Here is a 70,374-nt window from a genome sequence, read left to right as displayed (position 1 = left end):
GAGTCTGCGCCCACCTTTGCACAGCAACCCCGTCCTCTGGGTCAGGACCCGCTCCGAGCCCCCAGTGTCTGTCCACCTCGGCTCCCAGCACGGCCCGTCTTGGGGTCCCGGGGGCCTGGGGTTGGGGCTCCAGCCCCCCCTCCCTGCGCGTCCGGAGCCGCCGCCACTGCCAGCTGCGGCTCAGGGCCCCGGGGGCGAGCTCCCGGCCGGCAAGGTGATTCGATCACCACGGGACACTCTGATCCCGCCGGGCAGAGTCTGGGCAGCCGGCCACGGGGCCCCCCCGCCGCGGCGGCCGCGGAGCCGTCTCCTCAGCTCAGCCCTGACTCAACCTGCTCCTCTGTTCTGTCCCCGCCCCACCCTAGGGCTCCTCCTGCAGCAACGAGCGCTCCAGGGGCCGCCGACGTGCCGCCCGGGCGCCCGCCCAGGCGCCGTGAGGATGGGGCCCCTCCGGCCGCCAGGACTCCGGCCCGGGGCCCGGACGCCCACCGTCTCCGCTCGGCCCGCTCCGGAGTGTGCTGCCCGGCGTGACGGCCCGGCCGCGCCGTGGGGGTGAAGGGCGGGCGCCCGCCGTGAGGACGCTCGCATCTTGCCAAGCCATCACCAGGCGGTCAGGACTCCCGGGCAGCACCACCTCTGGGGCCCTGGCACCCTGCGTCACCTCCGCGCGCCCCGGCGGCCCCACCCAGCCATGGCCCGCTGCCCGCCCGCCTGGCCCAGCCTCTCGTGACATCGCCATGTCTCCTCCCCTCCCGCTGGCGGAACCCACCGGGGTTCAAGCGCCCGTGGCGGGCGGCCCGCGGGAGTGTCTCCTCTCGCCCCCGGCTAGAGACGTGCAGGGACAGTCCGCTTCCGTCGTGCACCATGGTTACTAGACGCCCTGGGGCCTGGCCGCTCCCTCCCAGACGCATCCAGGCCGCCGAGCTCACACAGCCACGTCCAGCGCCACCCAGCTTGCTCCGTGCGCCGCCGAGGGCCTCCGGGGGGCACGCGGGGGTCCCCGTGGCCCCGAATGTTTCTCCACATCTGTGTGGAGGAGAAGGCACCGCCTGACAACGCGGACTGGAGACGTGGCACCCGGAGTGAGAGCGTTCCGGAAAGTTCCAGAAGCCCACAGAGCATCAGCGACGCCTCAGTGTGCATCCCGTGGACTGCGGCCACGTCCACGCGTGGGCCGCCCAGGACTCCGCTCTTTCTCCTCTGCTTCGTCGGCCTCCCGAGGGGGACTCGAGGTGACGGGTCGGGCGGGCCCCGCGTGCGGGGTGCACATGCGGGTCTCGAGGAGCGTCGGGGCGGCCCGCACCCCCCCCAGCCCACCCCGTGGCGTCCCCCACCCGGTGAGCGCTTTCGACTCATCCTAACGCTGCCGCCATCCCGTCCGCAGGTGATCCGTGTCTCCTCCGTGTTGTCTGTCGTAGCTGCCGCCCCCCGTGGGGAGGGAGGCCCAGGACGGAGCTCAGACATTATGGCTATTCCAGAAAATAAAATATTTTTGAAACCACACCCCCCCGTGCCGCCGTTTGTGTCTGGAGGGGGGGACCCCGGGGGAGGAGCAGGGACCCGGGGGAGGAGCAGGCCCCGCCGCCAGGAGGGCGCGCAGGGGTCTGTCCCGGAGCGGAGCCGCCGCCCGTGCCCTGGGCAGGTGCCGGAGGCTCGCGCTGCTGTTCACACCACAGCGACCTCCTCGCCAGCACTCGCTGTTGCTGGTTGGTTGGCCACGGGCCGTCGTCACTGGCGTCGGCCGGGGTCTCGCTGTGATTCGCGGGTCCCCGAAGCTCCCGCCCGGGGGAACGCGCCCCTGGGGGCCACGGGTGCTGGTTTCCAAAGATCCCTGTGTGCCGGGACGCGTTTTGCCGGGACGCCGGGGATCGGAAGGAGGCGGGCTCGGGACGTGCGCCCCGCGGGCCCAGGTGCGGCCTGCACCATCCATCCACCGGCCACGCGGGCCACGCCGGCCCCACCGTTGCCCTCCAGCGGCCGCGAGCAAGAGGGCGGCCTGCTCTGCAGAGATAAAGCCAACACGGCCCATTGCCCGCAAGGCACCCCCGCCGGGGTTCCTCAGACGCAGAAAACTTGGGGGAAACCAAGCTAAGGGCTCGATGCTGCGTCCATGTCCAGTCCCAGCAAGAGATTCAGCGTTTGCAGGGCCGGGCGGGACCATGTTCTCTTGCAAAAGGGGCTTCCAATTCTTGGGGTGCAGGTGGCCTAAGATTGTTTGGGCTCGTCTGAGACAAAGGGGGGAGATGGTCAAGAAGTGGCTGCTTTGGGGGTTACATCGGGAATCTGGTCCAAGCATTGGTGGGGGAGGACCCTGGAGGCAGCCAACCCCGTCCTTGTATTTTGGGGTGCACTTCACGGAGATGCTAGGGAAGCTGGAACTGAGGACACTGCTGGGTGTGCACCCCACTTGGCGTGAGCATCTACACACCACTTTCCTCTGCTGTCCCTGGGGTGGCGGCGGCTGGGAAGTGCCCTTGGGAGGAGGGCAGGGGACGAGTCTCTCCAGACGGGCATCCGGGCTGAGAACAGTCGTCACCCCAGGCGGAGCCCCTCAGCTCCCCTTTGAAAATAAAGGCCATGATGGTGACAAAAGCTTCTGAGCCGTTGTGGCGAGTCAATGCGTGCGCACCCGTGTCACAGGCGTGACCCCAGACCAGCCTCCACGTTGGCCGGTCACCAAGACCACGATCACGTGCAATCGCCCCGGAAAAAGACAGGAAAACGGTGCCGGTGACCCTCTCTGTGATCCCCAGCAAATGACGGGGGGCAGGGTGTCTCATCAGTCAAGGACCCCACCTTTCTCCGGGAAGGCCAGTGAAATAAGAATCCGCCCTGTTCTTGGACCCCCGGGTATTGTGCACCTGGTCAAACAATGTGAGTCGGCAGAGGCCGGTTTGTCTTTTTAAATGGAAAAGGCTTGGCCGGCGGCCGGAGGGCGCGTGGGCTGAGGCGGCCGTGAAGAGCCGAGAAAGGCCGTTGTGGTTCAGACTCCCGGGAGATCTCTGGGGGCTGACGGAAGATGTGCCGAGTGCTGCAGACGTTATCGGGTTTGCTGGTGCCCCACCTTCACCCTCAAGCCGCCCCGCCCAGCTCCCTAATTGTCCACCAGCTGTTCGTCCACCCACAGATCCATCTACCCATCCACCCATCTGTCCATTATGCGTCTTCCGTCATCCATCCATCACCCATCCGTGTGTCCATCATCTATGCGTCACCCATCCATGTGTCCATCATCCATCCATCACCCATCCGTGTGTCCATCATCCATCCATCATCCATCCATCCATCATCCATCATCCATCCATCATCCATCCTTCATCCATCATCCATCCATCATCCATTCTGTCTACCTACCTAGGAATCCATCCATTATCTTTCAACTGTCCATCCAACTGACTATCCATCCACCCATCCGCCCGTCCATCCATCCATCCATCCATCCATCCATCCATCCATCCATCCACCCATCCGCCCGTCCATCCATCCATCCATCCATCCATCCATCCACCCATCCGCCCATCCATCCATCCATCCATCCATCCATCCATCCATCCATCCATCCATCCATCCATGTAGTCAATCTATCTATCTATCTATCTATCTATCTATCTATCTATCTATCTATCTATCTATCTATCTATCTATCTATCTATCTATCTATCTATCCTGTCCACCTACCAACCTGTCCATCCATCCATCCATCCATCCATCCATCCATCCATCCATATAGTCTGTTTATCATCCATCTATCCACCTACCTACCTACCTACCATCCATCCAGCCAGCTATTCATCTATCCGTCCTTATCCATCCATCATCATCCATCATTCATCCATCATCTATTCATCATCTATCATCTATCATCCATCCATCATCCATCATCCATCCTCCATCCATCCTCCATCCATCCTCCATCCATCATCCGTCCTTATCCATCCATCCATCCCCTGAAAATCTTATCCATCCATCCTTCCATCCATCCATCCATCCACCCATCCGCCCATCCATCCATCCATCCATCCATCCATGTAGTCAGTCTATCTATCTATCTATCTATCTATCTATCTATCTATCTATCTATCTATCTATCCTCTCTACCTACCAACCTGTCCATCCATCCATCCATCCATCCATATAGTCTGTTTATCATCCATCTATCCACCTACCTACCTACCTACCATCCAGCCAGCCAGCTATTCATCCATCCATCCATCCATCATCCATCCTCATCCATCCATCCATCCATCATCCATCATCCATCCATCATCCATCCTTATCCATCCATCCATCCATCCATCCCCTGAAAATCTTATCCATCCATCCTTCCATCCATCCATCCATCCATCCATCCATCCATCCATCCATCCCTCCATCTGGCCAGCTATGTATCCAGCCATTAATCCATGTATTCACCCTCTCCAAAATGCTGTTTTGGAAAACCCCACTCCACTCTTATACAGAATACTCAGTATTCTCACCAAAAATTTATAAACGATGAAAGGAAAATTTTGTCGAGATGCCTCTTACCCAATGCCCATGACAGTGTGGAGAACAACATTTATAGGTCAAGAGTATGACTACATTCTGGGGGTGGGGGGTGGAAATGACTTTGGTTGATGCTCCTTGTTTACTTTAGACGTGAGGAAGTAGAAGGAGCACTTCCAGGAATCGATTCTCGGCGAGTGAAGCAAAGCATCCGTCTGGCATAAACAATCCCACTTAGCACAGGCGCGGCCGGAGCGCAGAGCTAAATAGAAACATATAAACATATCAGCGACGCGAGGTAATCTCCGGGCTGCCGAGACGGGCATAATCTCATTTAATCCGTCTCCCCCGCCACGAGGGAGGGAGACGTGTCGCTGAGCTTTCATAGATCGGGAAGTTGATGAATGAAACTCATTTCACCCCAGTTAGCGCAACACGGAGGAGTGAATCAAAGCCACATGCTGATCCCCACAGCTCCCCTTCTGCTCGTCGGAGGATCGCTGGCTGTTCTTCTGCTTGCTCGGGCTTATTCATCTCCCCGGCTTTGCTTGACAGGAACATGTTTGGTGGCAAGTCCGATCACGCCTAGCAAGTGTGGGCTCCCCTTCCTGTTAGTGGACGAGGTGTGACTGTCAAGCAGAGGTGGTTTAGTGGAAACCTATGAACACAGTTACGGAGTGTTCAGTTGCAGAATGACCTGGGCTTGGAACCTCTGAAGACTGAAGTCGTCAACAGCCTTTGAGGGGCCATGTTTAGTGGTCACTCTTTTGATGGGGGGGTTCACACATTCAGGGCTAACTCTGCCACCTGGACGTGGCTTTTAGTGCAAACTCCTTGTGACAGTCATGTGAGGCCGGCATTGTAGGCGCCTTAAAGAGGTGCTGACAGAGGAGCGCTGAGGTCGGGTTGTGTGGCTGAGATGAAGCAGCTTGTAGTGTCCAGGGCTGCTGATGACATGGCAGGGAGCCGCCCACTGTGCCTCTCTGGGGCCATCAACCAGCCTGAAGGGTGGAAAGAAGTTGGAAATAATACAACAGTTGAGAATTTTCCATCCATCCACCCACTTCCCTGTGATCCCTCCATCCCTCCATCTTGTGATTTATATCTGCATCCATCTATCCATCCATCCATCTGTCATCCATCATGCATCCTCCATCCATCCTCCACCTTCCCCCATCCATCATCCATCATCCATCCATCATCCATCATCCATCCATCATCCATCCATCCATCTATCCATTATCTAATATCCATCGTCTTCCATCCATCCATCCATCCATCATCCATCCATCATCCATTATCCATACATCATCTATCTATAAACCATAATCCATCATCCATCCATCATCAATCCATCATCCATCATCCATCCATCATCCATCCATCATCCACCATCCATCATCCATCCATCATCCATCCATCCATCATCCATCCATCATCCATCTATCCTCCATCCACCATCCATAATCCATCCATCCATCCATCCATCCATCAATTATCCATCATCCAGCCATCATCCATGATCCATCCATACATCATCCATTCATCATCCATCATCCATCTATCCACCATCCATGATCCATCCATGATCCATCCATCATCCATCTATCCATCCATCAATCATCCATCATTCATCATCCATCATCCATCATCCATCCATCATCCATCATCCATCCATCCCCAGCTTTCGTGTCTCCATTCAATCATCCATTTATTCATCTACCAACTATTCATCCACCCAACTGTCCACTCATTTGTCCTTCCATCCACCCATTCATTTATCCATCATCCATCCATCCTCTACCCATCCATCCATGCATTTATCCATCTATCCACCTATTCATCCGTCCAATCAGCTTCCCACTCATTTGTCCCTCATCCACCCATTAATTCATCCATCCATCCTCCCTGTATCCAACCATCCATTCACCCAAGCGTCCATCATCCACTCACCCTCCCAACCATCCATCAATTCCTGTGCCCCGCTCACCCATCCATGTATCCACCCACCCACCATCCGCCCAGCTATCTGTTTCCTCATCCCCACGTACAGAGATCCAGGGTTACACCTGTGCATATTCAGGCCCTTCCTCAACACGCAGCACCACCTGGGCAATCGTTTCCCACTAAATGGCTAAACGCGCCCATGAATGAATCAGTTGACTTTGTCTGGATCCTTCTGCAAACACGCTGCGAGGCTATTCTTAGTTTCACTGTGGAATAGATCCAAGGAGAGAGAATCATTTATTTGTCCGAGGCCTGCGTCCCCGGCTTCACTGGGGGATCCTGCTCCTCAGAGACAGAGCCAAGTTCTTGCTGCAGATAAATCACAGCCGTATTCTGTGGAGCCAGCACAGACCCTCGTCGTGTAGCTATCGGTTTCGGAGGAAAACAATTAGATTCCGTGAAGTATCCATGACTTCACGGGCCAGAGCTGCAGCGCCGGCCACATGTAATTATCACAGTGATGGGAAAGTTATGGCTCGTGAACAGCGCCCAGGAGCGGGAGGCTCTTCTCCCGGCGCGGTAGGAAATTGGAAATGGGGGGTTGCAATGCTGAGCATTATTCCTCGTTGCATCCCGGCCCAATTTCCAGCAATTACAGAACATTCCACCCTGGAAACTCAGAAAATAGAGCCGCGTTTACCCTGTCAGGCAGACAGACATTCGAGCAAGGCTGGGATTCTCTCTCTCCCACACGCTGCTCGTTTCAGGATGCCTGGAAGGGCTCCCGGCTTTCCGTTCCGTTTTCCATTTTCTTTATTTCAATACAAGGCAGCGCTAGATTCTCCTTGTTCTCAGGACGCCCACCGCATGCACCTCCACCCGGGGCGATGCCCCGGCCCTCGGGTTCACCCCCTCCGCCCCTGGCCGCGTGGGCCGGGCCCACCGCGGGGACTTTCCGGTCGTGTCTAGCGCCGGTGATGCGTTTCATCCGACCCAGCTGGACACTCACGCCCTCCTCTTTGTGCCCAGTCGCCTGAATTCCTCCTGCAATTCCTGCTGAGGGTCAGCCTGTGCCTTTCCCGGGCCCCTCGCCTCACCGAGTTTACCAGAGCACGGACCCCCGGGTCTCTCTGCGCCGCTGCCTGCAGCCCGGGGGGCGTTCCGTGCTGTGTTTCTGCAGAGCATCCCCTGTGTTGTCAAGCCAGGACACTGCACTGCCTGGAGTGAGTCAGACGCGCGAATCTCAGACCCACCGAGGCTGAATCTGCCGGGAGCAGACGCCGCGTTGGCAGCGAGGGCCCTGCAGAGCGCGCGTCCACCTGACAACGGGCACATGAAAGGGGCGAGCGTGTGGCTTCCTCACAGAGCCCCGGGCGCGCTTTGAAGAGCCGACACAGAGCCGCGTTGTTCCTCCTGCCCCAGACCACCTTGGGGCTCGGGATGAGCAGAGAACAAAGGCAGGAGAAGGATAAGAACCGGCATCGCCTGGAGATCAAGAAGCGGGTTTCGAGCGCCCGCCGTGAATGCACTGGAAGGCGGACTCGGAATGAACAAGCCTCGTCTCGCCTCTGAAGACCCGACACTCCGCGTGGACGCGGGGGTCCGTCGCACGCCCAGGAGGATACTCAGGGAACAAAAGCTCGGACCTTGCAGGCGGCAAGTGCCGGCGGCTTTGAGGAATCTGCATCCCACGGCCCTCAGCTGCCCCACCGGGAAGGGGTTCGGCTCAAAAGGGGGTGCATGTTACAGGCTTTGAGCCTTCTGGGAGCCCCGGCTACAGTCACCCTGGTGACCTACACCCTCTCCGTCCGTGCCAAGTGCAACCAGCTTTGAGGAATCTGCATCCCACGGCCCTCACCTGCCCCACCGGGAAGGGGTTCGGCTCCAAAGGGGGTGCCCATTACAGGCTTTGAGCCTTCTGGGAGCCCCGGCTACCGTCACCCTGGTGACCTACACCCTCTCGTCCGTGCCAAGTGCAGCCCAGTCTACATCCCGGACCCATTGTACTCGCAGCTTATAGTATCTCATAACAACGCCTGAGCCCGGGACCCAGAGGGTGAGGCCACGGTTGCAACTTTGCAATCGGAAACTCAATGAATAATCGGGTCCCCTGAGCAGAAAAAGAACCCAACCTGCAAGCCATGGGGGGAAGCAGTGGACACAGAGGGGCAGTGAACTCTGGGGGGCTTGGGTTTGGCCTGGCTCCGCATGAGGACCCGAGGGGGTTCTGCTTGTTGCCAATAGTTTCCACCTACAAGGCAACGTGGCCAGGAGAACTCCCCGCGCCGCTCGAGTTTGCCTCCTACAAAAGAGAGGGGTGCAGGCTCAGGAGGACCACAGTCTTCGGGGACACACAGGAGGCCACCCCTCCGCAAGGTGGTCCCCGCACGCCGGCCCCGCTGTGTCTCATCAACCCTGCGGGCCGCGGAGCTCAGCGGTGCCGGAGCCTGGAGACGCATGTTGGGGAGACATGGAACGGGGTCCGGCAGCCGCTGAGCACGCGGGGGTGTTGGGGCCTGGATTCCAGCGATGCCAGCAAGGCTGGTCCTGGTGGCTTTGACTTGAGGACCCGAGCAACCCGGGGACAGTCTCCAGCTGGACATTCCGGCCGCGGAGGGCGGGGATTCTGCAGACACCTGCAGCCCACGGAGGCGCCGGTGCGTCTCCAGCGTCTCCTTGGCCAGGAGCGCGTTGCAGGTAAGAGCAGCCGCCCCGGCTTGGGCGTTGGCCAACCAAGCAGCGTCTCGCTACCAAACTGCTCAGGGGCGGTTTGCAGAAACGAGACCTTTGTGCCTCGGACGTTCGGTTGGGAGGAAGTTCACTACCCAGGGAGCTGGTCCACTGCGGCGGGTGTGGGCCGGCCGGGCCCTGTGGGCAGGGGAGGGCTGGCGTATAAACCCAGGCCAGAAGGAACGGGCGGGCGGCCGCTGCTGTGTTGACCTCCTGAGTGAGGGAGCAGCAGGGCTGTGGCTGAACACGCGGCGGCCGGCGTGGCTCTGGGCTGAATGGACGGGCGTGAGCCCACACGGGGTAGTGACCCACTAACGGCACGGCGGCTCCGGAAGCAGGTCAAAGACGGCACGACGGGCCTGGTGAGAAAATAGAGCACAGAGATGAAACTAGAGAGGCAGGGCAGGATGGGGGTTGAGGAAGAGATGGCTCCCCTTTCAGGGGTGAACCCCGACTTTCAGAGACCCCGCAAGGACAGCAATCACCTCCAAGAGGGACCGGCGAGCACACGTAGCGGCGTTCCGCAGGCGTCAGCCGCAGCAGGAGGGATTCTTGTCATGATCCGTCAGGTCCACCGCTGGGGGAGCAGCAGGGAGGCAGGAGCGTCTGCTGCGCCCTGGGGTCCCTCCCTGGCCGGCCGGGGATCGAGCTCAGGCCGTGGCAGCCGGAGACTCGGCCGCTGGGCCACCGGGGAGGCCTGAGAACGGCTTCCTCTGACTCACGACTGCGTTTTCTCGAAGGCCGTGGTGCCCGAATCCACCCGAAGCGCCATTCTTCGAGTCTCGTGAAAGGCGGCGGTAAGTAATTCAAAGGTCCGGCTGACAAAAACGTAGCCGCGTCCCTCGGGGCTCCCATTCAGGCGGCGTTTCAGCAGCTCTTGTCCGCGCCCAGCCGGCGTGACTAATTGTCCGGAGGACAAGCTGGCTCGGGAGACGATAAAGCCCGCAATTCAATGGAAGGCGCCGCCCGTGGCTAAGCCGGGAGGGCGAGTTCTTTGAGAGTCCGGGCTCCCTTTGTGCCCCTGCTTGGGGGGTCATCCGCGCACAGGGCTTGGGATTCAGCGACCAGACTCTCGGAGGCTTGTCCACAAAGTGACCGCCGGCCTCGGGTGGGGTTTGGACGCTGCGTCCACCTGCAAGTCTGGTGCCGAATCCCTCAAGGGACAGAGAAGGTCAGCACAACACAAACCACACGCTCGATGCCGAATAAATGCAGGCCAGGGGGTCCCAAGGGCGGGGACGTCAGGACCTGACGGTATCTGCGCCGCGGGTGGCGTCCCAACAAGCTCTTGGCCTGAGCCAGCACCCCCTGGGCCCTCTCCCGCCTTGGCTCTCCGCCCCACCCTTCCCCTCTGGCAAACTCAACCCAACAGTCAGATTTGTCGGGTCTGTTGTGGTTGCGTTTGGTCTGTGGCTTTGCTTGTTTCTCTTTCTTGCACGTGCAGTGACATCATCCCACCTTTGTTTTTCTCTTTCTGACTCATTTCACTCAGCTCCAGCCTCGCCAGCTCCATCCACGTCGCAAACAGCAAGAGCTCGTCTTTTTCGGGGCCGCGTAGTATTCCACCGCGTGTGCATACCACAGCTTCTTCACCCGCTCCTCTGTCCGTGGACTTTGAGTTGGACTTTGAGGCTGTTTCCTTGACGTGGCTGCTGTGAATAAAGCTGCGGTGGGCTTGGGGGTGCAGATGCCCCCTCAGGCTCGTGTTTTTGGAGCTCAGCCCTCTGGAAGGATGGGCAGGGTTACCTGATGAACCCAGGGGGAGGCTGCGCAAGGGACTCTGTGCAAAACACAGAGTCATCAGGATGGAAGTCGACTGTGGAGGAAGTTTCCAGAAGGGCTGGGGGTTTCTGGCTGCAGTGGACACTACTCCTGCCTCTTCCTTCGGCCTCTTTTCTGGGCTGAATCACATTTCCCAGCTGCTCTGGGCCTCGTTGGCCGCCGTCCCAGAACTGGGCTGCATCGCGCGGGAGGTGCCCCTCAAGGGCTGGTCCCCAGCACGGCCGCCTGGAGCAGCCAAGAAAGAACCGTGTGTGATGATGATGGCCCCAAGGTGCACCCACAGTCCAGTGCCCCCCCTGGGGTCAGGCGAGGCGAGGCTCTTGCGGAGACCCCTCTTCAGCTCTTGCTCCTGCCCTGCTCCCTGGCTCCCTCACTCCCCTGTCCTGAGAGCTCTCCCCATGACCCACCAGGTCAGAACCCACCATCCCAGAACCCAGCATCCCAGGACCCACCACCCCGGAACCTACCAGCTCAGAATCCACCATCCCAGAACCCACTATCCCAGGACCCGTCACCCCAGACTCCATCATCCCAGGACCCACCATCGCAGAATCCACCATCCCAGAACCCACCACCCCAAAATCCACCACCCCAGAAACCACCACCCCAGAACCCACCATCCCAGGACCCACCATCCTGGAACCTACCAGCTCAGAATCTACCATCCCAGAACCCACTATCCCAGGACCCGTCACCCCAGACTCCACCATCCCAGGACCCACCATCGCAGAATCCACCATCCCAGAACCCACCACCCCAAAATCCACCACCCCAGAAACCACCACCCCAGAACCCACCATCCCAGGACCCACCATCCTGGAACCTACCAGCTCAGAATCCACCATCCCAGAACCCACTATCCCAGGACCCGTCACCCCAGACTCCACCATCCCAGGACCCACCAAACCAGAATCCACCATCCCAGAACCCACCACCCCAAAATCCACCACCCCAGAAACCACCACCCCAGAACCCACCATCCCAGGACCCACCATCCCGGAACCTACCAGCTCAGAATCCACCATCCCAGAACCCACTATCCCAGGACCCGTCACCCCAGACTCCACCATCCCAGGACCCACCAAACCAGAATCCACCATCCCAGAACCCACCACCCCAAAATCCACCACCCCAGAAACCACCACCCCAGAACCCACCATCCCAGGACCCACCATCCCGGAACCTACCAGCTCAGAATCCACCATCCCAGAACCCACCTATCCCAGGACCCGTCACCCCAGACTCCACCATCCCAGGACCCACCAAACCAGAATCCACCATCCCAGAACCCACCACCCCAAAATCCACCATCCCAGAACCCAACACCCCAGAACCCACCACCCCAGAACCCCATGAGCATAAAACAGAGATCAGGGAAGGAGCAGCCTTCGCACCCCCAGCTTGCCGCTGTTGGCATCTGGGTTCCAATCCCGTGCCCTGCCCGGGGTGCATCCAGTGTAGACGGGCTGCTGCCTCCTGACCCGGGCGTGGGGTGCATCTGGCCCCACGTGGGCTGAGCTGAGACTTCACCGCGTCCCCAGATGCCCGTGGTTCACACACCGCAGTGCGTGTGTGAGTGAATATTTTCCCACTTGCAAAATACACCCTCTTCTGCACATTATTTTTTGCCAGTGACAACAAAAATCCCTTCCCGTGAGTGTTAATGAGATGACAAATTCAATTTTCCTGCTGTGTCTGCCCGGGCCCGGAGGGGAGAGGGGCCAGCACAGGCTGATTGCCGTGGGCGCAATTCTCCATCACCGCAGCCCGGGTCAGCGCCGTCGGCGGCACCCCCATCTCGGGGTGTTGGGGGGTCAGGTTGCTAAAATCCAGAGGGAGGCGCGATTTTGCGAGACTCGCTTTCAACAGACCCACACGGATGTGGTGGATGACGTGCCTTGGCCTCTGGGGTCAGCACCGTCCCCAGGGAATCTGGGGGTGCCGTGAGAACACCAGTGGGTGGGCCGACTCCAAGCTAAGCCCACCGGCTTGGACAGCCCACTCTTTGGGGAGGATTGAACTCGGCAGAGACCACGTGGGGCCACATAACTAGCAGGAGACACTGAAACCCACAATCCTCCTTGCTGCACACTCACCACAGAGCAGGAGAACCAGCAACACTTCTGGACCTCGGTCTCCATGCCGAGCACCTCCCCTCGCCGGTGTGGACGGGGCTATTTACAACAGCCAAGCTATGGAAACACCCTAAAAGCCCAGGGCCGGGGTTGAATAGATCAAGAAGATGTGGTCGATATACTCCGTGGAGTAGTATGCAGCCATGAAAAAGGATAAACTCAGGCCGTTTGCACAACCATGCATGGAGCTGCAAGGGATGATGCTCAGTGAAAGAAAACTGAAAAAATGGATGGTTTCAGTCTTCCGTGGACCCATCACCCCAGAACCCACCATCCCAGGACCCACCATCCTTTAGTTTGGTCTGTTTCTTTGCTTGTTTTTCTTTATTCCACGTGGGAGTGACATCATCCCCTCTTTGTTTTTCTCTTTCTGACTAATTTCATCCTCTTCCGCTCCATCCATGTCACAAACGGCAAGAGCTCATCTTTTTCATGGCTGCGTAGTATTCCGCCGCATATGCATACCACAGCTTCTTCACCCACTCCTCAGACCCACCAAAGCTTTTGCTTTCAGTTGGTTTTCTCTGGATTCTTTTTTTCTTACACCACTGATCATTTTTGTACAATATTTGATTTCTCCCCTCGGGTGTAGTGCGTGTAAATCCCCCACCACAGCACTGTTTTGACCCTTCTCCCTTCCCCTCCCTGCTAGATGCCTCAGATCTATAATCTATAATCTATAAAACTTCCTAGAAGTTTTCTCTTTTTTGTTTGGTTTCCTATACTCCTTCTGTAAGTGAAACCACCCAATGTTTCTCTTGCTCTTTCTGACTTATTTTCCTTAACAACTTATTTTGTTAACAACTTATTTTGCTTCCAACTCCCTACACGTCGCCACAAATAACCCAAGTATCATTTTGACGGGCGAGTAGTATTCCACTGTGCATACAGACCCCCCATCTTGATCCAGTCCTCTGCTTTGGGGCATTTAGGTTGCTTCCACACGTTGGCGGCTGTGAATATTCCTGCGGTAAACACAGGAGTGCAGGTTTCTGGCAGTGACTTTTAATGGTTGACCTATTCATGAAGGATTATTGCTTAATTCTCCTTGAGTGAGGCCGTGAGTCAGCAAAACAGCCTCGTCAGACCGGCGGCCCAGGAGAGCAAACCAAGATGGCGGCAGGCGGGCAGATGCTGGACCGTCTCCAGCTCTTCCACCTCCCCAGAGCAAAGGAAAAAAATGAATTCCCCAGGTGTAAAAATAGCCAGGAAGAGCCACACACATGTGCGCTTGTGTGGATTCAGGTCAAATATTTATACAGAGGTTGCCGGGCCCTGACTCCACCTGCCCTCGGCCTCCGCTGTGGCAAAGAGAGAAGAAAAGCTGAGCGGAAGCAAAGGTGTCACAGCAGCAAAACAGAAAACAAAGGGGGGCTGCGCACAATTGCAAGAGGAATAGCAGAGCAGATCTAAGGCACAGCCGGAGGCCGGGCGCGGGCACAAAGGCAGAGCTGCCAGGAGCCGCCGACGCCACTGGGCCGGCGGCCGCAGCTGGGCACCGAGAGAGGGGAGCCGGGCTTCAAAGGGAGAAGCCCGAATGGCACAGACATTCCTAAACGCTGAGGTCAATTAAATGTGAGGGAAGCACAGCCTGGAGGGGACATTGTCCAAGAGGGATGAAAAGACCAGACGATGCTCGAGAGGACGCGGATTTCACTACGGGCAGATCCGAGGCCGAGAACGTTAGACGTCCTCGGCGGGGTGCGTGTTAAGAAAAGAGGAGAAGGTAAACACGGAAACTCTCGTGTTTGGAGGAAAAGACACAGACAGATCCCTCCAGAGGACTCCCCTATGTCTGAGGCGGCTGTCGGCCAGGCTTGGTGTTGTCCCGGGTTTGATGTTCCTCTGCGGCTGCGTTCCAGCAGGAAGGGACCCGTGGGTGGCTCGTCCGCGGGGACCCAGGGCCGTTAGAACAGAAAATGAGTTAAATTAGCTTTTCAAGTAATGTTTTGCTCATTTCTTTTTCTTTCTGACTTATTGTGCTTCACATAATCCGTCGAGCTCCATCCGTGTGGCTGCAAATGGCCCGAGTATCCCTTTTGATGGCTGTGTAGTATTCCACCGTGCCTAGAGGCCGCGTCTTGATCCATTCATCTGTTTGGGGCCATCTAGGTTGACTCTGCTGAAGTTGACTTGATTTATTTCGAGTGGGATAACTCGGGGAACACAAGTGTTTGCTGCTGTTGAAGGAATAAAATCAGAACGACTATGATCCAATCGGTATTATCTATAGGGGCCCCTATAGAAAGAAATCTGGGGAATCTTTAAAGGATTCAGAACGGATCTGTCACATCACCCCGCCCTGTGTTTCTTGCAGCTCTGTTCACAATACACAAGCAGTGGAGACAACCCCAATGCCCAAGGACACATCAGTGAATCAAGAAGATTCGGTGTGTATACACGTGGAATACTACGCAGCCATCAAAAAGGCACCTTGTGCCATTTGCAGTGACAAAGATGGAGCCAGAAGGGGTTCTATTAAGTGAAGGGGTTCTATTAAGGGGTTCTATTAAGTGAAGGGGTTCTATTAAGGGGTTCTATTAAGTGAAGGGGTTATTTTAAGGGGTTCTATTAAGTGAACCAGGAGAAAGATAAATACCAGATGGTTTCGCTTTTGCATGGGATCTGCAGAAACCAAACAAGGGGTCACACACACTGTAGGGATGACCCTTGAAATCAACGGTAGATTTGGGACACTTGGGAGGGAGACAAGAGAGAAGGTGGGAGGGAGAAACATACGTTGGAAGGTCGGGTAATTTAAAATCTCGCTCCTACTTCTTCTAAATCCTACCAAGACGCCATCTTCTCCACCCCTAGATGTCCTCAGGACGATGACAGGATGGTCAGAACGTAGCGGGAATAGTGTCCAAAATAATAAAAATTAAGCCTTTCTCCTCCTGGGTCACTTAACATAATCCCGTCCAGCTCCATCCACGTCACTGCAAATGACACGGGTCTTTTTGACGGCTGCGTAGTATTCCACCGCGTATACAGACCACATCTTCTTGATTTACTCATCGGTCCTTTGGAATTTCTAATGGGTTTTCAGATCACAGAACTTGGGGGACTCGTCAGCAGGCCGAGCATGACGCCCGTGGGTGCCTGGAACCGTGTGAGATGAGGGTCCCCGCTCTACCTTCCCTCCCACCGGGCTGATCAAAGCACGGACGGCCGGGATTCCCTGGGCTGAACCGTTGCTAAGGCTGCTCCAACGTGAGGTCAAATTTAGAGTCTGATACCCCCGGGCGCAGAGGTTGCTTCGAAATGAGCGAGCTTGTCTGGGTGGAACACATTGGTCTGCTTGGCAGCATGGCGGCCCCTTGGGGAGGTGCCAAAGCTTCCATGGCCCCCACACCCCAATAGCGTGGGGTCCCCCAAACCCAAGTTCTTTCTGCAGCTTCTCCCTCAAGTCCTGCCCGACTGCTTCCCCACTCCCTGAGCTTGCCCTCTGCTCCCACTCTGGATGGAGGCATGACCCCATTTCTGGGGAGCCCCTCTGCCCGTCCCCTTCATCCCGGAGCCGCTGGGGTGCCGGTCCCTGGGGTGAAGCTCCACAAACCCCGGATCACCCTGTGGGGAACACAAGGCACAGGTCGCGGACGTCCTTGAACCAAAATAAGAGCGCGCCCTGGGTGATGAGTCAGCGCGTCTCCCCTGGCCGGACGATGAATAATGCTCCCCAAAGCTGTTCTGTTTCTAAATCAGGGGTGGGTTTGAAGACAGACTCATGGTTTTCTTCCCTTTTTTGAACACAAGCAGACACACCGCCGGGAAGCAGCTTCCAGGATGTCAAAATATTTTCGCAGCTCCACTCTGAGCAAGAGAACCTCTTTGAAATTTCCATTCGGTGCCGGGCGCCGGAGGGGAAAACCGCGGGGCACGCTTGACGAGAGACTCCTGCTGGCTGCCCCGAGGGTGCCTGCCTCCAGGCGCTCTCGAGGGTTTGGGGTGCCCAGGAGCCGGGCTCAAGGGCGAGCCTGGCAAACGGAGACATTGCAGTTCCTTGTTCCTTATTTTCTAACACATCCTCCTTTTGACACCAGACTTCCTTTTTCAAAAAAATCTTATTTTCTCCCTATTTTACATTGTTCCTCCTTTCTGTGCAATGTGCGCTTTCTCCTCCGAGGCGTAGTTCCCGTAAAATTCCCATCACCAAGTCACCCGTGACCGGCAAGAACACATTCCCCGCCCTGTTTTGTGCTCCTTCCCTGCAGAGTGTCTCTGATTCATAGTTGCCTGTTCGTTTTGTTTTTTCATTTAAAATTATTTTTTCCCTGGTCCCTTATTTGGTTCCCCTATTTTCCCCTTATAAGCGAAACAGTCTGATATTTTTCTTTTTCCTTCTGGCTTATTTCATGGAGCAAGATCCCTTCCAGCTCCATCCAGGTTGCTGGGAATGGCCTCATGTTATCCTTTTTGATGGCTGCATAGTATTCCACTGTGTATCTAGACCACAGCTTCTTGATCCAGTCATCTGTTTGGGGGGTGTTGGGGTTTCTATATCTTACATATTGTAAATAGATGCAATAAACATTGGGGGGGCCAAGTATCCTTTTGAATTCATGTCTTTGTAGACACAAGACTTCGGGGGGCAAGCCCGAGGCAAACCCCAACTTGGTTGCGAATCGGAAAGTGCCGATTAGACCGTCGGGTCTGCTGAATAAAGAGCCTTCATCTGTCTCCTTAAAGACACTCGGAACAGGAAATCAGCGAAGATGAATAATTTATTGGTTCAATTATAAAAATTGGGCCCTTCACGCGCCTGCCCTGAGACAGAGCTCCCCTAATTAACGCGATGAAAAGGCAAGTTGGGCGGGATCGGCCGCGGTGGCGCAGCAGAAGCAGCTGCCGGGCTTGGAGTCTGGGGGTGAACATCTCGGTCCCTGCCGGGGTGTGTCGTCTCCGCTGCAGGCTGAGCGGCAGCCACCCCTGCACACGCTTCGAAACCGAATTCTGCTTTTGCTTCTGGGGCACGTCTCTTGCCGATTCCGGTCCTGCTGTAAGCCGGGAAGGGACCACGGTTTTAACGCCTGCACAGACTTGGCCTGAGCACCCTGGAAGCCCCGTGCCAGCCCCTTCTGGGGGACCATGTTCTTGGGGACCATTTAGACCACAACACGTGGCTGGAGATGGGGGTCAGGAAAAGGTGGCCTGTGGCCTTCGGGGATTCAGGCCCAACACCTGTGCCCACGAGGCTGGCGTCCCCAGTGGAAGGCGCCGGAGGTATTAAGAGCTCGCTTCTGAGGCTGCCTTCTCTGTTGGGGGGGGCTCAAGGGACATCTGGCAACGTTTGGCGCTACTTTGGGGCTACCTTGGATTGCCATGGCCCCCAGTGGCTGGTGAGCATGTGTGAGCCCCAGAGCCCAAAAACCACTACCCAAGAGATGTGCCTGAGCACAGTTACCCACAGGGCTGAGTTGGAGGCCCTGGTCATCCCCGCGCATCAGCTACGGGGCCCTCTGTTACATTCCTGGGGTGCACACGACACCCCCACAAACTGGGGGATTTGAGACAACAGCCAGAGGATCCAGCAATCCCACTCCTAGGAATCTACCCAAAGGACACAAAAGCACTAATTCAAAAGGGCCCCTGCACCCCTATATGAAACAACCCACATGCCCCCAAACAGGTGACTGAAGCAAGAGGAGGTGGTCTGTGGACACAAGGGAATACTACGCAGCCAGCAAAAAGGACAAATTGAGGCCATTTGCTGCAACCTGGACGGAGCTGGAAGGGATCTTGCTCCGTGAAATAAGCCACAAGGAGAGAAACATATCGATGGTTTCACTTATAGGAAGAATGATGTAAAAAAATATATATATATCTATAATTGTGAATAAATGAAAAACCAAGACAACAGCCATGTCGTCCTTCTCGGCGCTGCCAGGCCGGGGTCAGTGACCGGGCGTAGCGGGTCAGGGGCTGTGACAGGCGGTTCCAGGGAACAAGAAGGGCGGCCGATCCCCAAAGTCCTCGGCCCGATCTGTCCCTCTGCAAATAAAAGCAGGGCCACCAAGGCCCCTGGCCTCTCTGGCGCGGTGGGCGACCCTCCCCTGTCACCGGGCCCCTTGGCCTTCCCGGCACAGGTGCGATCCCGGGAAGGAAACAGGAAACACCGCCGGGGCCGCAGAGTTTGGAATCTTCCTTCCCGCTGGTCTCTTTCAGCTGGCGGCTCTTAGAAAGCAGTTTTTGGACACTTGCAAGAGTTTCCTGATGCCAAACAGGTGCCAGCTTTTCCTTCCAAGCGGCAGCCCGCGTCTGCGGGAGGCTGTGTGCTCGCCGGGCTCACCGAGCGGCCGCCCAGCCCGCGGAGCCAGCGCGGCGTGCTCTGGACACGGCCCTCGGGGTGATGAGCCAGGCTAGGCCAGAGCCAGGGGGACCCTTCAGGCAGCTGAACACGGACCGGGCTCGCCCCGCACCGCCTGAAACGCGCCTGGAGAAAAACCCCGCCCGAAACACGACTTCTTTCCCTTATGGAGAAGCTCGTTCTTAGACTCAAAAGCACACCCAGCTGTGATGTTGTGGCTTTCAGAAAACATCTGCTCACTCCCAGGACCCAAACCCATGTTTCTTAGGCATCTCAGGCCTCCAGATCCTGGCTCAGGAACCCCAAAGTCTTGGGGTTTCTTGCCAGTTGAGAGCTCCTCGGCGGGGTGGCAGGAAGCCCCATGGCGCGGTGGGGGGTGGCCGGTGGGGGAGTGTCCCCGAGGCTAGAGGATGTGACCTTGGGTGTCACGTCCACCTGGAAGGGGGACAGAAGGGCTGGGGTTGAGCTCTGCAGCCACAGCTGTGGGGTCACCTGCCAGGCCCATGTGCTGACCTTGAAGACAAAAACAAGGGGCCTTTGGGCAGCTTCCAAGATGGGGGAGACCTGGGGAGGGGGTGTCCTGGCGAGGACTCGGGGCTCACACCTCCTCCTGGACCCGGGGCCCGTTCATCTGCTCCTCCTGGCTGGTCCTCGGCTTTGGGGCAATAAATCAATGATCTGGGAAATGAACGAGTTTCCTGCGCTTATGGGTCCACCCCAAGGAGGGGAGTCCTGGGAACCCGGACTTAGAGCCAGAGGCCAGAAGCGCAGGCAGCCTCGGGGCTGGTGATCGGAGCCCGGGGGTGGGGGGCGCTAACGCCCCAGGTCTGCAGGGAACGGCGGGACACGGGTGCAGGGAATGACCTGGATGGCGCGTTTCCTCGGCTGTGGGATCCTTCCCCAAAATGCCTGCCAGGGCCTGGGCATCCCGTTCCTGAGGCACGCGGCAGCACCTCATTCCTGCCGGGAGCGCACGGGCTGGCCCAGGCGGCCGACCCTCCTGGGCACCCCGTGCAGAGTCAGCCCCACGCCGGCCCTGGACACGCCTCCGTCCCTGCTGCCCGTCCCCAGGGGGCCCCTCTCCGCAGCAAGCCATAAATAAAGGTGTTTGGCAGCCTTTGCCTGGGGCGACTGCACAGAACTCAGCTCTTCTTTTTTTAACTCCTGGCAAACACCAGCGAAGGCCGAGCGGGGCGCGCGGCCGCAGGTGCCCACGGGAAGCCCGGAGCCCGGCTCGTTCCGACCGCCTGGGTCCCGCAGGCAGGAGGAACGTGTTTCACTGCCCCAGAGCCGGTTTCTGGGCGCCGGGCACTGGCCTACACCGTCTGGGGAGACAGTCCCCAAACGTGTGCCCGGATCTTGGCCCTTCCGGTGACAGATGTGACGGAACCTCGGAGAGGCCCTTCGGGAAAGGCCGCAGCCGCGTCCCCCTGCTGCCCACGCCGTGGCCGTGTCGGAGGAAAGTAGGGCACGGGCTATTTATGAGTAGGGCCGCAGACGAAGGCCTTCCGCGGTGTAGCCGCTGCAGGAAAAACACCTTCACGCCCGGCGCTGTCACCTTGGGGAGGCTGGGCGGGTTCCTCCCTCCGTGCCCACATGCAGGAAGGAGCCGCCGCCTGCTGCGATGCTCCCAGGAAAGGTGAGAGCAAATTTAATTTACATAGAGATGAACACCCTGGGGGAAAGCCAACTCCCACCCCCCAAAACACACGGGGAGCAGCTCTGACCGCCCGTGTGCAGAGCGACGAGGGCTCCCCGGCTCGTGGGGGAGGGAGAACATGCCTCACACACATGCTTCCCTTGCGAGCGCATCTCCGTACGATGCTCCACGCTGCCCTCGCAGCCACGGGGAAGGGTGTGATTTCGTGGCATTTTATTTTTATGCTGTGATCCGTTTCCCAGGATCCTGAACAGAGTCATCCAACAGGGAAAGCGTTTGGTTTCTAAAAATGTATTTGGACGCATGCTCTGAGGACAGATGCCAATTAATGTTTCCAAAAAGGATGAAATTGTTAGAGAGGGAGGGAGAAAAATATGAGTGAAGGAAGCGTGAGCGAAGCAGTGAGTGAATGAAGGGGCGAGCAAACGCAGGCGTAAAACGGCAATACTCATGGGTGTCCAGCTCTTCGAAACACTTTTTACCACCTGCTCTGGGTATGTCCTTATTTTTTCCTTCATTGTCGTGGTGTGTACAGAGTCACCTTGTCCTCGAACATTGATTTTCCACACGTGCATCGTGGTCAGCCAGCCACTCCATCAGGAAGACCATGCCCTCTACAACCGTATCAAAAATAGTTAACTACTTGGAAATAAATCCAACCAAAGACGGGAAAGACATGTACAGCGGCATCTGTAAGACGTTGCTGGGAGAAATAGAAGAGACATGAAGAGATAGACAGATGGTCAGGCGCCCGGGGTTGGAAGAACCAGCATCGTTAGAATCGTCACATCCCCTAAAGAATATATAGATTCCTTGCCGTGCACATAAAACCCCAGCCTCACCCTCACAGAAAGACAATAGAAAAGCATCACGAAACACACCTGGGGTGACGAAAGACCCTTTGTAGCAAAAGCAATCTTGAGAAAAAGAACAAAAATGGTCCCGTGCTCCCTGCCTGCACATCACAGACTAGAGTGACAGTGAGTGGATGAATGGATGGATGGTGCATGGATGATGATGGAGGATGGATGGATGATGGATGGATGATGGATGATGGATGGATGATGGATGGATGATGGATGGATGCTGGATGGATGATGGATGGATGGATGATGGATGGATGGAGGATGGATGATGGAGGATGGATGGATGATGGATGGATGATGGATGATGGATGGATGATGGATGGTGGATGATGGATAATGGATGATGGATGGATGATGGATGGATGATGGATGGATGATGGATGGTGGATGATGGATGGATGATGGATGATGGATGGATGATGGATGGTGGATGATGGATGGATGATGGATGGATGATGGATGGATGGATGATGGATACAGAATGGATGATGGATGGATGATGGAGGATGGATAGATGATGGATGGATGGTGGATGATGGATGGATGGTGGATGGATGATGGATGGTGGAGGATGGATACAGAATGGATGATGGATGGATGATGGATAATGGGTGATGGATGGATGATGGATGGATGGTGGATGGATGATGGACGATGGATGTATACAGAATGGATGATGGATGGATGATGGATGATGGAGGATGGATAGATGATGGATGGATGGATGGACGATGGATGAATGAACGTAAGGAAGAAAGCGTGAATGAATAAATGGGTGAGTGAATGAATGAGTACAGACGCCGCCCCCCATTTTGAGCATCTCGGAAGAGTTGGCAATGGAGAAACCCCGTGAGCCACCCACCCAACCTCACCATTGCTTTGCAATGGACACATCTTGAGGCCAGAACCAGCCTTGGGACTGGGAGACACACAAGCCCCCGGCGACAGTGTGGGCCTGGCCTCCTTCTGTGGAGTAGACCCTGGGGGTGGGGGAGCGGCTCCATCGCAGGCCGACGGCCACGTCCAGTAGAGTCACTCATCGGGATGGACACCAGACCCAGAACACTGGGGAGAATCTGGGGCCCAAACGGAATGTCCACTCATTCATGGCCAGGGCAGAGCCTGGACAAGAAAGCCCAGAGGTGGGCTTCCCAGGCGTCTCACGCCCCAGCCCCCGGCCCCTTCTCTCCACGGGGCGCCCGCAGGAAGACCCAGGGCGCCTGGACATGGCAGCTGCACCTGCCGCTCGCCCCCCGCTCCTCACAATGGCAGAATAAAACAGTCCCAGATTTAGAAACAGGCTTCAAAGCTGCCATCTCCTGCTCCCCCGACACGTCAGACACACACATTATTCTCCGGCGCCCACGTAGCCTCGACAGCTTCACAGCTGCTTCCAGAACCAAGACCAGGAAAACAAAAACAGGCCAAAAAAAAAAAAAAAAAAGAATCAAACAAAACAAAATCGCTCTGCAGCGTCCATTGTCTGGGCTTTTCCAAGGCGCCTCGGGCAGAATGTCTCATCAGCCCTCCCAGAGCCCGGCCCCGCCTGCCCGGCTCACCGGCACGTGCCCGCGGCGACTTGTCTCCAGCATCCAACATGCTGAAGTTGGGGTCCCCAGGCCGGTTCCTTCTGGAGTCTCCCCAGGAGAATCTTTCCAGGCCTCTGTCCTGGCTCCTACAAGCGGCTGGAATCCGGGGCGTCCTCCACGCTCCACCCACTTCTCCGGCTCCCAGGACCTTGTCCCTCCGGGGCGGCCTCACCAGGACACCAAGCTTGGGGTAGCAGCCCCTGAGCGCCTCATCTGAGCTGGATTATATCCACGGAGACCCTAGTTCCACTCGCAGCGCCAATCCCAGGACGCAAGGGGTAGGGCGCAGATCCATCTTCTGGGGTCGCACGATTGAACCCACAGCAGCATCCAAGACTAGCACAGTAATGGGGGGGGGTGTGAAGACAAAGAATCCCCCAACGCCCACCTGACAAGCCCTCAGCACAGCGTTAGAACCCAGCGGGTCTGGCCCCAACCAGTGGTCTCTCAAGTCTGGTCCCCACGGACCAAGCATCTTTCTCTCCGCCCCTCTTCGGAGGATTAAAAGGAGACAAACACAAGGGGAGGGGAGGGGTGCCCTGAGGGCTGGGCGTGCTGTTCCTCGGCCCACGTTCAGCATGATGCCAGGACGAGGACCCTGAACAGAGCCGGCACGGCCATGCTGTCTTCACACACTCTGCGGGGTTTACAGGGATGGGTTTCCGAAAACAGGATCTGAAAACAGGCATCGGAGATCACTGCTAGGTGAGAGCTGTGCAGATAATGAGGTGCGGGGCTAGGAGGAGCCCCGGGGAGGGGCGTCCACGGGGAATACTCTGAGACTTCACTAGAAATGAGACTTTGCTAGAATAAAATTTCACTAGGAATGAGAGTTCGCTAGAGTGAGACTTGGCTAGAAATCTGAACACGAGGCTGACCCATCAGAGGGGCCCCCAAGGGTATGGGGAGCAAAATGAAGACAGGGCGTAAGGAGGGCGACACAGGATGCTGGGGCAGGGGTGGTGGGCTCGGTGCACTGAAATCCATCACGAGGAGCTGTGACCATAACCCCTACGTCATGCACAGTGCCTAAGGCGACGTGACCACAATAAAAATATAACACCATAAAAAAAGGCAAAACATTAAAAGGCTGGGCCACCGGCTGGGCCAACAAGACGGATTCCCGGGATGCCTCTGCTATTTGTGCTCATCGCTGTTGTGTTTCTTGGTTTTTAAGAGCAGCTCATGTGACAATAGCGCCAAGGTCTGCTCAAGGGCCACAGACCACGGTGCTGAGGACCGGGTAGACCAGTTGGCCGCTGTCGTGGTCACTCCCAGCTTCTCCTCCAGGGGGTGCTGTAGCCCCCTGGGGTTTCCAGTAGGCCCCCACTGCACTGGCCCCTCTCCAGGTGGGATGTCCACCCTGCCTCTGAGGTGCAGGTGAGGCTGCCTTCACACCAGAGCCCTAAAACTCTCCAAGGGCCTCGATGATCCTGAAGTGACCTGCAGGGTCCACTTTCACCTCCTGAAGCCCCCAGAGCAGGGACTCTGTGGGGCTGGAGGGGCCGCCCGGGCTGTGGCTGAGATGCAGGGACACCCCCCAGGCCAGAGAGAGGACCCCAGAAGCCAAGAGCTATTTCCCACTGACGTCCAAGCACTTGTAAATGGACACCTCGCGGAACTAGATTCTGGGGTGACTACGTTTGCGTTCCCTTATAGCATCCCCACAAAAGCCCTTGAGCTGGGGGCCCCATTATTGGGGCTTCTCCCCTTCAAAAGACCATGCATGTGTCTGGTTTTGAGCTCCCACATTGGGGTGATTTATCACAGGCGCATTAGGAAAAAAGCCACATGCATTGCGCAAGCGGGGGGGTGGCCCCCCAACTACTGCTGGAGCCCTCAGCTCTCTGTACCCCAGACTGTGGCCCCACAAGCCACATTAAAGTAGGGACAGTTGGGCAGCTGTTCTGGCCAGCTGTGACCATGCAGGCCTCTCTAGGCATCTCCTCCTCCTACGCCTTTTAATAATAGTTTGAATAAATATTGCAAATGTTACCTGTATAAACAGGTACAGAGTGGGGGACCCCTGGGAGGCGGGGCCTGCGTATCTCCTCGGGGTGCCAGAGGTCACTTTCACCCCCATGGACATGCGTGTCCACTGGCCTTTGCTTCTGGACAAACACCCTCCAATGCCGCCTCTCCCTGGGCGAGTGAGCCCAGACAGCTGTCTGCACCCCACAAACATGCAGAAACCCTTCTTTCTCATTGTGGGGCGACAACAAAGGGACAGCACCCCCTTGTTGGCCAGGAGGCCGGACACAGCCCACCTTCCTGCAGCCTTTTGACTGCGGCCGCTTGTCAACCAATCACAGCCCAGCAATGCCCCTGACAACCAATCAGAGGCCAGCAAACGCCCCTGACAACCAATCAGAGGCCGGTGCCAGCCCCTGACAACCAATCGCTAAATTCAAGCAAGTGTCCCAGCCCCAAGGCCCCCTGATGGGGCGGGATGCTGCGGGGCGCGTCCCCCAACTCCTGGTTGGGGTTCCCACCCTGTCCCCCCAGCTCCCTGGTGCATTCTTGACTGTATCGCAGTGGGGGTGGGGGCTGGGGCGGCTCCCTGCCTCAGTTTCCCCATCTGCAGGGCAGACGGTGGCCACAGCCAGGACCCCGGCTTTGGGGGAGCCCCTTGGGTGCGCGCTGGAGCTGACCCAGAGGCGGAACTGGAGGGGTACCCCGCGAGCTGGGCGTGGGCGCCCCCAAGGCAGGCCTAGGGGATCCCCTTCTTGGGGGGTCCGGGTCTGATGCAGAGGGGGGCGCCCCTGTTCCATGCTGGATGTTGGGGGGTCTCTGCGGGTGTCGGTGGGAGGTGCTGGCGGATGCCGGCGGGGGTCTGCGCTGGTGACTGAGGTGGGGGTTCCACGAGGGGCGGCCCAGGGGGGGTGCATCGGTGGTGGCTCCAGTTTGGGGTGTATGTGCGTGGGGGGTGTGGTCTCCCCACTGTGGGTTTCGAGGTCCATAGCCTGGGTGGGCGTCTGCGTGATGCCTGCAGTTTTGGGGGATGCCCACTGGGGTTCCGTGGCCCAGGCGGGGTTCAGCTGGGGTTGGGGTGCAGGTGAGGGTCCCGCAGTCCTGGCTGGAGCCTGTGCTTGGGGCGCGGTGGGGTCTCTGAGTCTGGACACAGGTTCTGTGGGGGCCCGGCTTGGGGTGGGGCGAGCCCCTTGGGTGCGCGCTGGAGCTGACCCAGAGGCTGGACTAACTGGAGGGGGACCCCTGGAGCTGGGCAGGGCGCCCCCAATCAGGCCTAGGGGGTGCCCTTCCTGGGGTTGCACTGGGGTTCCGAGGCCCAGACGGGGGTCCGGCGGGGGTGCTGAGGCCCGGGCGCGGGTCAGGTTGGGGTGCCGCGGCACGCGCTGGGGCGCCTCGCCCCGGCCTGGGTGTGCGGCTGTGGCTCTCTCCGGGCCTCGGAGGGGTCCGGGTGGGGTTCCGGGGTCCGGGAGGCGCGGGCAGGGCCCCCCGGCCTGGAGGGGCGCAGGGGGTCCCGCGGGGTCCGCGGTCCAGGCCGGGCTCCCGGCCCGGGGAGGGCCGCGCGCGCGGGCGGGGGCGCGGGGGGGCCGGCGGCCGGGGCGGGGGTCGGGCGCGCGGGCCGGGCCGGGCCGGGCCGGGCGTGGGCGCGGGGGGCGGGCCGCGCGGTGCGTTTCCGCCGTCCGGCCGGGCTGGGCCTCGCGGGCGGCGCGGAAGCAGCGGGCCGGGCCGGGCGGCCATGTCGCCTTTGTCCGCGGCGCGGGCCTTCCTGCGGGTGTACGCGGCGGGCGCGCTGGTGATCCTGGCGCAGCTGCTGCGCCGCTGCCGCGGGGGCTACTCGGAGCCAGGTCAGCGCTGCGCGGGGCCGGCGGGGCGCGCGGGGTGCGCCCGGGGAGGGGCGCCGGGCGGGACCCGGGCGCGGGGGCCGCGCGCCCCTGGGGAGTCCCGCGCGCCCCCGGCCCGGGCCCTGGGGCGCGCGGCTGGAGCGCGGCCGGCCCGTCGTCCGGGGCGGGGGTCGCCCCCAGCCCCCCGCGTCGCCCCCATCTCGAGCTGGGGGCCCGGCCGTGAGCGCGCGCCGCGCCCCGGGCGCCGCGGGGAGGGGTCGGCGGGACCCCCGGGCGCCGCGGGGAGGGGTCGGCGGGACCTCCGGGCGCGGCGGGGGCTGGGGGGGTCGGGATCCCCGCGGCGCTCGTGCGCGCGCCCGTGCGCCGGTCCCCCGGGCGCCTCTAGGGGCGCGGGGCGCGGCGAGGTGGGGGGAGGCGCTTCCGCCGCGCGGCAACTTTGGGCTCTGACCTTCGCCGACACCCTCCGGGGCGCGCCCCGCGGCGCTGGGGACACACGGAAGCCCAGGCCGGCTCCTGCCGCGGGGCCCGGGTCTGCGCTCGGCACAGGGCGGGGCGGGGGGCGCGCAGCCCTCCCACGCGGCGTGCCCGGGTGCAGAGCCGCGGCCTGAGCTCGCGTTGGGCCGAAAGTGGGCCCCCCACCCCGCGTCCACCCCGCTGTCCAGCCGGCTGCTGCCCCTGGGGCTCTGGCGCCGCCTGGGAGCTCTGGAGAGCCCAGTGCGCCCGGGGGAGAAACCTTGTGACCCCGAGCGAGCGAGCCAGCGGCCTCCAGCCGCCATGGAGAATGGCCGCTCCTGTGGGTCACTTCCTGGCCCGCTCCTCCCGCATGGACACCCCCAGCCAGGGACACGCACCCCGAGGTTTAGGCCAGGGCAGCCTCAGAGGCTGAGAAGCGGCATTGGCGCGTCCGCGGCGGGTTTGCAGGCCGCGAGGGCCTCCAGGGAGCAGGGCCTGCAGGGGCTGGACACTCCCAGGGCCCCAGGGTGTCAGAAGCGCCCCCACAAGGCTCCCCTGGCCCCCGGGGCTGCAGAGCAAGGTCAGCTGGCTCTGCCCACTTGGGGGCTTAAACCAGACAAAGTGTGAACACGGCCGCTGGGCGATTGGGGTGTCGGCCCGGCGGCCAGAAACGTGGCTGTGACCTTTGGTGGTGACCGGTGAGCGTTTCTTTGCCTGCAGCTGCGGCCTTGGCTGGGAAGCACCGGGTCGGAGCCGGGCCCTGGTCTGCAGGGGACACAGGGACAGCAGCCCTGGACTTCAGGGGCGGCCACTCTGGTCCTTGGGCAGAGCTGTGACCCAGCTGTGTCCACCCAGCACCCCTCGTCCGAAAGCAAGCTGCTCAGGCTCCAGGTGGGCCGAGAGGGGCAGGCCCTGCCTGAAGGGCCAGCGCAAACCGGGGGTCCCCCGGGGGGCCTCACCAAGGTGCCGTTTGTCAGCCACGCTGTTTCTTGTTGCGTGATTTGGGGAGTTGCGTCCGGCAACGCGGCCTTCGGGGACACCGTCCGCACCTAGTCCAGCGGCTCAACCCACAAGCCCAGTCCCGGTCTTTGCCCCAGAGCGTCTGTCCCCAACTCTGGACCTAGGGACCCCGCTAGAAAGGGGGTTTCTCTGGTGAATCCGAGAGCTAGAAAACCTGCAGCAGGACTGTCCCTACAGGAGTGGGGTGAGCAGGGTCCCCACGGAGGGGAGACCCCTCAAGGTTGTGCAGGAAGGACGCCCCACTCTGCGGAGAGGGCTGGTGGGGGTGCTGGTGGCTTCGGCGCCTCGTTTTCAAACCTTTTAAAGGCCCAAGAAAGAGCGACTGGTAAAGGGTCATTTGCAACTTGAGGATCTCAGAGTCTCTTCACCCCGTCAAAACGCGAACCCCAAAACCTTTGCTCTGCTGTCCATATGCAAACCGGACTGGAAACTTAAGGACCAACGTACTTAAAGGAAGCAGCAGCCCCGGCACCCGGTTCCCGAACCGTATTTTTCCAAACAAAAGACCCCAACATTCAGCAAAATCAGGGGTGTCCCTGGTGGAGGCCGCATCCCCACCTCCCCTGGGTGTCTCCTGTCCCTTCCGAGGACGCTGACCCGGATGGGGTCCTCCTGAGTCCCGCACGCATCACCCTGCAGGGACTCCGCTTCCAAATAAAGGACATTCCTAGGTTCCTGAGGAATTTGGGGGTGCGGCACCAGTCCCCCACCCTGGTTATTGCGAGTTCCCCAAGCAGGTGTCCCCTGGAAGAGGCCTGGGGACGCGCTTGGCTATGTAACATGGGGTGGAAAACTTGCAGACACAGCAGACGTCTCCAGGGAACTCCGGTGCCTTATGGGGTGACCCAGTCACAGAGGTGACCCCTAAATGATGCTCCCTGGGGCAGGATGTCCTGGCTGTCTGTGGCCCTCGCGCCAGCCCCGGTGATCTGAGCCAGCCCAGGTGGTCTGCGCCATGCACCAAGGGCTGGGAATTGTGCGCCCAGGAAGAGCGCGCGGGGGGAGGGGGGGGCATCTGGAGTTGGGGTGTAGGGAGGCATCTGTCTGGCGATGCGCAGGATCTGTTACGCCCTCATGCGCCCTGGCCTCCCTCATGCGCCCTGGCCGGCCTCATGCGCCCTGGCTGGCCTCAGAGGGGCGCCTGGGCCAGCCAAGAGCCTGGGTTTTATTCTGGTTTGGCGTCTCCATGCGCGCATGTTGCCCGCGGAAGGCGGTTCTTGCTTACCCGCGCCTCGCGGCCGATTCTGGGCCTTCCAGGGCGAGCAGGCGCATGTGCCCAAGCCCCGGCCGCTTCCCCAGAGCCTGGGGGCTCTCCCAACCGAGTGCCCGGCTCCCCAAGACTTGCATGTTGGAGACGCGAGGAAGCCCCGCCTCCCGGGACCTGCCTGCACGCACCAGCGCGCCCCTGTGCTGCGCCCTGCGCCCCGGCCGCCCCTCCTCCGCCGGCCCCTGCGCTCCGGCCCGGGTCTCACGCTCTTTGTCTCGCTGCTTCTCAGCAGGTGCCCGCGAATGAGCGGCGGCGAGGGCAGGCCCCGGCGCCGGAGCCATGGAGACTAAGGGGCTGGAGGGCGCGGCCGACCTGAAGCTGGTGGCGCACCCGCGCGCCAAGAGCAAAGTGTGGAAGTACTTCGGCTTCGACACCAACGCCGAGGGCTGCATCCTGCAGTGGAAGAAGATCTACTGCCGCATCTGCATGGCGCAGATCGCCTACTCGGGCAACACCTCCAACCTCTCCTACCACCTGGAGAAAAACCACCCCGAGGAGTTCTGCGAGCTGGTCAAGAGCAACACGGAGCAGATGCGCGAGGCCTTCGCCAGCGCCTTCTCCAAGCTCAAGCCCGACGCCGCGGCCGCTGCGCAGCCCGGCGGCACCGCGCCCGATGCGCTGGGGGCCGCGCCCGCCGCCAAGGCGCACGCCCACGAGGGTAAGCGGCAGCAGGAGCTCACGGCCGCCGTGCTGGGCCTCATCTGCGACGGGCTGTACCCCGCGTCCATCGTGGACGAGCCCACGTTCCGCGCGCTGCTGAAGACGGCCGAGCCGCGCTACGAGCTGCCCAGCCGCAAGTTCTTCTGCGCCAAGGCGCTGCCGGAGAAGTACGGCGCGGTGCGCGAGCTGGTGCTCAAGGAACTGGCCGACGCGCCCTGGTGCGGCGTCTCCACCGACCTGTGGACCAGCCCGAACCAGAACCGCGCGTACGTGACGCTGGCCGCGCACTTTCTGGGCGCGGGACCCCCGCCCGGGCTGGCGCTCGGCTCGCGCTGCCTCAAGACCTTCGAGGTGCCCGAGGAGAAGGCGGCGGAGACCATCACGCGCGTGCTGTACGAGGCGTTCATCGAGTGGGGCATCGGCGCCAAGGTCTTCGGCGCCACGACGGACGGCGGCAAGGACATCGCCAAGGCCTGCTCGCTGCTGGACATCCCGGTGCACATGCCGTGCCTTGGGCAGACCTTCAACGCGGGCATCCAGCAGGCCTTTCAGCTGCCCAAGCTGGGCACGCTGCTGGCACGCTGCCGCAAGCTGGTGGAGTACTTCCAGCAGTCCAGCGTGGCCATGTACATGCTGTACGAGAAGCAGAAGCAGCAGCACCTGGCGCACTGCATGCTGCTGAGCAACCGCGTGGCCTGGTGGGGCAGCACGCTGGCCATGCTGCGGCGCCTGCGCGAGCAGCAGTTCGCCATCGCCGGCGTCCTGCTGGAGGACAGCAACAACCACCACCTCATGCTGGAGGCCGCCGAGTGGGCCACCATCGAGGGCCTGGTGGACCTGCTGCAGCCCTTCAAGGAGGTGGCGGACATGCTGTCGGCGTCCAGGCGCCCGGCCATCAGCATGGTCAAGCCGCTGCTGCACATGCTGCTGAACACCACGCTCAGCGTCAAGGAGACGGACGCCAAGGAGATCAGCATGGCCAAAGAGGTCATCGCCAAGGAGCTGGCGCGCACCTACCAGGAGACCCCCGAGGTGGACATGTTCCTCAACGTGGCCACATTCCTGGACCCGCGCTACAAGCGGCTGCCCTTCCTGTCCGCCTTCGAGCGCCAGCAGGTGGAGGACCGCGTGGTGGAGGAGGCCAAGGGGCTGCTGGATAAATGCAAGGACGCCGTGGGCGCCCCAGACGGTGCCGGCGGCGGCTACCGCGCCGGGGAGGACAAGCTTTGCGCGCTGGCTGACGAGCCTCCGGCCAAGAAGCTGGCGCTGCCGCCCACACCGCCGCCCAGCAGCGTGGTCAACTCCATGCTGGCGGAGATCTTCTGCCCCACGGGCGGCGGCGACGACCAGGAGGAGTGCCACGCGCAGGTGGTGGAGGAGCTCAGCAACTTCAAGTCGCAGAAGGTGCTGGGGCTGAACGAGGACCCGCTCAAGTGGTGGTCGGACCGCCTGGCGCTCTTCCCCGTGCTGCCCAAGGTGCTGCAGAAGTACTGGTGTGTGGCGGCCACGCGCGTGTGCCCGCAGCGCCTCTTCGGCTCCTCGGCCAATGTGGTGAGTGCCAAGCGCAACCGCCTGGCGCCGGCGCACGTGGATGAGCAGGTGTTCCTCTACGAGAACGCACGCTGGGGCGGCGGCACGGGCGCCGAGGCGGAGCCGGAGGACGAAGACGAGGGCGAGTGGGGGCTGGAGCAGGCCTTCCCGCTGGGGGACGCCATGCCTGCGGGCTTCTTTGGCGTCGGGGGCTTGGTGTAGTGCCTGCCAGGGGGGGCGCAGGGCACCGCAGGGTGCCTGGGGCGCCACGGAGGCTTTGCTGGTAATGCCAGGCGGAGAGGCCGCGCCAAGCCGGGGTACGGGAGGACGTGGACATGCGGAAAGGCATCTGCTTTGCGCGCGCACGCAAGCGCCACCGCCTTTTTCGGGGAGCTGCCACCTGCATCCTTTTCTTCTCGGCGGAGGGATAAGAAGCATCTGGAAAGACAGAGTCCGTGCAAGGCGAACACCGGACAGTCGGACAGAAGCAGAGCTGGGAGGGCGGGCGCGCCCCACAGCAGTAGCGACTCCGCGGTGCCATCTGCGTCCTCCCGCGACGCTTTGGGGTGATCCTAGAAGAATCCACGCCGCGGAGGCCGATGTCCACTGACCGCTCGGCTCGTGCCCTCACCAGACTTGCTGCGTTGTCACTTCGGGGGGCCCAGCCGAGTGCCAGGGGGAGAGTGGCGCACGCCGAGGGCGCAGGCTCTCGCAGGAGCGCAGCCAGCGGCGGGGTCTGTTTTCATCCCCACGGGGGCCCCCCCAGCTTGCGCTCTGAGCCCCTAAACCCATTTTCCAGGGCTGGGACCTAGTGCCTGCCTGGAAACCCGGCCCCCGCGTGCGCCCAGGCTCAAGGAGCGGCTGTGAGTTTGGTGCCGGGGAGGAGGCGCCTTTGGGGATTTCGAGGCTGACGTGAGACCAGGACTACGGGGCGCGTTCTCTTGGGGCTCAGCGGCGGTTGTCGGGGCGCTTTGAGGGGAGACAGGAAGACAGTTTCCAACATTAAATTCTTGATCTAGATTTTTTTTTTCATCAGAGGCTTTTCTTGGGGGGCTGGGCCGGCGGCTTCAGCCCTGCTCGGGCGCACAGGGCACCGCCGCGGGGACCTCCCCCTGGTTCGAGGCGGCCCCGCTGGGGCCTGTCCAGAGGGCGCCACCCACACCGACATCTGGGGCGCCGCTTTGGGGAGGAAGCTTCTCGGCCCTCATGGCTGGGGACTGGGGGCACTTTCATCTTCTCACGGACCTTGTGTGTTTGGGGGGCCGCGGGGTGGCCAAGGGCAGCCCTGGTGGCTTGTGTTTGAAGGCACGAGACCCCCTGGCCACTAGGGCTCCCCAGGGCAGCCTGAAGGACCCCAGCTCCTGCTTTTTCCCCTGCTGAGGCCAAGCACCTCCAGGAGCACCCTGGCTGCCTCTTGTCTGTGCTTGGCCTTGCGTTTTCCTTTGGGGATCCCTGGCCCCCAGGGGTGCCTTGTGTGTCTCTTACTGACTCTGTGGACATGGATCCCCCCACTATAAAGCCCACGGGCTGCCCGTTCAGTGTCCAGGGGGGTGGTGCAGCCCAAGGAACACTTAGTAGTGGGGCTTCAGAGATGCCCCCAACCACGGGTGCGCCCCACACCCTGCGCCTTATGCTCGGACCTTGCAGGGGTGTATGCGGGGTGGCCCGGGGCCTTTAGCAGCTCAGGGAGACCTCATGAGCACAGGGATAGAGACTTTTCCTGGGGTGATGGCTCACCCCACTCCCAATGGGCCCTCCCTCCCTCCTGCACCCCTGTGGGCCCCTCTGGGGCTGGTGGAGCCACCGAGGTCACATCCTGCAGGTGAGCGGGAGACCCCGGTTTCACCCCATGTGCGGAGAATCCACAGTGAGCACAGGAATTAGGGGTCCCCCACCTGGGTGAGGAGGGGTGGGGCTTCCTGGAGAGAGGGGGGCTCATGGGGCGGGGGGCTCGCAGGAGGGGGGCTCGCCCCCAAGACCAGGTGCTCTGGGGTGAGATGCTTCCCTGCTATAGGAAGAGGTTCCCCACAGAAGGGCTGTTTCTGGTGCAAACCCCGATTCTGGGGGAGCCCCCAATTTCCTTCTATGAAGCCCTTGAATGATCTCACTCAAAATAATGCATGTGCCCAGGTGACATGTCTTGGGGGACCTATTCTGAGCGTCTTGGGGGGCCTGTATTGAGCATCTCGGGGGCCTGTTCTGAACATCTTGGGGGCCTGTTCTGCATATCTTGGAGAGCCTATTCTGAGCATTTTGGGGGGTCTGTTCTGAGAGTCTTGGGGAGCCTATCCTGAGCATCTCGGGGCCTGTTCTGAGCATCTTGGGAGCCTGGTCTGAGCATCTTGGGGTTCTATTGTGAACATCTTAGGGGACCTGTTCTGAGCTTCTTGGGGGGCCTATTCTGAGCATCTTGGGTGGTCTGTTGTGAGCATCTTGGGGGATCTGTTCTGAGCATCTTGGGGAGCGTGTTCTGAGCATCTTGGGGGCCTGTTCTGAGCTTTGGGGGCCTATTCTGAGCATCTTGGGGGGTCTGTTCTGAGCATCTCAGAAATCTGTTCTCAGCATCTTGGGGGGCCTGTTCTGAGCATCTCGGAGCAGCCAACTTATTGCGGGGAGCCCAGCAGGATGAGCAGATGTACCTGGGAGCGGCACCCCCCACCCCCCCAGTCCTCACACCTCTGCCATTTATTGCACAGACACAGATTTGTTGGTGACTCAGGTCTGGGCACTGTGATTGTGTAGAGGTGGGAGGAGATACCAATGGATGGACAGACGGGTGGATGGACAGACGGGTGGATGGACAGACGGGTGGATGGGCAGAGGGAAATTACATTAGCACCCCTCACTGCAGCGTCTATCGTTTATAGCTCATAAACACCCTTTTTCAGGGCTGAATACTATTCCACCCCACTCAGTGTTCCTCCACCCACTGCTGATGGGCCTGTGGTTTGACCCACTTTTCTGCCTGGTGTGCATCACACAGACCCTTTGAGTGGACCCGTCGTCCCTTTGCCTGACTGGGAGGTGCCCAGGAGGGAACCGGCAGCCCCCTGTGGTGTCACCGTGTCCAACCTTTGAGTAACCCCATTGGTTTCTGAAGTGGCTGCACCCCAGGAGGCCACGAGGGTCCTCACGTCTGTCTCTCCTCACCCACATTTGGTCTCTTCTGCCTTCGCCCTCCAGGTGGTGGCCACCCCAGCAGATGTGAGCGGGTCTCACTGACTAAGAGTCTTTTAGGGGGAGGGGACTTACTTTAAAAGGGGGGCGGGTGCCAAGCTCCCTTGTCATTTCCCGACAGGGCTGCGAACGGATGGTTTCAACGTGAGGGATTGGGCCTCCCTCACGGGCTCAGCGGCACGCAGGCAGCTGGCCAGTGTTTGCTTTAGGAGGACAGGTCAGCAGAACTCAGCGTCCAGCAGCCCAGGAGGTCAAGGCCGGGCAGCCGTGCTGGCCCTGGGCTTGGACGGCACAGCCGCTGGCACCGTGTCCCTCCTGACCATGGCGACCACGTGCTCAGCCCTCGGAGGAGACAGGCCGGGGTGGCGGGGACCGGGCTGTTTCCAGAGCAACTGGACAGGGGCCAGCAGGGCAGGCCGGTTTTCTCTTTCTTCTTTATCAAGGTGACGTGGGTTTGGGACTCTGTATGTGATTCTGGGGCATAGGGTCACATGTGTGTTACCATCTGACCCCCCAACACAGCCCATGGTCCTTCGCCGTAGACCACTGTGTCCCCGACCCTCCAGCCCCCTCTGGTGGCCTCAGTTCTGCATGCAGATTTCTGGGTTTGTTTTGCATTAGGGTGAGGGTTACGGCTTAGAATTTAGGGTTTAGGGCTAGGGTTAGGGTCATGGTTGGGGTCTGTTCCTTTGCTTAATTTCTCTAAACTCGACACGAGTGAAACCATCCACCTGACTTCGCATCGCCCCTTCTGTTCCTCTCCATGGCGCAGCCAATGGCAAGAGGCATGTTTTTCACGGCTGCGTAGTATTCCATCATGTGAAACCCACCCCATCTTTTTTTGCTTTTTCCTTTTTGGAAGAAGGTGGTATTCGATGGCATGAAATTGACATTTTTTAAGTTTTTCAGATGCTTGTAGGTGGACCCGCAGCTGTAAGCATGACTGTGAAGACAGCCTGGGTCTCCCCCACAGCTTCTCTCTCTCCCTGCCCCCCTCCACTCCCCTCTGGTCCTTAGCCGTCAGCACCCCGACCCTTTCTCAATTTTCATGGTGTGGTCATTTCAACAGTGCCCTCTGCTGGGGGTCATGCCCCGGGGAACCCTTTTGAACCTGCTTAGCAGAATTCCCTGCAGACTCATCCAAGCTGTTGCCGCCACGATGGGCTTTTCTTCGTAATAACACCTGTGAAAAGTCCTGCGGAAAATCACCGCGGGATGAGCCCGCTCCCCCTCGTACACCAGCTGCAGCGAACGTTCCTGCTCCTTTCTCCTCGCCGTGGGAGTGTAACTGTGGCGCCGACGCCTCGAGGTGGAGTTTCTGGGTCAAAGAGAATATGCGTGTCACGGTTTCCTGGCCACGTCCTCCCGCCCCCTCCCGAGAAGACACAGTCCCGGTCGGGAGGAAACTGTGTCAGCACCCAATTAGGTGTTCTGGGGAGGACTCATCCCAAAGAAGGCTCTTCCTTGTGACCTGCTCTGCTCGGTAAAAGCGAGCAACGGCCCTGCCTTCTACTTTATTTAATGGAGTCCCTGGACCATGTCCATCTGCATTGATTTCTCGGCACCTGCCAGTGCCTGCTTCACCTCCTTTGTCTACCTTGGGGGAGTTGTTAGGTTCTTTCCTTTTTTAACAGTGTAGACACTTCTCCACGGAAGAAGGGAACAGATCCAGTGTCAGCTTCGATTTCAAGCCACATACATGACCGGGACTTGGGTGGGGGCGGGAGTGGGAGGCGGTTTTGCCAGCTTCTGAGCCGTCCGCCAGGCGGTGACCCACACCATGGAGTCTGTATCCTGTCTACATCCTGGCCTGGGCGGTGACACCCTGGAGTTCGATATTTCTGTTCCCAGCACAGGATCTGGTGCCCTCTGGGGTTGGGGCCGCGGCCAGCTGACCCATGACCCTTCCTCCGTGACCTGAGTCAGCCCCGGGGAGGGGTGGAGCCCGTTGGGAAGGCAGGTTTCACGGCTCGAGTGGCATAAACAACAGCTGAGCACGCTCCGTTCCAAGCCGAGGGCCCCTGTGTCTGCAGAGCCCCCCAACAGCACCCACACGCGAGTCCTCCATGTCTGCTCGCGTTTGGGGGAACCCTGAATGACCACTGACTTTGTGGACACCCAGGGGATTTCCCAACGGCGTCCAGGGAAGGCTGGGACAACACGCTAGGCAAAAACAGAGCCCGAGCCGGGGTGGTCAGCCAGCTGCCTGGAGAAATACTGTGGGGCCTTGCCTCTGACATGGGTCATCCCAGGAGGCCTTTCCCTGCACCCACTGAGAGCCCCCGGCTGCCCCGGGAGGTCTTTGTGGAGTAGACAGAAGAGGAGCAGTAGTTGGCACCTGGTGACCCCATCTTCTGTGTCTTCCCAGGAGGGAAGTGGTGTGGGATGCCCCCTGGGGTCTTTCTTACAAAATTCCAATCTCTTCAATTTGTCTTTTGTTGGTTTAATTTGAAGGCGTCTCAGCATCAACCCCAGAGACCCCTCCGCTGGTGAAGCCGTCGCATTGCTGGTTAGGATTTAACGTGTGAATTTTATGGGGTGGGGGATGGGAGAATTATGAAATCCGCGTCCTATACCGTCTGCTCAAACTCAAGTAGAAATGGCATTTGCGTGAAATGGGCTTGTTTTTAGGGCCACCGAGAGACAACTTAGGAGAAGTGAATCTGGCCGTAGTAGTTCCAGGTCAAGTTAGTAGTCGCCTACAGATCTAGGAGCCCCTTATGACTCGGGAATAGCCCGGTGGTTTATTCCGGTCAGAACCAGGCCAGAAAACACCAGTGCGACTTTTTATTAAATTCAGTCTTTTCTCGGTTTCGTTTTCCCCAGCATGGCTTTAAATAACCCAAAGGGTTGCTTTTTAAAAGATACTCGTTCACGCTCTGTTGTCCCCGAGGTCTGCAGGAGTTCCTCGTGCAATTAATATGAAATATCTTGTTTACACAGGCGAATTAAAATATGTGTGTTTAAGGCTTTGCTCGCTGACAAGATGATTAATTGTAAAAGGAAGTCGTTTGTTTCCCTAGATTCGGAAACACACAGAGCCACAAATAAAGGAAATTAAAGTCAAGCTCGGCATTCCTATGTCCTTTCTCCTGCAGAATTGGTTCCTCTCGCTCCTTCTGGGGCCCGGTTTGGTGGCCACTGGCCCATCGGGTGGGGGCCACACAACTGGAAACTTTATTTTTGCCCCCATCCCTTAACATTTTTTATTTTCTCTGTGTTTAGCTTGTTCATTTCTCTCCATCTGTGACATTGTGAGTTCCAGCCGCCCTGGGGTCTGGGAATCCCTAGTTGCCTGGACCCTGGACCTGAGCTGACCAGAGGATCTAGGGGGACAGTGGCCTGGGCATGAGACCCCCAAGGAGAGTGGGGCAGCTTTTTCTTCCTCAATCACGTGGAGACCACCGATGAGGTGTCGAAAGGTTTCTTCTCTGGATTGAGTTATGTTCCGCATATAACACTGTGTATGTTTGAGGCTTCCGTGAGGTGAAATGGCTGTTAATGAGGTTGTTCATTGGCCACCGGGTGACTTAGCCCGTTCTACACCCCACCTAGTGAATCCCCACCCATTTCAGAATAATCGTGACCCCTACTCAGGGCAGCGGGCGCTTTGCCTTGTCCTGGTGGGGGACAGCCAGCTGGGAGCACTTGCCCCAGGGATGGTGAGGATTTCCGTGAATCATGCCAGCTCATTTTCTGTGGTGAACCCCCCGAAAATATCCCGTGGAAGAAGATACACAGAACGGGGAGCTGGGGTGCAGGAAGCCACGTGGGAGATGTAATAACTTGACCAGTTTTGTTGCCAAAAAGTAGCCTGGAAATCAAAGACCAGTTGTAAAAGTCAGGGGGCTTTGTTTCCATCGAGCACTCTGCAGATGCGACGGGATGCTGCTGCTGCTGCTGCTGCTGAGGGAGGCTCTGATGGGGCCGCGGGCGGGGCCAGGACTGTCCCCCAGCATCTAGGGGGGGACGACACTCAGGAAAGAGGACAAGTTAAGGGGCCGAGGAGACAGTGAGTGGTGGACAGGACAGATCTGTTGCATCATTGGCCACCAGGTGCCCAGTCAAGTGGCCAGACCACCTTTCCTCTCCACTCTCCCCAGCCCCAGCAGACACCCCCATCCCAGCACCCCATTTTGACCCATAGTCCCATCCACCCACCTGTGGCTCCTGGGGACCCTGCCGGACACCCTGGGGGTGGGGGTGAGATGACCCCGTGCCCCCACCCTCTGCCCTGCCTCTCACCTCTCAGCTGCACCCTGCTTTGTCACGGCCCTTCCTGACCCCCAGGGAGAACCCCCGGCCACCCCAGTGCCCTCTGCTATAGCCTGGGTCTGCTGGCGTGGACGTCCGTCCGCACAAAGCAAACTTACTCTCGCCTTTCCAAGGCCACATGCTGATCCCGGACACCGGGGCCGGCTGACCCCGCAGGGCTGGCTTCTCCTGGCCGCCATGTGTAAGATCGTCAATAGGAACAGCCGTGGGGTCTTTCCAGATGCAACCGGCAGCCCAGGCCCCGTCCCCACTCTCCTTGGGGGTCTCACACCCAGGCCACTGTCCCCCTAGATCCTCCGGTCAGCTCAGGTCCAGGGTCCAGGCAACTAGGGGTTCCCGGACCCCAGGGCGGCTGGAACTCACAATGTCGCAGTGCCCCGTCCCCTGTGCCGGAGCCCGGTGTCCCCTCCCGGGTCGAGGGTCTCCTTCGCCTCCCCTCCGTGCTGTCCACGGCCTGGATGGAGCTGCCCATGACTTTATTGGGGGGTTATTAGCGCTGCACCCCAGGGACACGAATTCCAGAATCCCACAAATGCTCACGTGCTCCCTTTACCATGTCCTTGGGGAGCCAGTGTGTCAGCGCTTCCGAGACACCCACCTGTTCAGGGGCGCCCTCCCGGACGTGGGGGCGCCTCTTTGGCCCCCAATAATAATAAAACTTGCAGCACTTGAAACCTCGAAGCCACCATCTCCGGCCACAGGGGGCGCTGCTGAGCCGGGACGGCTGACCCTGCGGGGCGCGGATTCCTGCAGCGAATCCAGGGACCCGCCCTTGGTCCTCAGCCCGGAGGAGCCCCCCGACTTTGCTTTTTTTTTTTTCCCCTCTCTGCAGTTTTCCCGCCACAACCGGGACGTGTCGCCATAGTGACCGGAGGGACAGTTGGCATCGGCTATGCCACGGCCAAGCACCTGGCGAGGCTCGGGATGCACGTGATCATAGGTGAGGGCCCCGCTCGGCCGGCCACTGGCTCCTGGGCTTGTGGTCACCAACTCGCTGCCCTTTCAAGACATCTCAGTCCCCTCAGCGGCCCCACCCCACGCTGACAACAGGGCGTGTTAATTTGCTGGGGCGGCCACAGCAGACCCCAGCCTGGGGACTCACACCCCACAAGGGTCTCCCGTCCAGGCCCGGGTGGGGCAGGCCGTCCCTCCTGACCGCCCTCCCAGGGTCCCCACGGGGTCGTCTCTCTGGAGGTGTCTGTGTCCTCACCTTCTTAGAGGGACCCCGTCCCATGGAGTCTAGTTGCTTTAGGTCATGGTGGCGTGGTTGGGAAGACCTGGGAGGGCAGGTGGGTGGACAGGAGGGGTCAGGTGGGTGGACATGAGAGGGAGGTGAGTGGACAGGAGGGTCAGGTGGGTGGACAGGAGGGGTCAGGTGGGTGGACAGGAGAGGGAGGTGGGTGGACAGGAGAGGCAAGTGAGTGGACAGGAGGGGTCAGGTGGGTGGACAGGAGAGGGAGGTGTGTGGACAGGAGGGGTCAGGTGGGTGGACAGCAGAGGGAGGTGAGTGGACAGGAGGGGTCAGGTGGGTGGACAGCAGAGGGAGGTGAGTGGACAGGAGGGGTCAGGTGGGTGGACAGGAGAGGGAGGTGGGTGGACAGGAGGGGTCAGGTGGGTGGACATGGGAGGCGGGTGGGTAGACAGGAGAGGCAAGTGAGTGGACAGGAGGGGTCAGGTGGGTGGACAGGAGAGGGAGGTGGGTGGACAGGAGGGGGTCAGGTGGTGGACATGGGAGGCGGGTGGGTAGACAGGAGAGGCAAGTGAGTGGACTGGAGAGGTCAGGTGGGTGGACAGCAGAGGGAAGTGGGTGGACAGGAGGGGTTCAGGTGGTGGACATGGGAGGCGGGTGGGTGGACAGGAGAGGTGACCGTCCTTGCTGGCCGGGGTCCCCCGCTGTGTCCTTGTGGGGACGTCTCCCCAGGACTACAGGAGCTGTAGGCCCGGCTCAGCCCACCATGGGGTTCTGGCCTCATGGGTCACGGCACCCCACAGGGGTCAGCGGCTGAGAGCCCTGGACCTTTAGTGCCCCCTGCTGCTCACGCGCACTTGAGCCCCAGCACCGCCCCTTCTGTTGTCTCCATGCACCTCATTAGCAACCTCGGCTACTGCATCGCACCCCACATTTCCTCGCGTGTGTCTGAACCCCGAGTGCCTCACCCAGCACACGCCACACGTCAGGGCCCCCCAACCGCGTCCATGCAGACCTGGACAGTCTCCGGTACGGGATAAAGAATCATCACCCCGGAGAGGCCCTGGGAGTCTGAGGACTTTGGGGTGTTGGGAGCAAAAGGGGGATCCACAGACAGCAGGGGAGGACAGTGAGCGCCGGCGGGTGAGAGAGCGGGGGCCACATGCCCCAGAGGAGGGAGAAGCTGCACCCCTAAATCACAGCAAGTGGGGTTTCCGGCTCCAGCGCGCATGAGTGGGTGGGTGTGCCCCCCACATGGCCCCTGAGAGGCTTCTACTCCGAGACGCCGCCTGCCAGCAGGACAACGCGGGGCTGTTCTCGGCTTCTCCCCGTTCATTGTGCCACGGGGTGACCGGCTTGCCCGCCACGGCTGAAGAGCAAATGCCAAAAATACCCGCTTTCGGGGCCAGTCAGGTGGCACAAAATGTGCCGGGTGGAGGCCGCCGAGAGACGCCAGCACCCCATCTCGCGTCGCCCTGTGGAAAGCACTTGGGCCGCGAGCGTCCGGCCCCGAGGCCCCGGGTGACCCCGGGTGACCCCGAGTGACCGCGCCCGTCCCTTCTCCTCGCAGCGGCCAACGACGACGCCAGAGCCCAGGACGCGGTGAGCCGGATACGCCGGGAGACGCTGAACCAGAAAGGTGAGCCCCGGGCACCCTCCGGCTCCCGTCCCGTGGCCCGCGCTGGGGTGCGCCCGGCGGTGCTGGCGCTGCAGGGTGGCGCTGCCTCTGCTCCTTGTGCTTTTGGGGGGCAGTTTCCGGTGCTCAGGGGCACCGCGTTGCAAGCTTGGGGCGCCGGGCCGGGCCGGGCCGCCGTGGCCTTGCCGCAGTGGTTGCGGAGCCAGGACGGGGTTTGCCGCCCGGCGCGCCGAGGCCGACGCCCTGACGACGGGGTCCGAGAAGGGAAAGCGGGTGGTGGCAGGCGGAGTGGACGCTGGACACGGACGCAGGCCTGCCTCTCCGGTGTTAATTAATTAAAGGGAGTTAATTCTCTTCTGTGGGTTCTGAGAACTGGGGTTCAGGCAAAAGGGGTTGAGTTTAGCGGCCTGGACCGCGGGCGCGGTTGGCGTTGGTGGGCCGGGGACAGGGCAGTCGGCGCCCGGAGCAGCGGGACAGGCTGCTCTGCAGGGGGCTGGAGTTTAGGGTTTCTGTCGGGGGACTCCCGGGTCTGGGGAGCCCCCCCGCACCCCCACCCCTCTGTATCTGTGTGTCTGGCTCCGACCGGCCTGGGAGCTGAGCGCGCGGTCAGTGCACGGTCAGCACACAGCTCCGGGCTCTGCGGTGCCGGCACAACAAGCCTCCAGGAAACTTTTTCTGCTTCGGAGCTTGGAGCCCCTCGGCCCCCAGCACGACCTCGAAACCCGTCTTGGCTCCTGGTCCAAGCCCGGGCCCAGGGTCCTGGGTCATGCCAGGGGCAGGCGCGACCCTCTCCTGTGAGTTCGCGGCTTCCGATCGGACCAACGGCTGAAGCCAGGGCTCGGGTGCTGCTGTGCCCGACCCAGACGCCCCCGTCCCCCCGCACTGTGCCGACTCCCCGCGTGCTGTCGGGTCTGGTTCTGCCGTTCGCGCTGCGGCTCCTTCTGGAGACAGCAGAGAGAGCAGATGGGAGAGCCGCGTGGGAAGCCGCTGAGGGGGTTTGGGGCACCCCAGCAGCTGGGGGCTCTCTCGGCATTGAGCAGGAAACTCACAACCAGGGAGAGGCTGTCCCGATGGGTCCTCGGGCTCCCCCCAGGGCAGCCGCTCACTCTGCTTCCTCCGAGGCCGACGCCCCACTGCGCGCCCCACCTGCCTGTCTGCCCTGGGGGGGGGGTGTCAGAGGGAGACGCATCCCCAGACCCTGCCCCTGCGGGTCGAGGCGTGTCCACACGGCTGCACCCCGACCTCCCGGATCACCTCCTGGAAGCCGGCGCCTGTGGTCCTTTGTTCTATAATTTCTGAATTAATTTTTCCGATGCTGATGTAAAGGATTCTCAGGGGATGACGCTCACCAAAAAGCTGGGACAGGGAGGTTCCGGTGACAAAAACTTGACAGTCTTTTGCCCAAACTTCCCTGATTTCAATCAGTAAAAGTAGCTCGTCTGGTGCCGAAATCCCCTGAAATAAATTCACAAGGACGTTCTGCTCCCCGCTCTGGCTCTGGTGGATCCTCTCCCCCTCCCGCGCTGCTGACTGCACCCAGTGCGTGTATAAATAAATAAATCAATCAATCTTAAAAAAAAAAAAAACCTTTCTGGAATGATCTAGAACTTTCTAGAACATTCTAGAACTTTCTAGTTCTGTAGGTTGCACCTCGGGGAGGATCCGAGGGTGTCGCTGGGTGTCAGGCTTAGTCTCGGGGGACGAACCGGCCGTCTACGAACCCTAAGGTCTACCAGACAGGGACCCCTAGGGGACCCCCATTCGCGGAGGAGACGACCAGGTCACCCCCAGTTACCCAACTCAACCGCAGGCCAGGGAGGGTCCAGTTCACTGCCTGGTTTTGAGCAGAAAATGTCGCCCAACAGCAGCTCACGAGGAGCAGAAATCATGGCCGCGTGCAGCTGACTCGAGTGGGGACGACATTTCTGTCCCCTCCCAGGGATGAGAGAGAGGGGGGCGATCCTGCGCCCCCATGTCACCTGCGGGCCAGGTGTGTATTCTTTGCCCCTCCTTGTGTCACCTGCCACTTTCATCCCCAGGTTCCCAGCTGGGAGACGCACTTCCCAAGGCCACGTGGTCAGCACCAGCGTGTCCACCTGTGCCGGCCCCAGGGGCTGGTTCTCGGCCTCCGGTTACCTCACTGGGGCTTCCTTCCTCTTTGCTTTCACGGAAAGGGGAGTTCTGGACCCCCCGTGCTGGGTCAGGTCAAGGAAGGCCCCAGGTGCTCTTACCTGCCAGGGATTTTCATTGGAAAATCCACCTTGGGAACCACAAGCTTTGCAGCTGGCCACGTGCAGAAGCTGCAGTCACCACGGCCAGAGCTCCATCCCGTACCCCCTCCTGCCTCCTTCCCTGCGTGAACAGCCTTTTCCAGAGTCTCCTTCTGACTTATTTCACTCGGCCTCATCCCCTCCAGTCCGGCCATGGCATCACAAACGGCGAGCGCTCGCCTTTTTCATGGCTACGTAGTACTCCATAGTGTGTATCGGCCGCAGCTTCTCTATCCGGTTGTCTGTGGGTGTGTATTCGGGGTGATTCCACATCGTGGCTATTGGGAACTCTTCATCCGGACTCCCCCCACCCCCATTTGCTTTATAAAGAAGTGATGTTGAATGAAATGGGCCTATTAGACAACATCTGTGCCGTCTGAGAGAGGATTCCGGTGTTGCACGGAGATGGCCCTCCAGGGGCGCAGACTTATAGGGTTTTCCTTGCACCCCTGGACTCTGATTGTGTAGTACGAGCCTTATGGGTGGGGCACTTGTGGGGAGACTTGAGTGACCGCTGGTTGTGTGGTCTCTCCCCACCCGTGTCTCGGCCGCGCACACTGGGGAGGCCCCTCGGAACCAGGCTGCAGTCTCGGCTTCTCAGCCCAGGCACCCGTGTCTGGGGTCAGTCTGCCCCTCTTCACAGTCCCCACCCCGTCTCCGTGGCCTCCTCAGGACGAGCTGGGCCCTGTGTCTGCTGCAGGGCTCGGGATTCACCTTGGGGGGGGGTCGTCCCCGGAGCACAGGCCAGCAATGGCGTTGAAAATGCACGGGCCCCTGTTCCCATCTCATTCTACTGATTCCAGCTGGAATTTGCAAACACCCAAAGGCGTGTTCGTTTTTGAAGCTGCCCTTGCAAAGCACGAAGGCAAAGAGCAGACGCACAGGCAGGGGGACGAGGTTATGAACCGCGGAAGTGGAATTATCCCGCGTCACGGCCGCGGGCCGCAGCCAAGACATTAAGAGAATTTATAGGACACTGCGTTCCCGAGCTGGTGAGAAATGAAAAATAAAAATCTGTGACCCGGCAATCGGGATGCAGCGACAATGAGACAGTAGGGGGAGAAAAAAATAAGGTGCAGAGATCGCACGCCAGGTGGAAGGGAGGTGCCACAAGCACAATCAATGGTGGCGTCCTGAGGAATAAGAAAGCATCATTAGTCACCAAACAATTATTCGTCTTTCACCCCAATTTTTTAAAAAAGGCAAGAACGCTCACCCTGCGTGTTTTTTCCACCCTAAGGACGCTGTAGATCACGGGCTCTGCAAACGACAGGCCCAGGATTACCTCTGGCCCTCCACTTGTTTTTGCTAATAAAGTTTTATCGAAACACAGCCACCCCTATTCCTTCACCCACTGTCTGTGGCTGCATTTGTCCTACGTCAGCAGGGTCAAAGAGTTGCCACCGGCGCCATATGCGGCTGAAAATATGCACGTTCTGGGCTCAGTGGTGGACCCCCTACCCCAGGTGGGTGCACCGATAAGCAAAATGTCCATCGGCACTGTGGAATACTATTCAGCCGTGAAAAGGAAGAGGCTCCGGCACCTGCTAACACATGGAAGAACGTTGGCACCGTGGAATGCTATTCAGCCATGAAAAGGAAGAAGCTCTGGCACCTGCTAACACATGGAAGAATGTTGGCACCATGGAATGCTATTCAGCCATGAAAAGGAAGAAGCTCCGGCACCTGCTAACACATGGAAGAACGTTGGCACCATGGAATACTATTCAGCCATGAAAAGGAAGAAGCTCCGGCACCTGCTAACACATGGAAGAACGTTGGCACCGTGGAATGCTATTCAGCCATGAAAAGGAAGAAGCTCCAGCACCTGCTAACACATGGAAGAACGTTGGCGCCGTGGAATGCTATTCAGCCATGAAAAGGAAGAAGCTCTGGCACCTGCTAACACATGGAAGAACGTTGGCACCATGGAATGCTATTCAGCCATGAAAAGGAAGAAGCTCCGGCACCTGCTAACACATGGAAGAACGTTGGCGCCGTGGAATACTATTCAGCCATGAAAAGGAAGAAGCTCCGGCACCTGCTAACACATGGGAGAATGTTGGCGCCGTGGAATACTATTCAGCCACGAAAAGGAAGAAGCTCCGGCACCTGCTAACACATGGAAGAACGTTGGCACCGTGGAATGCTATTCAGCCATGAAAAGGAAGAAGCTCTGGCACCTGCTAACACATGGAAGAATGTTGGCACCGTGGAATGCTATTCAGCCATGAAAAGGAAGAAGCTCCGGCACCTGCTAACACATGGAAGAACGTTGGTGCCGTGGAATACTATTCAGCCATGAAAAGGAAGAAGCTCTGGCACCTGCTAACACATGGAAAAATGTTGGCACCGTGGAATACTATTCAGCCGTGAAAAAGAAGAAGCTCCGGCACCTGCTAACACATGGAAGAACGTTGGCGCCGTGGAATGCTATTCAGCCATGAAAAGGAAGAAGCTCTGGCACCTGCTAACACATGGAAGAATGTTGGCACCGTGGAATGCTATCCAGCCATGAAAAGGAAGAAGCTCCAGCACCTGCTAACACATGGAAGAACGTTGGTGCCGTGGAATACTATTCAGCCATGAAAAGGAAGAAGCTCTGGCACCTGCTAACACATGGGAGAACGTTGGCGCCGTGGAATACTATTCAGCCATGAAAAGGAAGAAGCTCCGGCGCCTGCTAACACATGGAAGAACGTTGGCACCGTGGAATACTATTCAGCCACGAAAAGGAAGAAGCTCCGGCACCTGCTAACACATGGAAGAACGTTGGCGCCGTGGAATACTATTCAGCCATGAAAAGGAAGAAGCTCCGGCACCTGCTAACACATGGAAGAACGTTGAGGGTATCCCCGGACTGTGTGAATCCACTTACAGGAGCCCCCGGAGTCGTCAGACTCACAGAGAGAAGAAGCGGGCTGGTGTGTACCAGGGCCGGGGCGTTGAGTGTTGGACGGGGCAGAGTTTTAGGCGGGGCAGAGAGAGTGTCTGGCTTAGCTACTGATTAGACTTCCAGGTGGACAAACACCCTCTGCCGTGCTACTCTGTCTTCAGTTGCAGGGAAAAGCATATTTTCTTCTGAATTAATCGTAAATCCCTCAGGGTGATTCCATGTCCTTCGGCTAACAAACAGCTGTGGAGATGAGTTGTGGATCAGCAGCTGAAGCTGGTGGAGGCTCTGTCTACACCCCACAGTGGGATTGAGTGGAGAACAAATGAGTTTGAAGTCCTGGTCTGCTCGATTGGTTCGGGCTGCCTGGCACCCTGAGATGGGGTGATTCTGCAGCCAGGGACAGGTTGATGAAGCTGGCGGTGATGATGGTGATGATGGTGGTGATGGTGGTGATGATGGTGGTGATGGTGGTGATGATGATGATGGTGATGGTCGTGGTGATGGTGATGAAGCTCGTGGTGATGGTGGTGACGATGGTGATGATGGTGTTGATGGTGATGAAGCTGGTGGTGATGATGGTGATGGTGGTGGTGATGGTGGTGATGATGGTGGTGATGGTGATGATGGTGATGATGGTGATGAAGCTGGTGGTGATGATGGTGATGGTGATGGTGGTGATGATGGTGGTGATGGTGATGATGGTGATGATGGTGATGAAGCTGGTGGTGATGATGGTGATGGTGGTGGTGATGGTGGTGAAGCTGGTGGTGATGGTGATGATGGTGATGATGGTGATGAAGCTGGTGGTGATGATGGTGATGGTGATGGTGGTGATGATGGTGGTGATGATGGTGATGGTGTTGATGGTGATGAAGCTGGTGGTGATGATGGTGAAGATGGTGATGGTGGTTGTGATGGTGGTGGTGATGGTGGTGGTGATGATGGTAGTGATGATGGTGATGGTGATGATGGTGGTAGTGATGATGATGATGGCGATGATGGTGATGAAGCTGGTGGTGATGATGGTGATGGTCGTGGTGATGGTGATGAAGCTGGTGGTGATGATGGTGATGGTCTTGGTCATGGTGATGAAGCTGGTGGTGATGATGGTGATGATCGTGGTCATGGTGATGAAGCTGGTGGTGATGATGGTGATGGTGGTGATGATGGTGATGAAGGTGGTGATGATGATGGTGATGGTGATGGTGATGAAGCTGGTGGTGATGAAGATTGTGGTCCCTCCCCTGCTCCCTCTCCCTCTGGATGCCTCAGATCTATGCCCCAGCAACTGCACTCCTAGGCGTTTACCCAATGAACCCCAAAACACTGATTCGAAAGGAAACCTATACCCCCCGTTCACTGCAGCACTGTTTACAGTCACCAGGCTGTGCAAACAACCTAGGTTCCCCAGAAAAGATGAGAGGATCAGAAAGATGTGGTCTGTACATCGAGTGGAATACTATGCAGCCATCAAAAAGGTAACCCAACGCCAATTACACAGCCTAGGTTCCACAGAACAGGTGAGCGGATCAGGAAGATGTGGTCTCTACACACCGTGGAATACTATGCAGCCATCAAAAAGGTATATTTGTGCCATTTACAGGAACGTGGATGGAACTGGAAGGGATGACACAAAACAAAATAAGCCAGAAGGAGAAAGAGAAAGATCAAGATAGTGTCACTTAGAAGTGGACTATAGAGACCCCAGACCAAGGGGCAGGTGTTTTCTAACTTGGTGGAACCTCTTTGTGTTGAGTTAACATTTGCCTCTGCTGGTGGGTCCACTGCTCGGCAACTCAGGGCCCACCTTCTTCTGGAGCCTGATGCCACTTTGCTGTCCCTACTGCATGTCTCATTGAAGTGGACGGTGGACGGACCAAGTTGGCTTGCCCAGGGACGGGTCGGAGGAAGAGCCTGTGTCGCCACCGGCAGTTGTGACGAGGGGGGCCGTGAGCCTGCGGGTGACGGATACTCTGAGCGAGCAGCAGGGTGTCTGCCAGGGGCCATCTGTGCCGTCCAGGGCCAGCCCGGGGGACCGAGCATTTGCAGGAGGGACACGGCTCATGTGCTTCTCACCTGGTGACTGGACGCAGGGACTGTTTTCATGCCCAGGGACGAGTCAGAGGAAGAGCAGGCTGAGCCCAGAGGCAAACAGGGGCCAGCCAGATGGACACCACCAGACACTTGGTCACCTGCCCACGCGCAGGGGAGCTCGAAATAGAAGCAGCCCCAGGCGAGCTGGGCTGCTCAGAGCTAGGAAGGTGAGTCAGTGTCAAGGGTGGTTGGCTGTGGCCCAGGAGGCAGCCCGGGACTCGGGCTGGTGGGGATGAGCCGTCCGGGCTCTGCACGCGGTGACGCTGCATGTTGCGGCCGCCGCCATCTTAGCCCCCAGCGCTGGCCTCGTCGGATCCACTGTCTGGGTCCGGGGCCAGTCGAAACGGCACCTCCCCTCGCAACGCCAACGGTGAGGATGCAGGCTGGGGAGCAGCCCTCCCTGACCACAGAGAGGGTGAAAACTCCGGCTGGATGTGCATCAGTGGATGCATGGACGAAGCCACGGTGTAGACAAGTAGGAATGAAGCTGGGGTGTAAACAAGTGAATGAAGCCAGGATATGGACAGATAGGGATGAAGCATGGTGTAGACAAGCGAATGAAGCCATTGTGCAGACAAGTGGATGAAGCCATGGTGTAGATAAGGAGGGGTGAAGCCAAGGTGTAGACGGGTAGGGATGAAGCCCAGGTGTAGAAAAGTGGATGAAACCATGATGTAAACAGGTAGGGATGAAGCCAGGGTGTAGACAGGTAGGGATGAAGCCAGGGTGTACAGGTAGGGATGAAGCCAGGGTGTACAGGTAGGGATAAAGCCAGGGTGTACAGGTAGGGATGAAGCTGGGGTGTAGACAAGTAGTGATGAAGCCAGGGTGTAGATGAGGAAGGATGAAGCCAGCATGTAGACAAGTAGGGATGAAGCCCAGGTGTAGACAGGTAGGGATGAAGCCATTGTGTAGACAAGTGGTTGAAGTCAGGGTATAGACAGGTAGGGATGAAGCTAGGGTGTAGACAAGTGGATGAAGCCATGATGTAAACAGGTAGGGATAAAGCCAGGGTGTAGGCAGGTAGGGATTAAGCCAGGGTGTAGACAAGTAGGGATGAAGCCCGAGTATAGACAGGTAGGGATGAAGCATGGTGTAGACAAGTGCATGAAGCCAGGGTATAGACAGGCAGGGATGAAGCCAGGGTGTAGACACATAGGGATGAAGCCAGGTGTAGACAGGTAGGGGTAAAGCCAGGGTGTAGACAAGTAGAGATGAAGCCAAGGTGTAGACAGGTAGGTATGAAGCATGGTGTAGACTAGTGAATGAAACCAGGGGATAGACAGGTAGGGATGAAGCCAGGGTGTAGGCAGGTAGGAATGAAGCCATTGTATAGACAAGTGGTTGAAGCCATGGTGTAGACAGGTAGGGATGAAACCAGGGTATAGACAGGATGAAGCTGTGGTGTAGACAGGTAGGGATGAAACCAGGGTATAGACAGGTAGGATGAAGCCATGGTGTAGACAGGTAGGGATGAAGCCGGGGTGTAGCTGGGGTCACCTGTTGTGCCCCCATCATGGCCCCTGCACCGTCCACACCCCACCCCTGCAGGAACCCTTTTCTCCTTTCTGTGCCTCCATCTCCGCTGGCCTGATTACCCCAATTATCCTGATGAGGTTGTTCTAATCAGTATTTTCTCAGACAATTTCCATTTCCTTGAGATTTTCATCTTCCAGTTGGAAGCTGTGCCCCGGCTCGGGGAGGGCGGGAGCCAGACCCTGTAGTTTAACCATCTTCCTGGTGGGACAGACCGTGCCTCTTGGGGAATCTGCATTTTCCCACCTGGGGTTCTGCGCAGGGCCCGATGCCTCCTGCTCGCCCTTGGAGCCCCGCGGCCGCCACGGTCCTGCCCACTGCCCCCCACACCTCGGAGAGATCCGCTAGACCCCGGAGATGTCCGCGCCGGGAGTGACCTCCCTGCTGGGGCTGCGGGGCCAACCCCACTTGGTCTCGCCCTTGCAGACATTTGATCAGCTCTTGTTATTGATGTAACGGGCTTGTGACATCATCCCGGTGTGTGGTGTTGTAAGTCCACCCCCGTGGCAAGCACCGTTTTCTTGTAATTATCTGGTCACTGCCATTTTCTTGTAATTCAAGCTTTTTCCCCCCATATGATTTGTTTTCAATTTCCCACATGACTACCACCATCTGGTGTTTGTCTTTCTCCATCTGACAAATTTCACTCAGAATCACGTTCTCCAGTTCCATCCGTGTTGTAGCAAATGGCAGGGTGGCGTCCTTTTCCACAGCTGCGTAGTATTCCAGCACAGAGTCATCTTACTTGTCCACTCTTCTGCAAATGGCAGGGTGGCGTCCTTTTACACAGCTCCGTAGTATTCTGCCACGGAGTCATTTTATTTGTCCATCTCCTGCAAGTGGCAGAGTGGCATCCTTTTACACAGCTGCATAGTATTCCATCACAGAATCATCTTACTTGCCCACTCTTCTGCGAATGGCAGGGTGGCGTCCTTTTATACAGCTGCATAGTATTCCACCATGGCATCGTCTTATTTGCCCACCTCCTGCAAATGGCAGGGTGGTGTCCTTTTACACCGCTGCGTAGTATTCCACCACAGAGTCATCTTACTTATCCATTCTTCTGCTAATGGCAGGGTGACGTCCTTTTACACAGCTGCATAGTATTCCGCCAGAGTCATCTTACTTGTCCACTCATCTGCGAATGGCGGGGTGGCATCCTTTTACACAGCTGTGTAGTATTCCGCCACGGAGTCATCTTACTTGTCCACTCTTCTGCAGATGGCAGGGTGGTGTCCTTTTACACAGCTGCATAGTATTCCACCACGGAGTCATCTTATCTGTCCATCTTCTGCTAATGGCAGGGTGGGCGTTCTTTTACACAGCTTTATAGTATTCCGCCACAGAGTCATCTTATCTATCCATCTCCTGCAAACGGCAGGGTGGCGTCCTTTTACACAGCTGTGTAGTATTCTGCCACGGAGTCATCTTACTTGTCCACTCTCCTGCAAATGGCAGGGCGGTGTCCTTTTACATAGCTGCGTAGTATTCTGCCATGGAGTCATCTTACTTGTCCATCTCCTGAAGATGGCAGGGCGGCGTCCTTTTACACAGCTGCGTAGTATTCCACCACAGAGTCATCTTGCTTGCCACTCTCCTGCAAGTGGCAGGGTGGCATCCTTTTACACAGCTGCGTAGTATTCCACCACAGAGTCATCTTGCTTGCCACACTCCTGCAAATGGCAGGGTGGCATCCTTTTACACAGCTGCGTAGTATTCTACCACGGCATCGTCTTATTTGTCCACCTCCTGCGAATGGCAGGGTGGCGTCCTTTTACACAGCTGTGTAGTATTCCGCCACGGCATCGTCATATTTGTCCACCTCCTGCAAACGGCAGTGTGGTGTCCTTTTACACAGCTGCGTAGTATTCCGCCACGGAGTCATCTTATTTGTCCATCTTCTGCCCGTGGACACTGAAGCCCCGGGCTCTTGTGACCGGGGCTACCGTGGGCACAGGCGTGTAGAAATCCTTTCCAGTGAGAGTTTCCGTGCTCTCTAGATAAACACCCCGGAGTCAGACACCTGGATAAGGTGTTTTTGTGCATCCACTCCTGGGGGCTCCTCGTAGTGGTTCTCACACCGGCCGCACTGCCTGACGGCCCCATCACAGTCCATAAGTTGCCCTTTTGTCCACCCCGTGGCCGCGGCTTATGGCTGTGTCCCTGACAAGGGCTGTCCACACTGGCGCCGCCTTTTTTGGCTGCTCTGGACCAGCCCTGGCAAGTGTTCTCAGATGGAGGCTCTGCCAGAGCCGACCGCCTGCTGTCCAGCGCAAAGGACGTGGGCGTCGGGGACGCTTGACCAGCTCACCACGCATGTCCTGCCCCAGGCACCGTGTCCGTGTCTTCCTGCTTCTGGGCTCCTGCCTGCCTGGGTGGTCCTCGGGTGGCTCCCTGCTGCCCCGGGCCTCTCCCGAGCTCCCGCGTCGTTGCGCGTGGCCGAGGGCTCGTGTCCAGGCTCTTGTCCGCCCTGGGAGCGGCTCTCAGCGGGCAGCTGTGCCCACTCTTGCCCTAGTCCTGTCACCAGCCAGCTCAGCCGTCCCGGGGCCGGGTCCATGCTGTGGCCTGTTCCTGCGGCCGCAAGAGCCTGAGGTACAAGGACACTCTTGGGATGGACAGCAGTGCTGGACACTCCTGGGATGGACGCTGGTGCTGCTCCATTGCATGCTCACTCAGGGCCCCCCACTCAGGGGTGATGCGGGCCCAGCCCCCGCTTCAAGCTGAGCTGGGAGGGGGTGCCCTGGCCACGTGGCCGAGGCTCCGAGCACGCAGGATGCTGACCTCATGTGTCCCCCACAGTGGAGTTCCTCTACTGCGACCTGGCGTCCATGAGGTCCATCTGGCAGTTTGTGCAGAAGTTCAAGAAGAAGGGGCTGCCCTTGCATGTGCTGGTCAACAACGGTGAGTGGCCGAGCGCCTGGCACCCTCCTGCTGGACGCGCTGACCCTGGCTGGGACACTGCAGTGTCCAGGCGTGACGCTTCACACCTGAGTCCGCGGGATGTCCCTGCCTCACCCATGGACCTGGTTTCCCCGCCCACCCCTGGTTTCCCCATCCATTCCCTGCCTTTTCTGTCCAGTGTCCACTCAGAAAATCCTGTGGATGTCCAAGGTCTCGGACGCCCCGCCTGGACAAATCCTTGGATGTCCAAGGTCCAGGGGACAGTTTGTGGGCAATTTGGGGACATTCTGTCTCCTACATGGGGTTGAGGATGTGCACATCTTGGGGATGTCATCCCTACCCCCGCACGGCGCTGCGGATGTGGTCACTCGTGGACACTTGGGGGCGCAGCCTGCTGTGGATACCTCAGGCATCTGCCTTCCCGAACCTTCTAACTGTCCCCGAACTCTCCTTCCAGCGGGGGTCATGATGGTGCCTGAGAGGAAAACCAGGGATGGCTTCGAAGAGCACTTCGGCCTCAACTACCTGGGCCACTTCCTGCTGACCAACCTGCTGCTGGACACCCTCAAGGCGTCGGGCTCGCCAGGCCGCAGCGCCAGGGTGGTGTCGGTGTCCTCGGCCACGCACTACGTGGGCGAGCTGAACATGGCCGACCTGCAGGGCAGGTGCGTTGGCGCGCGCGGCCTGTGGGGTCCCCAGGCCTGGGGCAGTGGCGTGGACGTGGACACAAGCACAGGCAGAGCAGAGGGGCCCATGGAGAGCAGAGTAGGGCCCGGGGGGCATCTGCCCTTGCTGCCCACTGACCGTGTCCCCGCTTTGCCCGCAGCCTCGACTACTCCTCGCACGGTGCCTACGCGCAGAGCAAGCTGGCCCTGGTCTTCTTCAGCTACCACCTGCAGAGGCTGCTGGCCGCGCAGGGCAGCCCGGTCACCGCCAACGTGGCCGACCCGGGCGTGGTGGACACGGAGCTCTACAAGCACGTGTTCTGGGGCAACAGCATCCTCAAGAAGATGCTCGCCTGGTGGGTGTTCAAGGTGAGCCGCCGCTGTGCCTGGGGTCTCACGCACGCGTTTTTATTTATTTATTCATCGTTCTTTGGCGCCAAGTTTTCTTTTATGGCACCGCACGGGCAGCGCCGGACAGTTGAACTGGCCGCTGCGGAAGGTGTCGGTAGCGAACGTCTTTCAGTTTGCGATCCCGGAGCTCCCTTCCCAGCGCGGAGCGCCCTGTTGATTTTCACAGGGCTCTGAGATTCCAGACCTGGATTTAGCTGCGTGACAGAGTATTTGGGTTTTCCGTAAGCGACAAGCCCCCGTTCCGACAGGTGCCATGTAGGGAGACGTCCGAGTCTTTTTCAGTTTTCAAAAAAGTCGCAGTTTCTGGCTTTTGTGGCTGACTGGAATACTACGCAGCTCTGAAAAGGAGGATGTCTGGAATACTACGCAGCACTGAGAAGGGAGGGTTCTGGAATACTACGCGGCACTGAAAAAGGAGGGACTCCTTGCCATTTGCAATGCAAGGGTGGGGCTGGGGGGCTGGAGGGGATGACACTGAGTGACACAAAGCAGGGGAGCGACACATAGATGGTTTCACTGAAAAGTGGGGGGAAAACAAAGCAAATCAAATCAAACAGACCCTAGAAATCTGACTGCAGAGCACCAGAGGGCAGAGGGGTGGGAGAAAGGGAGGAGGGAGCCAGGGGTCTCGGGGAAAGGCCCACGGGGCTTTGGCGGGGGGTGAGCCTTCCTGGTAGTGCACCTGAGCCGGCCTGAACCTGCTCCCTAAATCGTGACGTGCTAAGGGAAGACACGTGGCGTGACGATACGTTCAAGGGCCAGCAGGTGAACTCCCAGAGGCACAGGGAGGCTGAGACTTTCCGGCATCTTGCTTCGGGGTGATAGCCCCTCTATTGGGATGTCTGGAGTGGAACCCCGATGTTCCACGGTGTGTCTGTGGACAGTCCAGCGCCAAGGAGTAGACTTCTCTTCCCAGGGGAGGCACATTTCTGGCTCCCTAGACCCCCTCAACGCCTGTCCTTTCCAGTCTCCATGCACCAGTATCTTGCTTCGGGGTGATATCCCCTCTATTGGGGTGTCTGGAGTGGAACCCCAGTGTTCCACGGTGTGTCTGTGGACAGTCCAGCGCCAAGGAGTGGACTTCTCATCCCAGGGGAGGCACATTTCTGGCTCCCTAGACCCCCTCAATGCTTGTCCTTTCCAGTCTCCATGCACCAGCATTGGGGGGCCCCCCAGGAACCCAGTTCTCAGAAACAGGGATGATGTCCAGCGGGTGTCCCCAAGAGTCCAGGTCTATCCCTTTTCCCAGATTGACCCACCGCCCTTTTGTGTTCCTTCCGGAGACCACGGATTGGCTGAAAGTTTATTGTTTTTCTATTTATTCATTCCCTTGTGTTTATCGGCCACACACCAGCAAAGCCAGCGGACGTTTCTGTTTGTCCCCCGACATATCTCAGACATCACCCCTCTCGACGGACGGACACGGCCTGACACCCCAGAGAATAATCAACCGTAAAAATTCTCCCCAAGACGAAATTCCTGCTTTGGTGGCAACTGGCTCTTTGCTGTTTTCTGCAGCTTGTCGATTCCCTTTGCTAAATCTGCAGAATTTGTAAAAAAGAAAAAAAAAATCAAGAAAAAGCGCGAGAGAAAGAACCAAGAGGCCTTTTTTCCCCACGTTCCTCGTTCATGTTGCAAAATATTTCAATTGTGGAAAGTCTGTATTTTTGCAAATTGGCATAACCGGTCTCTGGCCGGGGGGTTTCCGGAAGGACGCCCCGGGTCGAGGCTTTCCACCTCTTCTGGGGTCAGTTTTGACGCTTTCTCCCCCAGCTAATCGCCGTCCTCGGCGAGCTGTGGGATTAACGAGCGCGGCTGCCAGTTCCCGGTCTCCGGGTCGCCCCTCGCCTCCCCCTGGCCGTCTCCGTGCCGTCAGCCGCCCCCCTGGGGTTCCCTGAGAACTCAGTTACCCCCTCACGTTCCCTTTGGGTTTTTGTACCAGAGGCAACGGCTCTTCTCTGCTGCCTCCAAGGAATTTCAGAATCTCCTTCCAGATGATCTCAAGTTTGGTTCTCACCAGCGAGCTGGGGACGGCTCCCTCTTTGGGCGTCAATCCCGCTCTGGCCCCCCGCTGGTGGCCGCGGTGACCCCATAGGACTCGCAACACTTGTCTGTCTTGCTTCAAATCATCCCGTCCAGCTGCTTCCAGGAACCATTTTTTTATAGATTTATTTATAGATGCACACAAGAGCTGGGGTGCAGGCCAGAGGGGTGGGGGAGAGAGGAACCCCCCAGAGACAGAGTGGGGAGCAGAACAGGTGCATCCACTGAGGCCCACTGCTGAGGGGAGCAGCGGGGAGACAGGAGGGGTCTGCTGTGCCCTGTGGGTAGCTCCCCGGCCAGCCGGGGATGGACCTCATGCTGCAGAGGCTGCGGACAGCTTCACAGTGCTGTGCTCAACCCCTTGCGCCCCCAGGGACGCCCTCCGGGAACCATTTTTGAAAAACCTTCCGGTCGGGGTCTCCCTGCTGGCCTAGGGTTCCGTGTCAGGCTGTCCCCCGCGGCCAGAGTTCGAGCCCCGGCCAGCGATCTCTGCTCACGCTGTTGTCTTGTGCTTTGGCCTGTTTGCCAGCTGTGCCCCCAGGTGGGTCGGGAAGATCAAGTTGGGGTTCTGAGGAGGTGTAGGGTGGACGGCCGCCCGGCTTGAGCTCCCAAGGCAGGACCTGGACACCTGGTTTCCACCGCTGGACCAGGGCTCCGGGAATTCCAGCACTCACAGCCCTGTCTGTTCTTCCGCCAACGACGTGGCGCTGGAAGGAGACCCTCGTGCTGGGGATGGAGCCTTTGAGGGGGTGAGGGCTGGCCGTGTCCAGGCAGCTTGAGCAGGGCTGGGCCACCTGCAGTGCAGAGAGGACCCAAGATGCGGGTGGGCAGATGGCCCGTCGGCCCCTCACACGGGCTCAGAGTTGAGACGTGCTCAGCAGGAGGCGGGTCTGGCTGCTCCTGGCGTGTTCTGAGCTCTGGGCACGAGCTCAGGATGGGCCTGGGGAGCTGGTGGACACTCTCGCTGATGGACTGGCAGGCGGGAGGGGGCCTGGGGGCTCGCCGGAGGCCGTGGAGCTGGCGGGGAGTGGACAGGCAGGAGATGGTTTTGCAAACTCACCCTGAGACCATCCCGCGTGGCCTGGACCTGTCGACTTTGGGACGTGCAAGGAGATGCATCGGCGAGTTCCGGGACCCCCAAGTCAGGAAATTGGGGTTGCTAAGCAAGAAACGCAGGGAACAGGCCTCCGGCGGGTGGGGTTTGGGGTGGCTGCCCTTGAGGCATGTGGGTAGACTCTACTGACCGACTTGCTGGGGGTTTTGTCTGCAGCTCTGAGGAGGTTGAGTTCGCAGAGACGAGGCAGGCAGGGATGACCGGTCAGATTGGGGGGCTGGACGGCGGGTCTGTGGGGTGCAGGCGCTGAGGAGTGTAAATCCCCAAGCAATTAGCTAATTACAGGCCTTCGCCTCCTGCAACCACGCATGGCTCCGTTTGCACTTTCCCCCTTCGTGCATTTTCGGCCGGTCCCTCACCCCGAGAGCAAGAGCCGAGGGGGTGGGGCCGCCTCTCGTGAATGTCTCTGCACGGAGCTCCTGAGCTCCCGCCCCAGCACAGCCGCGGGCAGAGAAATCTGAAACTGGGCATCTGCGTGGAGCTGCCTGTCCCTTCCCCCCTGGTGTCCAGAGACTCCCCGACACCCCATGAAGCTGAGTCATCGTGCTCTGGGCTCGGGCTGAGGCGTGTGGGTGTTTCCTGCCTCCCCCGGCTGAGGGGGACACTGGTGTGAAGCTGCAGGGGACTCGGGATCTGCAGCTCCTGGTACCCGGGGACCCACTCAGCCCGGGGAGGGCGGCTCCTGCCAGCGACACCCCCACCGAGGCAAGCTGAGTGCAGGCGGGCGTGTGTGCATGCAAGTGTGAGTGTGTGTGAGTGTGTGTGTGTGCGTGTGAGCATTGTGATTGTGTGCATGCAAGTGTGTGGACCAGTGTGCCTTGTGCAGTGGTATATGTGTGTGTGCGAGTGTGTCTGCAAGTATGTGTGTGAGTGTGTGCATGCAAGTGTGAGTGTGTGGGAGTCTGTACTGCAAGTGTGTGTGCACTACTGTGCCTGTGATGTGTGTGCATGATTCTGTGCGTGCACGTGTGAGCTTGTGTGTGTGATTGTGTGTGGCATGTGTGTTCATGCAGGTATACATGTGATTGTGTGCATGCAAGTGTGTGTGATTGTGTGCTGCGTGTGTGCTTGTGCATGCAAGTGTGAGCATGTGTGTGATTGTGTGTGTGGGTGCGTGTTGTGTGTGCATGTGAGCTTGTGTGATTGTGTGCTGTATGAGGCATGTGTGTTCACACAATTATGCATGATTGTGTGCATGCACGTGTGAGCTTGTGTGTGGTTGTGCCTGTGTAAATGTGATATGTGTGCATGTGATGTTTGTGTGTGAGTGTGTGCTGCACATGGCCTGCGTGTTCACACGAGTATGCCTATGGTGGTGTACATGCACGTGTGACGTGTGTGTGTGATTCTGTGTATGCATGTGAGCATGTGTGATTGTGTTTTGCATGTGGCATGCGTGTTCACAACTATGCCTGTGATGGTGTGTGTGCAAATGTGTGCATGTGTGTATGTTGTGCCTGTAGCATGTGTCCGTGTGAGTGTGAGTGTGCTGGTGTCCTGTGTGCCTACAGCATCCGCACGGGTCCTCATGTGCATGTGTGTACGTGTGTGTGCTTGTGTGCCTGTGCTGAGTGTGAGCACACGTGTGTGTTCTTTCTGGAGACCGGTCAGCAGCACATGTGGGTGATCGAGCAGGAGGCGGTGTCTCCTCCACGGCACCCGGGAGGGCGGCCTCTCTGCGCGCACGCTGAGGGCCACAGCTGCTGCGCGACTCCCTTCCCTCCCTCACGGCGCGCGCCTGGTCCCAAGTGGGGGTCCCCCTTAGAGGGCGACCGGGGCTCCCTGCCTGCCCCGGCCGTGTCCCCTGAAGTCCGGGATTATCGACCTTCAGAGGCGCACGCCAGGGGCCGCCCGGGGCAGCTGAGCGGATTTCCAGGCGTGAGCTGCGCGAGATAAGCTCCTGCAAAGCCGCGCGGGCGATAAGAGGCTGAGAGGGATCTCTGGGCTTCTGGATGTTGAGTCCTGACCCCGAAGGCCCTTCGTTCAGATCCCGCCATTTCTAATCCCGTGAGCTTCTCCGCGGGCGCCCAGGTCAGGGCTCATCCTGCTGAGCACCCAGCTGGCTCCAGCCCCGCGAGGGCGGGAGGTCCCTGCAGCGCCGCCTCCCCGGAGCCAGGCTCGTGGCAGGTCACAGCCCGCAGAGCCCCAGCCTCACCCGCGAGCTGAGTCGAAGCCGAGACGCCCCTGTTGCCATGATGCCTCATCCGATTGTTCGCGTGGTGACATGGGGGTGCAGCCGGCAGCGGGGTTTGGGTTTCATCATAAAGACTTGGGGAGTTAAGTGTCTGCATCACACTTCAACACGCTTGTCGAATGTGTCCCTGGTGGAAGGAGGACCCGCTCGGGCACGTGTGCCAGTGGGGATGTGGGCGTGACCCAGTCGGCCATGTTGGGTGTGAGCCAGTCAGGGATGTGGGTGTGATCCAGTCAGGGATATTGAGTGTGATCCAGTCAGCCATCTTGGGTGTGACCCAGTCAGCCATGTTGGGTCTGACCCAGTTGGGAATGTTGGAGTGACCCAGTTGGCCATCTTGAGTGTGACCTAGTTGGGAATGTTGGATGTGTCCCAGTCGGCCCTATTGTGTGTGATCCAGTCAGGGATGTTGGGTGTGACCCAGTTGTCCATCTTGGGTGTGACCCAGTTGGGAATCTTGGGTGTGGCCCAGTCAGCCATGTTGGGTGTGATCCAGTCAGGGATGTTGGGTGTGACCCAGTTGGGAATCTTGGGTGTGGCCCAGTCAGCCATGTTGGGTGTGATCCAGTCAGGATGTTGGATGTGATCCAGTCAGGGATGTGGATATGATCCAGTCAGACATGTAGAGTGTGATCCAGTTGGCCATCTTGGGTGTGACCCAGTTGGGAATGTTGGGTGTGGCCCAGTAAGCCATATTGTGTGTGATCCAGTCAGGGATGTTGGGTGTGACCCAGTTGGGAATCTTGGGTGTGGCTCAGTCAGCCATGTTGGGGGTGAGCCAGTCAGCCATTTTGGATGTGATCCAGTCAGGGATGTGGATATGATCCAGTCAGCCATGTAGAGTGTGATCCAGTTGGCCATCTTGGGTGTGACCTGTTAGGAATGTTGGGTGTGACAAAGTCGCCCCTATTGTGTGTGATCCAGTCAGGGATGTTGGGTGTGACCCAGTTGGGAATGTTGGGTGTGGCCCAATCAGCCATATTGGGTATGACCCAGTCGGCCATGTTGGGTGTGAGCCAGTCAGGGATGTTGTGTGTGATCCAGTCAGGGATGTGGATATGATCCAGTCCGCCATGTAGAGTGTGAGCCAGTCGGCCACCTTGGGTGTGACCCAGTTGGGAATGTTGGGTGTGGCCCAGCTAGCCATATTGTGTGTGATCCAGTCAGGGATGTTGGGTGTGATCCAGTCAGGGAAGTGGGTATGATCCAATCAGGAATATGGGTATGATCCAGTCAGGGATGTTGGGTGTGACCCAGTTGGGAATGTTAGATGTGGCCCAGTCAGCCCTATTGTGTGTGATCCAGTCAGGGATATTGAGTGTGATCCAGTCGGCCATCTTGGGTGTGACCCAGTCAGCCATGTTGGGTGTGACCCAATCAGCCATGTTGGGTGTGATCCAGTCCGGATATTGGATGTGATCCAGTCAGGGATGTGGATATGATCCAGTCAGCCATGTAGGGTGTGATCCAGTCAGCCATATTGGGTGTGACCCAGTTGGGAATGTTGGGTATGGCCAAGCAGGCCATGTTGTTTGTGACCCAGTGAGGGATGTTAGGTGTGATCCAGTCAGGGATGTTGGGTGTCATCCAGTCAGGGATGTTGGGTGTGATCCCCAGATGGGAATGTTGGGTGTGGCCCAGTCGGCCATATTGTGTGTGGTCCAGTCAAGATGTTGGATGTGATCCAGTCAGGGATATGAATATGATCCAGTCAGCCACGTAGAGTATGATCCAGTCGGCCAGCTTGGGTGTGGCCCAGTTGGGAATGTTGTGTGTGACCCAGTCAGCCATATTGGGTGTTATCCAGTCGGCCATGTTGGTTGTGATCCAGTCGGCCATGTTGGTTGTGATCCAGTCGGCCATGTTGGTTATGATCCAGTCGGCCATGTTGGTTGTGATCCAGTCGGCCATGTTGGTTATGATCCAGTCAGCCATGTTGGTTGTGATCCAGTCAGCCATCCTTCCTGCCCACCCCCTTAATGCACCATGAAGGGGCCATGCTGTCTCCCCGACAGCACCTGTGTGCCTGCAACAGCCCTATGACCTCTGCACACTGACCCGTCTCCCCTTCCCCCTGCAGACCCCGGATGAAGGCGCCTGGACCTCCATCTATGCAGCGGTCACCCCCACTCTGGAAGGGGTCGGCGGCCGCTATCTGTACAACGAGAAGGAGACCAAGTCCCAGAAGACCACGTATGACCTGAAGCTGCAGCGAGAGCTGTGGGCCAGGAGCTGCCAGATGACGGGCATCCATGACGTGACCAAGGACATCCTCTCAGAGTAGCCGCCATGCCCGGACGGCCTTGCATCCCCGCCGCCACTCACAGGTCTGTGGAGGATCCCGCGTCCAGTGTTCATGTCCGCCTGCCTCTGGGCTCTGTCCCAGCCCCTGGCGGGAGGTCCAAGGGCAAGAGGTGTCCCTTGCGATGCATCCCGTAGCTCGTAGTGTTCTACGGGTGCCACGAATGATTAAATCCTGCCGTCTGAGTGTGTGGCGTCCCTTCCTTAGGGCCGATGCGTAGGTGCGGGTAGAAACCTTCCAGAAGCGAGTCCTGTCCCTGGGCCAGCGTCCACCACCACATGTGGGTCCTGGTCATTGTGAGGGTCCCGGGCCCTTGGTGCTCACACGCACTCATCACGCTGGAGAACCGGCTTTGGCAGGGGTCCCACATGGAGCCTCCCAGCAGCAGCCACCACCACACCCGACACCCGACTCCACCCTGTTCACACAGGCCACCCCATGGGCACTGCCGTCAGCCTTCAGGTCTCTCACCAGGCACTGGACAGTCTGTAGGGGAGAGAATGAACAGTTCAGAAACACCACTGCCCGTGGGAATCTGTGCACAGGGACAACGTTGGGCCAGAGACACCAGGGGTCTGTGGGACAGGAGACTGGGCTGGACATCACTTGTCTGGGGTCTACGAGACAGAGACAGGGAGACAGGGCTGAACATCGTCCATCTGGGGTCTATGGGACAGAGACAAGGAGATCAGGTTGGACATTGCCATCCGGGGTCTACGGGACAGAGACAAGGAGACAGGGCTGGGCATTGTCCATCTGTGGTCTGTGGAACAGAGACAAGGAGAGGGAGCAGCTGGACATCCCCCATCTGGGGTGTATGGGACAGGGACAAGGAGACAGGGCTAGACATCACCCATCTGGGGTCTACGGGACAGAGACGAGGAGATGGAGCAGCTGGACATCCCCCATCTGGGGTCTACGGGACAAAGACAAGGAGACAGGGCTGGACATTACCCACTGGGGTCTACAGGACAGAGATAAGGAGACAGGGCTGGACATCACCCATCTGGGGACTATAGGACAGAGACAAGAACGGGCTGGACATCACCCATCTGGGGACTATGGGACAGAGACAAGAACGGGTTGTACATCACCCATCTGGGATCTACGGAACAGAGACAAGGAGACCAGGCTGGACATCACCCATCTGTGGTCTACAGGACAGAGACAAGAACGGGCTGGACATCATCCATCTGGGGTCTGCGGGACAGAGACAAGGAGACAGGACTGGGCACCACTCACCACGGAACTTTATAGACAGGGAGAAGTAAGGCGCGAACATCAGTCACCATGGAGTTGTTGGGACCAGGAAAGTGACCAGACGGTGCTCACCTGGCTATGGCTGGTGACTGAACAGGGCCTCACCCCAGGCAGAGCCTCACGGGACCATCTCTGCCCATTCATTTGCTCCTCTCTCAGACACACAGCCCAGGTCTGGGTAAATTCCAGACGGGCCACTGCGATGTTCTTCGCCGTATTGTTCCTAAGCACCTGCCCGTCTCCTCGCCTGAGCTCAGCACTCACTGCCCACCAGTGCACGCAGAGCTGCGTCTCCTGGCAGCCCCTCCTGCGTCTTCAGGCACAGGAGTCTCGCCCCCGGGAGCATGAAGGTCACACCCCATGGCGTGGAAGGGGTGACCGGCTGGACTTCCCTGTGGGTATCATTCACGTGGCGCCTCTGTTTGGTTGAACATGGCCCCCCAAAGATGTGAGCACGTGCTAATCGATCTCAGACGGTGGCCGTCACCCTATTTGGAAAAAGAATTTGTGCCGATGGAGTGAGACGTGATGATGAGGCCATCATTGACTTACCCAGGTGGAAGCGTGATATAAAGGCAAGTTGTTCTTTTTAAATTAAAAACAGACACAAGGAGATCTGACTCCAGACTAGAAGGGGGCCTTGTAACCATGGACACAGACAGTGTAGCAGCCACCAGCCCAACAACATGGGGAGACCCCAGAAGAGGCGGAGAGGAGCCATCCCTGGAGCCACCAGAAGGATCTGGAAAATTCAGTGGAGTGGCTGGTGGCCGTACAAAAGATGTTTCCACCTCCTGGTGCGGAATCTGAGGAGCCCGTCCTGGGTCAGGGCCTTGCACCCCAAGACAGCGTCTTCGGAAGGGGCAGAAGAGGAAACACAGACAGAGATGGGGGGACGGGAGGAGCATGTTCCTGGGACTCCGTCACGTCAGATTTGGGGGCTTCAGCCTGTGGGGGGCCATGCGTCCCTGTCATCTTCCAACACCGACAAACGGACAATTATGTGTTCTGGGAAAGACATAGTCTCCAGCGAACACCTCCAGCGGCGTGGAGGTCCCGGTCCCAGGAATCAGAGCCCGTCCTTGGTCGCCAACCAGCAGGCAAGGAAGGCTCAACCCCCCGTCTGGAAGGGGCGCTTGAGTTCTCCGATTCCAGCACCCACAGACTAGCCATTTGGGATCGTCTCCTGCCCGACGTGCACCAGGATCCTCTGAGTTACCCCTCATTCCTCAGCCGAGAAGATCCCGCAAGGACCCCCGCTCCACGCCGCACACACGGCCTGCGGCGGGTTCTCCCAGCGTGAGCTCCGACCAGCTGCAGCGCTGGCGTCTAAACGCAGCTCGCTGCTTCTCCGATGGCTCCGATTGCTGTTATCAAGCAATTTAATAATCAGCCGCCCGGCCGTGGAGTGCTGCTCGATGGCCACTTAATAAAATGAAGGAATGTCGTTGAGAAAACCCATAATGGCGTCTCCTGCGGTGTCCGCCTCTGGGCACGTCTCTGCTCTCCATCCGCCCTGAACCCAGCAGCTCTGCCGGTCGGAGAAGGAGCTGCCTGCTTCTCCCGTGGGGATGGGGTCATCTGGGTTTCTAAATCGGGTCGACGGACCCTGCCATGGTCCTCATTGACCGGTAGCTGCCCCTGGAGACCCACAGCTGCGTGTGCGGGAGCTCAGCCCCGTCCCAGGTCACTGAGGGCAGTGTCCTCCTGTGTCCTCTCACTCCGCACAAAAACGTGGTGTTGCTGAGCCGTTCTGGCTGCGATTCAGCTCTGGAGAATCTTGTTCTGCTGAAGAAGTACAGCCGGACCCTTCACCATCAGTATCAGCTCATTTCGTGTCAACTGTTCATCCGCCTGTGTGTCCTCAAAGGGTGTCACGCCCCGCCAGGCCAGGGGCTGTTAGGATGGAGTTGACGAGTGTCAGGCAGACGGGGGATGAGTGACAGATGCTCAATGACCGTAGACATACATGGGGACACATGAACGTGGACATACACGTCGTGATCGTGGACTGTGGGAGACCAGCTCTCGTGAGCAGGGCTGAGGAGCGGAATCTGACAGACCCAAGAAACAAAGAAATGAGACACGGGACTCCCTGGGGGCGCGAGGGGTTAAGACACAGCTGCGTGAGGCTGTCCGCAGCCGCTGCAGCACGAGTTCCATCCCCGGGTGGCCAGGGCGCTGCCCACAGGGCGCAGCAGACCTCTCCGGTCTCCCGGCTGCTCCCCTCGGCAGTGGATCTCAGTGGATCCGCCTGTTCTGCTCCCCACTCTGTCTCTGGGGAGTCTTCCCACCGCCCCCCACATCTCCGGCCTGCACCCCAGCTCTTGCCTGCATCGATAAATAAATCTTTAAAAAAAAACGACAGACACAAAATAGAGTTTAAGAGAAGCAGGACCCAGGGGGCGCTAGGCCTCTCATTGGGGCTCACGCATCCCGAGTGAGGGTGCAGCTCATATCAGGGGTCTCCAAACTAGACAGACACTCCCAGAGACTTGTGGATTTTTGGGGACGGCTCCGTGGGGGGACTTCGAAGACAGGGGACTGGTAGGTGCCTACACGGTGCTCGACAGAGACGTCGTATGACTTATCTCTCGCTGATCATTAAGAAACCCTCATTCTAGACAAGTTCTGTCTCTAACGATAAGTTCTGTGTCTCATGGAGATAAATCGAGATAAGTGACATCTGAGTTACATGTGACAGATGGAAAATGACAGCTACCAGGGCAAGGTGAGGTTAGAGGCAGACGGACGGACACATACGTGACCAGCAAATGCCCAAAGGCCAAAGAAGCATCGTCTCTGCACCGTGGGATCCGTGACGGCTCAGCTCCGCCCATTCGGCCCGAAGCTGCCCCGGAAGGGCTGCCACCGGGCCATGGGGCTTTGTCCTGGGAAACCTTTATTTGCAAAAACCAGGCAGTGGCCGCGTGTGGTCAGCTGGGAAGCTGTGGTTGCACCCCTGCAGGGTGGCGGCTTCCAGGACCCTCGTGGACGGGGGATGCACCCCCAGGAGGATGCTCCGGGCTCCCGCAGGCCCCCGAGGCGTGTCTCACGGAGAACGTGTCTCTTTGCAGATGGACAGGGCGGTGCAGGTTGTGCGTCTCGGCGGCCTGAAGGACGGGGCCCCTTCTGCAGAGCTGCAGGCGGCGGGAGGAGCTGCTGAAATGGTGGACGCACGCAGAGCCGAGTCTGGACATGGCCGGCGGGACAGTGGACAGACCCGAAGGCTGCACATGGCTGCTTCCCCGCACCCCGGGGGTGCCCTGGGGAGGTGGTGCTGGAGTGCTCGAACCCACAAGACCGTCGTGGGTCCTCGGCGGCCCCTCCGTGCTCTCCGCATGAATCTAGGGGATCTTACAAGGACAGGCGAGTGGAGTCCACTTGCTGGTGCCCAGCCCGAGAGACCTGGAGGGCAGGAAACATCGGTTCCTTTCCTGAGGATGCAGAAACCTGGCATCTTCACCCAGGGCGGGTGGCACGGACCATGTCTGCTGCTTCACGCCCCGCCCTGGCTGTCTGGGGGCCGCCCTCGGTGACCCCAGGGCCACATCTCTCGTCTCAGGACCTCAAAGGCGGCAGCATCTTCCTCCGTCTTCCTCCAGGCCTCCAAGCTGCCCACTCGAAGCGGCCCGTCTCCTGCAAATATGGCTGGTCCCCAACCCCCGCCCCCCAGATTCTGGGCCTGCTTCCGCTGAGGACAGACCTCCCCAAGCTTTGAGGTTTGGAAACAGTCAAGACCCCCAGCTCAGCCAGGACCTCCAGCCGCTTCCGCCCTGGACATGGCCAGCGAGCATGACCCCCATGTCCTGCACAGTCCTGAGTCCAGCGGGGCGGCCTCAGCACCAGGCTCCCTCCCCACATTCACCCCAGTGTCCCCAGACGGCCAGGCCCACGCGCCAGAAGAGCAGGAATCGGCTGTAGGGGACAGTGACAGCTGCGTCCGCGCACAGGGGCCTGGCTTGGCCACTACCGTCCACTGCCAGGACAGACTCATTGTCCTGGGAGCTGCTAGCCCAGCGGGACCTTCAGCAAGTCCACCAGGGCTGACCAGTGCCACGAAGGCAAGCGAGACCTAGGAAGAGCCCGTCCATGGCACGCAATGGACCCCACGGCCCTCGTCGCCGCGGGGGAGTGACCGCCCTGTTCTGGAGGGGCCACAGTCCTCATGCTGGACACCTCTGGAGCGCCGCCAGGTGAGCAAGGCTGGACCCGGGCGTGGGGCCCGCTGGGGGCCGGGGGGTGGAGCCTGCCGCTGATGCTTGGGGCAGGGAGGGTCTCTGTGCAGAGATGAGCTGCGTCCCCGGCGGGGCTGGGCTCCGGGGCTGCCCGGTGCTGGGTCCAGGAGCTCCTGGTCCCAAAGATGCTGGGTCCTGCTCTCGGGGGCCTTGGGGTGCTGCTGGGTGATCACGGGACTCTCAGCCGGGCACTGGGGTCCTCCAGGATGGGCGATCTCTGCAGCACACGCGACCTTTATGCTCCTGTTGCAAATGCAGCTGCAATTCGGGGGCTTCTGCGTCGTGCGGACGTGGGCGGGGTTGTCCTCACCGTGGCGATTAGGGGATACAGCGCGTGGGCAGCTTGGAAGTCTGGGTTGGGGACGCGTCGACCAGGGGCACAGGGCTAGTGAGTGTCTGGCCGTCTGGGGCACTGCGGTGCCTGTTCCTCATGATGTCGTCCACTGAGGGATCGTCTTAACACGCATCCTGTGTGTGCCTGAGAAGACAGGAGGCTGGGCGTGCGCCGAGCACCCTTAGGGACACACACAAACACACACGTACCCTCACACACACACACACACACACACACACACACACACACGAGGTGGGTGAGATCCTCCCTGGTTCTGCTTCCAAGCTCTGCTGTCATGTGTCATTGAAGTGGAGGAAACCCTGCGGCTGGTCTTCCGTTGTCCACACGGCCACCTCCTAGGACCGGCTTCACATCTGTAGCCGGTTCACCGAAGGCCACAGTGACATAGGCGGGAACCCGGACATGCATCACAGTTGGTTCCAATGAAGCCCCACAGGACAGAGGGGAACTCTGTGTGCAGGGAGAGCTTGGAACCTCTCCCATCCCAGGGGCTCCTTGATGAAAGCGGCCTCTCAGATTTAGGGCAGAACGTCAGCCATCTTTGTGTTTGTTGCTCATCAGATGGATGGATGATGGGGGTCACTGCCTGGGTGGGTGGGTGGATGGATGCAGTGATGGATGGATGGAGGATGGAGGATGCATGGATGATGGATGGTGGGTGGAGGATGGATGGAGGATGGATGATGGATGGATGATGGATGACGGATGATGGATGATGGGTGGAGGATGGATGGAAAATGGATGGAAGATGGATGGATGATGGGTGGATGATGGATGGTGGATGGAGGATGGATGGATGATGGAGGATGGATGGATGATGGAGGATGGATGATGGATGGATGATGGATGACGGATGATGGATGATGGGTGGGGGATGGATGGAAGATGGATGGAAGATGGATGGATGATGGGTGGATGATGGATGATGGATGGAGGATGGATGGAGGATGGAGGATGGATGATGGATGGATGATGGATGACGGATGATGGATGATGGATGGATGGTGGATGACAGATGGAGTATGGAGGATGGATGATAGAGGATGGATGGATGATGGATGGAGGATGGATGGATGATGGAGGATGGAGGATGGATGGATGATGGATGACGGATGACGGATGATAGACGGATGATGGAAGGAAGGAAGGAAGGAAGGAAGGATGGATGGATGGACAGTGGCCTCATGGACACCTCTAATGCATTTTCTTAACCAGGATGTTGACCCAGGGCCACCTGCCCCTCACACCCCCCTTTTTTCTCCACTTCTGTCCCCTGTGTGTGCTCACGGAGCCAGACCCCCCCACCCCAGGACGTTTCCACACGGCCAGGGTCCTGCATATTGTAAACACACCCCCTCCCTCCTGCCCCACCCACCCCCCATCCCTGGTCACTCAAAAAGTCCCGTAATCCGAAACTTTGTCACGTCACACGTATTCCATAGAGAAGGACTTTTCTGGACTCCCATGCGGCGACAGAGTAGCTCAAGTTCCCGAGGGCGCTTCTGCGTGGGGATGCGGGTCCCGTCCTGAGGCGCGGTATTGTGAGACTCCCCCACGCTGCTTTCCACAGAGGCTGGA

General features: G+C 58.9%; 2 protein-coding genes across 2 annotated transcripts; both read left to right on the top strand.

Annotated features, from left to right (window-relative positions):
• Window positions 1-27,204: 27,204 nt before the first annotated feature.
• On the top strand, window positions 27,205-63,112 carry DHRSX (dehydrogenase/reductase X-linked; the record flags this gene model as incomplete). Its single annotated transcript, XM_084258168.1, has 8 exons — window positions 27,205-27,313; window positions 40,525-40,632; window positions 41,716-41,910; window positions 42,452-42,520; window positions 54,113-54,214; window positions 54,672-54,879; window positions 55,041-55,248; window positions 62,722-63,112. 8 exons carry the CDS (start codon window positions 27,205-27,207, stop codon window positions 62,923-62,925), a joined length of 1,203 nt encoding a protein of 400 aa, XP_084114294.1. The 3' UTR covers window positions 62,926-63,112.
• ZBED1 (zinc finger BED-type containing 1) lies at window positions 30,288-32,462 on the top strand (the record flags this gene model as incomplete). Its single annotated transcript, XM_084259158.1, has 1 exon — window positions 30,288-32,462. The coding sequence occupies exon 1, from the start codon at window positions 30,330-30,332 to the stop codon at window positions 32,460-32,462; it is 2,133 nt and encodes a 710-aa protein (XP_084115284.1). The 5' UTR covers window positions 30,288-30,329.
• Window positions 63,113-70,374: the final 7,262 nt, after the last annotated feature.

Source organism: Talpa europaea (assembly GCF_964194135.1).
Source record: "Talpa europaea genome assembly, chromosome: X".
NCBI lineage: Eukaryota > Metazoa > Chordata > Mammalia > Eulipotyphla > Talpidae > Talpa > Talpa europaea.
This window is presented reverse-complemented; position numbering and strand designations above follow the sequence as displayed.